This window comes from Somniosus microcephalus, chromosome 1, assembly GCF_052327205.1.
Source record: "Somniosus microcephalus isolate GS21.2 chromosome 1, FLI_Smic_1.0, whole genome shotgun sequence".
Taxonomy (NCBI): Eukaryota; Metazoa; Chordata; class Chondrichthyes; order Squaliformes; family Somniosidae; genus Somniosus; species Somniosus microcephalus.
The window spans coordinates 444,132,592-444,204,680 of NC_140987.1; positions in this window are offsets into that span (position 1 = coordinate 444,132,592).

Here is a 72,089-nt window from a genome sequence, read left to right on the forward strand (position 1 = left end):
AATGATTCAGTAAAAAATCCATAAGTAAGAGGTGAAAATTAATCATATGTAAAATTCAGGGTAGCGTAGCCTAGTTTCAACTTTGTGAAATGTAAATCCATACAGGACTAGACAGACTAGATGCAGGAAGGATGTTCCCGATGGTCGGGGAGTCCAGAACCAGGGGTCATAGTCTAAGGATAAGGGGTAAACCATTTAAGACAGAGATGAGGAGGAATTTCTTCACCCAGGGAGTGGTGAACCTGTGGAATTCTCTGCCACAGAGGGCGGTGGAGGCCAATTCATTGGCCCGGAACTTGGTGTCGGGGGCTTGCCGCGCGTGCAAGCCCCCGATGTGCACTTACCCGGCGCGCCGACATCTGAAACCTGGCCCGCAGTGGATTTCCTGTCAGTGGCCCGGTTCTGATCTCGGCGTAGTTAGTGCGATGTGCCGGCTGGGATCAGGTGAGCACTGTTCAGCCAATCAGGGGAGGGGAAACTTCATTCATAAGTTTGATAGTAAAGACTGTCAAACTCATGAAAAGTACGGCACCCCAAAACACTACTTAAACTTTAAATAACATCTTAAAAAGCATCCCAATAATTAAATTAACTATGAATAACTTTAAAAAACTATTTTAAGCAATTAATCAAATTTTTGAAAAAAATAAATTTTTTAAAAATAGGGTCTAAAACTAAACTTACCTCACTGTAGATTCTTTAAAAATAATAAACCTGTGGAAAAAAAAATTCTAAATTGTACTAAAAGACCACTTACCTGTAAAACGAAGTACTTACGTGTGGTTTTTCAATGCGTAAAAACCGGAGGCCTTTACACATGCGCAAATCTGTAAAAATACAGGAAATCCAAGTCGCACGCGCTGCCCGATACCGCGCATGCGTTCAGCCTCTTAACCCCTTGGGTCAGAGGACAGGAAATGCCGGTTTTCAGTGCATGCGCTGTGCATGCTGAAAACCGGCAATTCCTCCTGGCACACGCGTGACTACCCTGTCCGTACTCACGCGTTGTGACAGGAATTACTGGGCCATTAAATATATTCAAGAAGGAGTTAGATATATTTCTTGAGGCTAAAGGGATCAAGGGATATGGGGAGAAAGCAGGGACAGGGTACTGAATTTGGATGATCAGCCATGATCTCATTAAATGGCGGCGTGGGCTCAAGGGGCCGAATGGCCTACTCCTGCTCCTATCTTCTATGTTTCTATGTTTCTATGTTTCATTCACTCTGAAACTTTGGCTGTCTAAAATCAAAATTCTTCCCAATTTTAAAGCAACTTTTCTTTTTCAAGGAAAACGTCACTGATGATTGCAAAATTACAAGAACAAAGTTGCTTTAATATGCCTCCAGGCGACATCCTAAGTATGCTTTTATGGAAAGATGTGCCAATTTGTAACTACCACAGTTCAGCTTGTGCTTTTATGTCAAGAGAATAAGCGTTGCTTCTGGCTCTTTTCCGTAAGGTTTACAGTGCAATATTTTTTAATTTAACCCCCGCCTCCTCCCCCACTTGAGACTAAGGAGATCAACTTGAGGTAAACTTGTCAATTCATTGTGCTACACCAAGCTTTTCTGCACCTGGGTGCCAATATCACAGTATCAAGTTGCCAATATGGACTAGTACCATGAAAACGAGAGCAACTTCAAACGGTCGCCCTTTCTTTATGCTTTACCAGTACCAAACGTTCCAAGGCGCTTCGCTGGAGTGATTATCAAAATTTGACACCGAGCCACATGAAAAGATATTAGGACAAGTGACCAAAAGCTTGGTTCAAGAGGTAAGCATTAACGAGTGTCTTAAAGGAGGAGAGAGAGGTAGAGAGGCAGAGAGGTGCAGGGAGGGAATTCCAGAGCTTAGGACCTTGACAGCTGAAGGCACGGCCGCCAATGGTGGAACAATGAAAATCGGGGATGTGTAGAAGGCTGGAATTGGAGGAGCGCAGAGATCTCGGAGGGTTGTGGGGCTGGAGGAGGTTACAGAGATAGGGAGGAGCGAGGCCATGGAGGGATTTGAAAACAAGGATGAGAATTTCAAAATTGACCATATACACCAATAAATGCAATGGCGCAAAGTAGACTTCATAAAAAGAATTCTGATACTAAAGCTGTTAAGCTCCAGGGTATCCCTGTGAAGAGTCCTGTCCGCCCCTCACTCCACGGTGATGCAAGCATGTAGTATAACTATGGTTTCCTGCTTGTTCAGGTACTGCCAGCATAGCACTGATTGGTAGAGTATCTAGGCCACATGGCAAGACTGATAATTCTACAAGTTTAAGAGCCTTAGATTGTGGTTGGACTTGAACAGAATGGTAATCTGCTGCTTATAGAATCATAGGGCTGGGTTTTGTGAATGGAGGCGAGTTGGAGGCGGGGCTGCTGCTTGTCATGTCAATGTCCCGCCTCCATCCTCGCCTGACCAACCAGAGGGATTTTCCCCTGATTGAGCTAGTTAAGCCCGCCCTGCGGGCTCAGCAGGCCAATTAGGCAGGAAGTCACTGACAGAGCACGTCAACGTCAGACGTGCTATCTGTCAAGGCTTCTTCAAAGAAGAAATGTCAGTGTTTGACAGCTCTGTGAAGCTGTCAAACACTGACATTCTCTTTAGTTTGATGAGTCCTTGTGTTCAGGACTCATCAAACCTTTCAAATGGTTGTTGGAACGGAGGTTCCAACAGCTAGTCTGTGAAATTGTCAAGCAGGATGTCGGCTCTCCCGATCCACCACGGCTAAAAGCTGTAGAAAGGAAGCAAGGTAAGTGAACACTTTTTTAAACTTATCACTCACCTTGCATACTTACCACTCCACACTTTCACCCATCACTCACTTCTACACCTTACTTCCAGGTGCCTCCGACCGCCGCAGACCTCCTCCTCGTCTTCTCCAACCCGAAGGGGTTCTCCGAGGTTGGGAAGCCTTCACCTGTGAAGGTAAAATGGCACTAATCCTTTTCTCTGCCTGTTAACTACTTGTTAACAGGCAGTTAAAAGGATTAAATGCCTTTCCCGCCTCCAGGAGACGGGACCTGAAGCTGCACATCTTCCCGCCTCCTGGCAAAAGGGCATGGAGGCGGGATGGGGGCGGCTTTGTCATCTGCCCCCACTTTCTCTGAGTTTACCAGCTGTCCCGCCTCCATGCCCGCCTCCTCGGGGCTTGGAAAATCCAACCCATAGAGTCATAACGGCACAGAAGGAGACCATTAAGCCCATCGAGTCCGTGCCGGCTCTCGGTAGAGCAATCCAGTCAGTCCCATTCCCCCGCTCTATCCTCGTAGCCCTGCAAGTTTATTTCCTTCAAGTGCCTATCCAGTCTCCCCTTGAAAACATTGAGTGTCTCCGCTTCCACCCCTTCTGTTGGCAGCGAATTCCAGGTCCTCAACACTCGCTGCATAAAAAAGTTTATCCTCACATCCCCCCGTATCTCTGGCCCAAACTTAAATCTGTGTCCCCTAGTCCTTGTACCATCAACTAGTGGGATCAGCATTTCCACGTCTAGCCTATCGAAACCCATCATAATCTTGTACACCTCTATCAAATCACCCCTCAACCTCCTTTGCTCTAATGAAAGCAAATCCAGCTTCTCCAACCTGTCCTTGTAGCTAAGATCCCCCATCCCCAGAACCATTCTGGTAAATCTCCTCTGCACCCTCTCAAGGGCCTTCACATCCTTCCTAAAGTGTGGTGATCAGAACTGGACGCAATACTCCAGTTGTGGCCTAACCAGCACTTTATAAAGGTTCAGCATAACTTCTCTACTTTTGTACTCAATACCTCTATTTATGAAACCCAAGATCCCATATGCTTTGCTAACCATTCTCTCAATATGTCCTGCCACCTTCAGGGATCTATGCACATTAACTCCCAGGTCCCTCTGTCCCTGCACACTCTTTAAAACTCTGTCCAAGAACAAATTGAGAGTTAAGGTAATTGTTAAAGTCAGTATTGTTCATCTTCTTCACACCAATCCGTACATGGGTTACAAGGTTAACTGGTACAAATTTCATACCAGAGTCAACGGATACCAGACTGGAATGAACCTGGGTTTGGCAAGGTGACACATAACCAAAGTCACTGACCATTAGTTTTCATGGAAAAATGAATGCAATCATGAAATTTGATCCCCAAAACCGCAGGTAAAATCCCCAAATTCCCATGTAGCAATAATGGAAGTTCACTCAGGATAATTCAATGCTCTCAATCATAAATGGATGAAATCCCAGAATGCAATCCCCAAAGACTACTAAAAATCCCAGATACCCATCTAATAAAAATTTGACTGATTCAGGCGTCCCAATTTAATGGCCCTGCCCATAACTCTACACCCGTGAAGAACACTAAACGTAGATTAATGAAGAAAGCAGCTATGTCAGATGGTGCTAGTTTGATCATGATTGATATAGTGTAAATGCTTGAGTTATAACTTTCTCCCTTAGCAACAATAAGGAGCTATTGGCTGGGGAAGGGGGGACGTGAGCACTGATTGCCAAGGGGGCACAATGGCTTCCACAGCTGTCTATCATAGTTACAAACTGGTCTTATCCCTTCCATGGTCGAACATTCCCTCCCAATGTAGGGCATTCAGTGCCACAAGTAACTCTCAGCTTTCCTACATGAAATGTATTTCTCTCCTTTCTCAGGAAAGGACACCAGTCAGTGGCTTTATTCCCATTTATATTTTATTTAATATCACATTCTCTTCAGGCAAGGAGGCCATAATACACTGAACTAAAATCAGAGCTGTCAACACCGGGCAAGCCTTTGCTATGAGCTCCTCAGTTCCAAGCTAAATACGCACAACATTGACTTGAAAGAAAGAAAAGGAAGACTTGTATTTTTGTAGCACCTTTCACGACCACCGGACGTCCCAAAGCGCTTTACAGCCAATGAAGTACTTTTGAAGTGTAGTCACTGTTGTAATGTGGGAAGCACAGCAGCCAATTTGCGCACAGCAAGCCCCCACAAACAGCAATGTGATAATGACCCGATAATCTGCTTTTGTCATGTTGATTGAGGGATAAATATTGGCCAAGACACCGGGGAGAACTCCCCTGCTCTTCTTCGAAATATGCCATGGGATCTTTTATGTCTACCCGAGAGAGCAGACGGGGCCTCGGTTTAAATTCTCATCCAAAAGATGGCACCTCCGCCAGTGCAGCACTCCCTCAGTACTGCACTGGAGTGTAAGCCTAAGTTTTTGTGCTCAAGCCTGTACAGTGGGACCTCAACCCACAACCGTCTAACTCCGAGGCGAGATGCTACCCACTGAGTCACAGCTGACTTGGGGGCAAAGACTGAGGCCGGAATTTTGCCGGCGCTCAGGGGGCGGGTTTGGAGGCGGGACATCCAGCAAAATCGCAAAGATTGACAGCGGGTCGGAAACCCGCCTCCAATCAATCTTCCCAGGTGTCGGGTCCCCGATTTGTGCATGGACCTGACACCTAGTGGCGGGAAGAGGATTATAGCCACTTAACTGCTTGTTAACAGGTTGTTAACAGGCAGTTAACAGGCTTTTCCCAATTTTGACAGGTCTACTGTGGGCCTCCCAATGTCCAGACACCACGCCAGGTAAGTGTGGTGTGTTGTGAGTCTGCTGTAATGTTTCTGCATTGATGACAGCTGCAGAAGTGGTGTGAAGGATCCAATAGTGCACAGGTGAGTTTCAGAGGTAAGGAAATGTTGGGAATTTCATTTTTAATGCATTTAGACTTTTCTCTAGGTAACAAGTTTTCAATTGTATGTGCAGTCCCACCTCATTGGGAGAACCTCACTCACCAGTGACAGATCGCTTCTGTAACCTTACCTGCCATCATTCTAGCCTAAGGAGGGAGTCACTGGAGAGGCTGGGTGCAAGAGCTCACCTGTGAACAGTCAATGTCAGTGTTTGCAGCACCTCAATACTGTCAAACACTGAAAAATCAACTGTCAAAAAAAATTGTGCGTGGCCCCTTTAAGAAAACCGGCAGGTGAAACATCATCAAATGACGTCATCTGACACCGGCTTCCTCTTAATTGGCCGGCAAGCCCACAGGGCGGGCTTAACAAGGCCAATTGACGTAAAATTACATCTGTGGGCCGGATGTAGTTGGGGGCGGGACTGGAACCCGGAAGGCAGCTGACCCACGCCAAGCCGCCTCAAAGCATAAAATCGTGACCTAAAGATGGCAAGTTCCATCTGTCACATGGGCTGCAAGAGATGGTAAAGGAGCATTGATGCATTCTTCAATGCTCTCATTCTCTTTTCTCCCTCTCTCCTTTTCCTCTGCTCATCGTCTACCTGCTTGTGGGATTCACAAGTGTCTAAAGTGCTTGCCTTTACTGTGGAGGCAGGGCTATCCCAGGATTGATAGCAGTGGTCAGAGCCTTGTTTTAAAATTGCAGGCCCTGTAAGGAGTGATTCTGCAATCCAGTGGGGAGCATAATTCTCAGGGAGTGCGTTCTGGGAAATCATGGCTGTGTAGCCTGTTATTTTCCATCCATTCATCTTAATTTTCCAAGATGCATTTCTGCTGGGAGCACTGGATCATGAAACTACCCCTATAGTTTTAATAGAGGGCTTTCACTATCACTAAGCCTACTAGGAAAGATCAGTCTCCATATTGATCTTATGCTTTGTCTCACTTTCAAGCAACCAACAGAGACAGACTGTCTCAATTTTGATTTTTAGCATTAATATTCCTTTAAGCAGTCACGTAATAGTCCCATTATCTCAAGTCTCTCCTCAGAACTGCAGTTTCTCATCCCCGGCATCATCATAGTGAATCTATGTTGAAATCCTCCTCTGGTTTTAAATGTCCTTTGCATAACAGGGTGCCCAATATTGCACACAATACTCTAACTGTGATCTAATCATTGTTTTGTACAAATGTATCATTGCTTTTATGTTTTTATGCTCTATGGCCCTATTTATAAAACCCAAAATGCTACCGGCTTTTTAAAAAAATGGCTTTTCAGTGCCTTTCCATTAAATGTATACTCTTATTCCTTTTTTTCTCCCAAAACGTATTCCCTCACACTCATCTATATTAGCTTGCACCTAACACCTATCTGTCCATTCCATTGCCCTAGCTCTCTCACCTCAACGTCTTTTTCAGTCCTCCTCACTATTTGCCAAACTTCCTACCCTTATGCCATCAGTAAATTTTTGAAATTATATTCCCCATATCCAAGTCAAAAAAATATATATATATATAAACCAAGAACAGAAATGGTGCCAGCACTAACCCGTAGCGTACGCCGTTTCTAACCCTACGCCAGTCTGAGCAGCACACTTTGGCTCAACTCTGTCCACCAACTTCCTATCTATGCTGTTATGCTTCCTTTTAAACCCTATGCCTGACATTTTTCTAAGGAGCCTCCTGTGGGAAACCTTATTGAATGCCTTCGGAAGATCCATATACACCTCGTCTACCGCAACCCCCTTATCTACCCACTTCTTCTTCAAAAAAAAATTAATTCGCCCAACACGACTTGCCCTTCAACAAATCCGCGCTGGCTGTCCTTATTTAAACCAAGGCATTTCTGAGTACTTACTCTTCTTAACTTGAATGGTGGATCTGAGAGTTCACCAACTACTGACGTTAGACTAACTGTTCTATAGTTACGCAGTTTGTTCTTCTCTTCCATCTTGAAGAAGAATGTTACGTTGCCTATTCTTCAGTCTGACGGTAAATTTGCATATTTAAGGAGGATTGAAAAACTGTGACCAGGGCCTCTGTTGTCTCTTTTCTGACTTCTCTCAGCAGACTGCACGCCATCAGGACTCATGGGAGAAATTGGGTATTGCCCCGTTTGGGGCGCTAGAATTGGCGCTACGCAAATTTTATCGCCAGGTGCAACTTATCGCCACCTCGAGCGATATTGGGTTGCTGTGCCCCTAAAGGTGATTGCGGCGTTGAGTCAGGCGCTGCACGGGAGTCTTAAGGCGCTAACCCGGTGGTGCTACTCAATATGTCGGCGGCCGGGCGCAGCGCAGGTGCTGTCAATAATCAATTACCCCGAGACATGCTGGCGCCGGCCAGCTCTTAAAGGGGCGGGTCAATTAGGATCAGCAGAGACACTCTGCGCCTTGTAGGCCTCAAAATCGGCACTGTGCATTCTGTGGCGTTCCAAACTTTGAGGCAGAGAGCGGAGCGCTTTACCGATGGGGCATTGGATGCTTTGGTTGGCAAAGTGGAGCGCCGGCGAGCTGTGCTGTACCCCGACAATGGCAGGAGGTCTCATCAGAGCGAGTACCGCAGAGCTTGGAGGGAAGTTTGTCAAAGAGTCGCCTCAAGCAGCATGGTGCCCAGGACTCCTGTGCAATGCAGGAAGAAGTTCAACGACCTCACTCGGGTTGTTAGGGTGAGTGCCTTTTTCGCAATCTTCTTCATCCCTCCATCTGCACCTGACATTATGGCCAGAGGGTGCGCGAAGCCCCAATGGCCATCTGTCAGCCAGCACCCATGGCCCTTTCTGGAAACACACACGCACATTCAGCTCAATGCATAATGTAAGGGCTATTCTAGCAAGGGGGGCAAGTGATGTCAGCTCAGGCCAGCATGTTTCATCACTTCCCGTCCTTTCTCCTGCAGGCCAAGCTAGCCAGGAACCAGAGGGAGCAGCTTCGTACCGGAGGAGGCCCTCCTCAGCTGCAGACACTGACGGACCTGGAGGAACGAGTCCAGCAGATTGTTGGAGGCCGGATGAGTGGTCCTGTCACCACTGGAGCTGCCGACCCCATTGTGCACAGCGATGGTAAGGTCATCACCTTTTTGAACTCTCTCCTTCCACTTGTTCCCCCCACCAGCATGCTTTTTCACTCTGGACCCAAGTCACAGCATTGCAGCACTCATGCATCCCTTGCTGCCACCCTGTCCTTTCGCTAAAGCCACTCTTCAACCTCCCTGCTTTCAGATGCTGCATCACCAGCTCGGGAGCCGGGCCCTCAAGCTGCCACTGCCACTGACTCCGGAGGCGACGAGCAGGAGGAAGCCGGACCATCTGTTCCACCCTCAGGCGAGCCAGCCCATCTGCAGACTGGGGATAGTACTTCCCTGGAGGGGATCGGGGGGGATGGCTCTGAGGAGGAACTACCTCCAGGACCCAGCGGGCTGCAGCAACGCAAGGGGGGTAGGGAAGCTCGGGGGCCGTCTCCCCGGAGGGCGAGTCAGGCCGTGAGTACTGCTGCACAGAGCGCAGAAGAGGTGCGTTCCCTCGTAGAAATGAGCGCCCAGGCTCGGCTCAGGCACACTGAGCTCATGGCTGCAGTGGCAAGGATGCCTGAATCCATCGAGACACTGGCAAGGAGTGTCCAAGACTTCGGGGCAGCACAGGCAAGGAGTGCGCAGGACTTCGGGGCAGCACAGGCAAGGAGTGCGCAGGACTTTGGGGCAGCACTGGAAAGGACTGTCCAGGACTTCGGGGCAGCACTGAAAAAGACTGTCCAGGGCATCGGGTCATCACTGGAAAGGACTGTCCAGGGCTTCACCGAAGCAGTGGAAAGGACTGTCCCGGCCTTCACCGAAGCACTGGAAAGGACTGTCCAGGGCTTCACCGAAGCAGTGGAAAGGACTGTCCCGGCCTTCACCGAAGCACTGGAAAGGACTGTCCAGGGCTTCACCGAAGCACTGGCACCTGCCACGCAAGTGCTGAGTGCTGCCATGCAGTTACTCGCTGGTCTCATGCAGACGCATATTGAGGCCATGCGACTGGATCAGGCAGGATTACCCGGGGCCCTTGCAGCACCACAGCAGGGCATCAATCTGTGGACCAGCCGATTGGTGCGCATGCTGCGGTGCTGCCCCATCAGAGTGCCAGTGTGTCGGCCGACCAGGGAGCTGCTGTCCGCTCTCAGGATGTCAGCATTCCTGATGCCACCGCTGGCACGTCTCCACTGCAGCTGCCACCACCTGCAGGACAGACTGCTTCCACCCATGCACAGTTGGAGCAGTCAGCATCCGGGTCCTGCAAGGCCAGAGGTCGTCCAGGACGTCCCTCAGGGGCATCTGCGCTTTCGGACAGCCAGCAGGCCTCCCCCAGCCTTGATGCAGCCACTGGGGTCCCATTACAGAGGAGCTGCAGGGAGGGAAGGGGCCGATCTCGCAAGAGAAGTAGATCACCATCAAGGGGGAAAGAGTAGAAGGTGCTGCTGAGACGTCTTATTTGTAGAAATCAAGGCCGTGGATGCTGGTCTGAATGTTAGTAATGTTTTGGATAGTCTCCCGGGTGTGCGAGCCACTTATGTGTTAGTGTGTTAGTTTTGCTTTCTGTTGCCATTGCGTTGTCATGTTGGAAGGAAGCACATTTTGCAAAATAAACAACTTTTTTATTTACATTGGCCATGTCTGCTATTTACATTCATACTGCCCTTCATAGGCTTTGGGTTATCCGAACGGTTCCATTCCTGCTCTTCAAATGGCACCAAGCATTCCGTCAGAGGGGCCTAGAAGTGGCTTGTTATCAGCCTCTGATGGACGGCCCTTCCAGTTTGTACCTCCCTCCCATCTTGGTCCTCCTCCTTCTCCTCCTCCTCCTCCTCCACTGGTGCTTCAATGGCTGGTGGCATTGGCTGGGTGCGTAGGATGGCGAGGTTATGCAGCATGCAACAGACAACCACGAAGTGGGAGACTCACTCTGGTGAGTACTGCAAGGCGCCTCTGGAATGGTCCATACAGCGGAACCGCTGCTTCAGCACACCGATTGTGTGCTCCACAATGTTCCTCGTCGCCTGATGGCTCGCATTGTAGCGTTATTCTGCAGGGGTGCTGGGCGACCGGAGCGGGGTCATCAGCCATGGGCACAGAGGATAGCCCTTGTCACCGAGAAGACAGCCTCCTGGGTGAGCTGGGGCCTCGAATAGGTCTGCAACTGAAGTCTGGCACAGGATGAAGGCGTCGTGGCTGCTGCCTGGGAACTGCACATTGACTGCGAGGATCAGCTGTCAGTGGTCACAGACCAGCTGAACATTCAAGGAATGGAACCCCTTGCGGTTGCGGAACTCCTCCGGATTCAAAACAGGCGCCCGCAAAGCCACGTGCGTGCAGTCAATGGCGCCCTGCACCATGGGGAAGTCCGCTATTGCTGCGAAGCCCTCTGCGCGCTCCCGCTGCTTCTCCAGTGTCATAGGGAAGGAGATGTACTGCCGCCTCCTTTTAAATAGGGCATCTGTTACTTGACGGATGCAGCAATGCACCGCAAACTGCGATATGTTGCCGATGTCCCCAGTTGCGGCCTGAAAGGAGCCGCTCGCATAGAAATTCAGGGCAACAGTCATCTTGGCAGCCACCGACAGAGAGGTCCTGCACCTTATCTGAGGCTGCAGATCTGGCTGAAGCAGGTGGCCCAGCTCAGTCACCACCTCCTTTCTGAAGCGCAGCCTTCTAAGACACTGCTCCTCTGACATGTTCAAGTAAGAGAACTGCTGTCGGAAAACCCTGGCAGCGTAAGGTCTGGTGTGGCGACGTCTGTTGGCCCTCCTCCGTCTGGCCATTCCTGCCCCTCTCTCCCTGCGTCTCTGTGCCCTTTCCAGATGGTTCAGCAGCAGGACGTTCCCCTCCAATGCAGCCCCCATAATAATAGCGCACAAGAAATTGTTAACGTTGTAAATGCTCACCAGCAGCAAGGTGATGGTCAGAAGGCTGAAGTTCCTCTGGCCAGCACTGGCTCACTGGTGCAATGGCTCTCAGAGTGCAGCTCAGCAACTCTGTGAAAGTCTCGAAGAAGTTGTGCTCCCAAAATGGCTGCCGCTTTTATACCAGTGCAGTCCCCTTTAAAGAGCACCGCCCCCCCCAGCCCGAGAGCGACTGGGGAACGTTACAGGTAAGCAATCCTTATTAGCACCAGGCGGAACGGAGGGGGCGCCACTGAATTTCCGGTCCGGAGCGCCAAAAAGGTGTTGCACACTGAAATGACGTCATGATCTGCCTGCGCCCGCGAGCGGGCGCTAAGCCGGCGCTAAAAGCCCACTCAATATGGCAAGAGGCGCAGGGTTCGCTGCGCCCGGGCGCCAGTTGGTTAGCGCCCCACTTCTCGGCCTCTTTAGGCGCTAATCGCTGGCGCTACCAACCAAATTTCTCCCCCATTGACTTATCCACCTTGAATTCTGCTTATTTTCTCAGCACCTATTTTCTACAATTAGCTTAATAGATTGCCCAGTATCCTCCTCCATGTTTTCATTTTCGTCATCATTTGTAAAAACAAATGCAAAATGTTTAATTATTATCGCCAACATATATGACTCCAAGATATTGATATAACTTGAGTTCGATTCAAGATGGCGACCGAGGCGGTCCGGAGCTAAGCGCTCTCCTGCTTCGGACGGCCCGCACCCCCCGCCGCCCGCTCCCGATGCCGGAGCGATGTGTTCGGCGAGTCAGGCGGAGGCAGCGCAGCAGCAGGAAGCGGCAGCAGCAGCCATGAAGACCCGCTTCGGCACGTCGCCCGGCAGCTCATCGTCGTGAATTTCTGTTTCGGACTAGGAGGAGGGGAGCCGGGCATGGCGGTTGGAAGCCGGACGTGAGCGTGAGAGGCAGGCCCCGGGCCGTTGCAAATTTGAACCGGCGACAGTGCAGGAAGCTCGCAGTTCAAGGGGAAGGAGGGAGAGCCGGGCATGGAGACCTGAGGCCAGACAGTGAGCGTGAGAAGAAGGACACCATATTGTGGAGCCGGCAACAGGGAGGAGGAGTCTGCGGAGACGGAGTGGCTGATGAACATCGCGTTTCCACTGCCATTGGACGCAATTGAATTGACTTTTACTGAACATGGCACTGTGGAATAGCGATGTGTCTCTGTGAGCTCTCACAGCCTATTGTGGAAGGAATCGGGGAGTAAAAACATTCTATTGTAGTAATACATATGGCAAATAAAATTGATTTGATAACTATTTTATAAAATAGCGAAAGCAAAAAGGCAGGGAAGGACATTAATAAGTTAATAAGTTGTATTACTAGCAGTGATGTCAGCTATGGCTTGGTGGGTAGCACACTGGCCTCTGAGGCAGAATGGTTGTGGATTCAAGTCCCACTACAGGGACTTGAGCACATAAAGCTAGGCTGACATTCCAGTGCAGTACTGAGGGAGTGCTACACTGTCGGAGGTGCCGTCTTTTGGATGAGACGTTAAACCGAGGCTCCCTCTTCTCTCTCAGGTGGATGTAAAAGATCCCATGGCACTATTTCGAAGAAAAGCAGGGGAGTTATCCCTGGTGTCCTGACCAATATTTATCCCTCAACCAACATAACAAAAACAGATTATCTGGTCATTATCACATTGCTGTTTGTGGGAGTTTGCTGTGTGCGAATTGGCTTCCGCGTTTCCTACATTACAACAGTGACTGCACTTCAAATAGTACTTCATTGGCTGTAAACCGCTTTGAGACGTCCGGTGGGCGTGAAAGGCGCTATCTAAATGTAAGTATTTATTTTTTTTTCTTTTAAACTAATGTGACTTTTTAACTTGACAGTGCTTTATAATCTGAAGCTAGTAAGAAGTGCTATACGAAGCCCAGAAGTGACTGTTAGTTAATCATAGCAAACACACCGTTAACAAGGTCCTATGACATTCCCCAGAGGCGCTTAACCAATTGAAATAAATGGACTACCACCTGTGTTAAAATACCCCACAAAGGAATGTCATTCAAATGCACTAAGTGTTCGTAGTCTAGCAGTGCTGATGAGGAGGTTGGGGGGGGGGGGGGCGGAAAGTGGGTACAAGTGTGGCATGTCCCCGAGTGGCCCGTTTTTATGAACGTAACTAATCAGTGATAGTAAAAACAGGCAGGAAAGAAAGCGGTTTCTGAGTTTCCGTATCATTTATTTTAAGACTTTCAATTTACAATGGTGCGTCACTTGCCATTTTCTGAGCAACTGAATCAGTCATGTTATTGAAATGCACAGATCTTGCGAGATCATTTTCAGCACCGAGAGTTGCTAAACCGTTGGCCCAGAAATTCGTGAGCGCCCGTTTTTTGGGCATCCCGCCCCCGTACAGGATAAATTCCCCGCACCCAAAAGGAGAGGTCCGGAGAGCCCCGGATATTGGGCATCAGGCCTCGTTAGAATGAAGGCGGTGCTGCGGGAGAAGCTCACCGGAGAAGAAGCGATGAAGATCGGGCTGCTGTTAGTGTGATATGCCAAGGACCTAATGCCTGCTTCGGGCGTGGGTGAAGGACACCTCTTGTTTGCCCTTACCCAGTACGGTGGGCAGTGCACCTCCAGCCGGTACTGTGTGCATGGCTCCTGCCCGCCATTTTTGGGCCTTAGGTGCCCAGTTTCAAGCCACTAAGTCTTGACTGAATCATAGTTGTACTCTGGCAGATCTGCACACTAAATGATCTTTCAGTGCTGGCCGCAGATGCTGCGGAATGCAGCAAAATGTGAAAAGTGCAACTATCAGGATCGGGAAGAGGTTCTGAAGAGAGACTTCATGCAGCCTATTTGACACCGAAGTGAACTTCCGACCATATATACGCTCAATCACCAAGACTGCCTACTTCCACCTATGTAACATCGCCCAACTCCGCCCTACCTCAGTTCATCTGCTGCTGAAACCCGCATCCATTCTTCCAGACTTGACTATTCCAATGCTGTCCTGGTCGGCCTCCCATCTTCTACCCTATATAAACTTGAGCTCATCCAAAACTCTGCTGCCCCGTGTCCTAACTCGCACCAAGTCCCGTTCGCCCATCACCCCCTGTGCTCACTGCCCCGTGTCCTAACTCACACCAAGTCCCGTTCGCCCATCACCCCTGTGCTCACTGCCCCGAGTCCTAACTCACACCAAGTCCCATTCGCCCATCACCCCAGTGCTCGCTGACCTACATTGGCTCCCGGTTAAGCAATGCCTCGATTTCAAAATTCTCATCCTTGTTTTCAAATCCCTCTATGGCCTCGCCCTTCTCTCTCTGTGTAGCCTCCTTCAGCCCTATAAGTCTTTGATATATCTGTGCTCTTCCGATTCTGGCCTCTTGCGCATCCCCGGTTTTAATTGCTCCACCATTGGTGGCTGTGCCTTCAGCTGCCTGGGCCCTGAGCTCTGGACTTCCTTCTCCACCGCTCTCTCCTCCTTTAAGACGCTCCTTAAAACCTACCTCTTTGACCAAGCTCTTGGTCACCTGTCCTAATATCTCGTGGCTCGGTGTCAAATTTTGCTGGATAATCGCTCCTGTGAAGCACCTTCGGACGTTTTACAATGTTAAAGGTGCTATATAAATGTAGCCTGGCGAAATGGAGCAGCACAGGACACGAACTTTCGTTTTTGGGGTTTTTTATTCTGTATTAATAACTTGGGTCTAGGTTTAGGATGAAATTGTAAATACATAAAACACAGTCGACAAAATACGGCAGTGGCTTGCTGCAAAACAGAACATGAGGCAAACCACAGGTGAAGGCAGTTAATTAACTAACAATCATTATACAAAACAAAACATATCATACCATACATTCGTATGTCCCGTTATCACTTGTCACCTCTTACAAGCAAACATAAAGTATTAAACTCGTTCGAAACGTAGCCCCAAGGACTCAACAACAATTTTAACAAAGGTTAACACCAGCACATGGTGGGACAATCTACAAGCATCCCCGTGATATCGAGTGATTTGGGAAACAATATCACTTTAAAACTATGTCTGGCTGCACTAAATGCTGTTTTAGTTGTACTTTACGCAGACTAAGTTCATTTAAAAAGTCATATTCACCCCAACTCTCCTCAGAGCACACCCCCCACGCTGGATCTAGAAAATGGAGGCTGTGAAGAAAGGGGAGGTTCCTTTGGCATCACATGGCCTTACCCATAACCCTTTTCTCCTTTTTTCAAATTCTAAAGGGGAAAATGAACCGCGCCATCTAGTGGACTTAAATATTCACTGCATTTTCCCACTTGGCTACATTCTCCCCTGCTTTAAAGTCAACGTCCTCGGAGACTTAGCACCCGTTTTTCACTTCTTTTACAGCTTCTCGAAAAAATGCAGTACCCAGACTCGATAAAACATGAGAGAACACCTCAGGACTGAGTGAGATTCATTACAGGCTGACTGAGGCAAATGGTATGGGTTAGGGTTTACCCCAGCATTGGCTCTTTTAGTTCTGCGAGGAGCCGGAATGGGTACCTCAACCTCAGTCCCACACTCAGAAGGATCTGAATGCTCTGGCTCAGAAACAGCCTCTGATTCCTGTACATCTTGGGCGTTACCAACAGGATCATTGTTTACTTTTTCCTCCTGAGTTAACTCTGGATAGGTGACTTCCTCTACCACAACAAACTCAGTATCAGAGGGCTCTGGCAACGATTCTGTCAAAAGAGTGACAGGGGGTACGGTGACAGGGGACTTGGTTCTCGTCCGCCTAGGCTCAGGGACAGGGGTAACACATGGCCTAAGATTAACTCTATGGACCCTTTTTAAAGGACCGCCCTCTACAGGCTCAACTGCATGTGTAGTACCCTGTACCTCCACCACTCTGTACACAGTAGGACCCCACACATCCTGAATTTTGTTCCTACCCAAAGGCCTGTGTCGTAAGTATACCAACTGACCCACCTCAATGGTTGGACAGTACACTTTGTCTTTGTTAAGTTCAATTCTTTGAGCTGATTTCTTTTCAGTGTACTCTCTTGCCCTTGCATGTGCCTCCTTCAAACGCTCTTGGTGGACAACCAACCACTCATGTTTCTTGTCTAACACTTGCTCCTGACCTAATAAAGCATCTACAGGAAGGTGTGGATGAACCCCGAAAAGCAGATAGTACGGTGAGTAGCCAGTCGTAGCATGGGGTGTTACATTGTAGGCATACACCAACTCAGATAAGTGCTCAGGCCAGCGGCGCTTCTTTGCTGGAGGCAGTGTACGCAAAAGATCATGTAAAGATCTGTTGAATCTCTCACATTGAGCATTTCCTTCCGGGTGGTGTGGGGTAGTGCGGGTTTTCTTTACACCATAAAGCTTACACAGCTCGGCAATGATTTCACTCTCAAAATTTCGACCTCTGTCTGAATGCAATCTTTCTGGGACCCCATACTTCATGAACCACTCTTTGAGAAGGACTTTTGCCGTGGTATCAGCCTTTTGGTCCCGAGTAGGGAAGGCTTGTGTGAATTTAGTGAAAACATCGGTCACCACTAACACATTCTCACGACCATCGGAGGCCGGTTCCAGCATGGTGAAATCTACAGCAACTACTTCAAGGGGCTGGGAGGCTAGAAATGATTTCATAGGGGCATGTATCTTGGGGTGGGGCATTTTTGTCAAAACACACCTCTCGCATTTCTTGACCCACTGTTCCACATCCCCATACATCCCAACCCAAAAACATCTCTGTCTCAAAAGGTTCTGTGTGCGCTCTATTCCCTGATGGCCCATACGATCATGCACACCTTCAAGCACGACTTCTTTCAAACAAGAGGGCAGTAGTAGCTGGTGACACTCACCAACATGGACATCCTCGATTACACGGTACAACAAACCATCTTGCTCACAAATACGGGGCCACTGCTTTAACGTGGATAATACTAGCTTGGATAACTGCGACCTCTCCTTGTAAGTTGGCCTTCGCTGCTCACCCCAAAACTTCCTAAACATGCTGAGGGTGGGGTCTGTGTCCTGAAACTTACGTAGTTCCTCTTTAGAGTAACCGGGAAGTGTTGGTGTGTTACCCTGCAACTCACTACGCTCAGTACTTTCTTCTGCGTCCGAAACACGGATCTGTCTGACTTTACAGCACTTGACTCCTGCTGTCCCTAAGTCTGGTCCTAGAGCTGTTCCCTTGTGAGTGACATTACATATGGCCACACAACCATCATAGTCCGCATCCCCACTGTCTGACTCGGGCTCCCCTGCTAACAGCTGCCTAGAGAGGGCATCTGCTGCTGCATTACAGCGGCCTGGGCGGTACTTGACGTCAAAGTCAAAAACAGCTAACTGAGCCACCCATCTTTGCTCAACAGCACCTAACTTAGCTGTAGAAAGGTGACACAGGGGGTTGTTATCTGTTATGACAGTGAACTTGGAACCTAGAAGGTAACCTCGAAATTTCTCTGAAACAGCCCATTTGAGGGCGAGGAGCTCTAGTTTCATACTGCTGTAGTTTCTGTCATTTCTTTCAGCATTACGGAGCCTCCTACTGGCATATGCTATCACTCTCTTCCTATCTCCCTGCTGCTGGTGGAGGATGGCACCTAATCCGAGGTTACTGGCATCCGTCTCTACAATAAAAGGCTGAGTGAAATCTGCGTAACCTAACACTGGAGCACTGATCAGCTTTTCTTTCAGCTGTTCGAAAGCAGCTTGGCACGCCGCTGTCCATGAACCTTCAAACAACCGTTTTGCTTTTGCTGGGCTGTCTTCCCTAAGGCATGCATTGACTACGTCATGGAGAGGGCCAGCTCGTTTAGAAAAATCCTCAATGAACCTCCTGTAATAACTACAGAAACCAAGAAATGACCTCAGATCTTTGACTGTACTGGGGACCGGCCACTTCTTTACGGCGGCAATTTTCTCTGGATCTGTCCCTATACCCTCCCCTGAAATTTGATGCCCAAGGAACCTGACTTCCTGCTGCAGGAAGTGACACTTTTCAAGCTTTACTTTCAAACCTGTCTCTTTCAGTCATCTTAGAGCTGTCTCAAGCCTCTCTAAATGGTCCGGGAAGGTCTGAGAGAACACAAGGATGTCATCTAAATACACTAATAGGATGTGGAACACTAAGTCGCTCATAGTCGCTTGCATAAGTCGTTGAAAAGTCGCAGGTCCATTACAGACACCAAAAGGCATTCTGAGGTACTCAAAAAGGCCAAAAGGAGTTGTAAAAGCAGTCTTAGGCCTGTCACTTTCACGAACAGCAACCTGGTGGTACCCACTTGCAAGGTCAATGGTCGAGAAGAACTTTGCACCATGAAGGGCATCAAAACTCTCGTCAATGCGGGGCAAAGGAAATGCGTCACGTCTGGTTTTTGAGTTTAGTTTCCTAAAGTCAACACATAGTCGTATGTCTCCATCAGTCTTACGAACTACCACTATGGGTGAAGCGTATGAACTATTGCTCTCCTGGATGACACGCTTTCTTAAAAGCTTAGTGATGTGGTCCCTCACCTCTTTGTACAGTGTAGGTGGGATACGACGGTATGGCTCTGTAACTGGTGCGTCATCTACCAAGTTAATCTCATGCTCAACTTTATCAGTGTAGCCTAGGTCCTCATCCTTAAAAGCAAATACTTCCGAATACCTGGCTAAAAGTGCACCTAACTCTGCTTGTTGGCCCTGTGTGCCACCTATGTGTAGTTTGTCCAAAAGCAACTGAATGTCTTTGTCTGTCATCTGTCCTTCTTGTCTGCCAACAGTTACTTCCTCTGTGTCAGCGGAGATGCGTTGAAATCGCACCTCACAGGAGTCCTTGTCTACACACTCTGCCTGAGTCGGAATACCAAGCCTAGTCCTGGGGTTTAACCACACATCCTCCTCAGAGAAATTTACCACCTGCACTGGAAATAAATGTCCCTTTGATTCAACTAGAGTGGGGACAACTACCAGGCCACCTGGCAATGGTGTGTTACCTGGCTCCAACAGCATTTTAGTGCTGCCACCTGACTGAGTTTTAAGTCCCTTTACGTAGACTGTAGCTATGGAAGACGCAGGCACATGTACAGCACCCCTACCAGCTACACGGACAGAAGATGACTTTGGAGTGATGTTACACTGTTGTACTTGCTGAAATGCTTCCCTCCAATCTGAATCCAACTTTCCCCCTAGAGTAGTGTCAAACTCAGCATGAACTAGTTGTCTGCATCGGCTGATGATGTTCATACCAATAAGACCTGGTGCTGCAGGCTGTGACTGCTGATGCTCTTTGACTACCAGGAAACCACATTCGGGTAAGGTTATGCCCATAGTTTCAACGTCTCACTCAAGGTAGCCCAAGTAGGGAATGTCCAACCCGTTGGCGGCAGTGATCTTAAGCCACCCGGTTGTAGGCAGCATATCCTCATCCCTCCCAAGTAAGTGCTCTCTGAAAAAAACTTCAGTAATAGTGCTGACTTGGCTCCCGGTATCCAGTAAACAGTTAGCAGTAACCCCCCCAATCTTGAGATCTACTACTGGACATTTACCTACTGCACGGTCAAGAAATCTGTCACGAATACCAGTACTGTTCTGAGAGCCTGCAGGTTTTCCTCGCATTGCCCGGCTCATGGCAATCGAGGGAGTTAGTTTTCCTGCACCCCAGCCAGCATTGGTGGATGTGTTTGCTACCTCGTGCTTCTGAGGACACTGTTTGGCAATGTGCCCCGCCCCGTTGCACTTAAAGCAAATAGGCTGACCTTCATCAGTGAACTTTGGCTTGGCTCTAGGTTTCCCAACCTTGTCATTACCCGTGTTTTCCTTCTGTAGAGCAAGACCCCGTACTGCCTCTGTTAGTTCCCCGATAGCTTTACCCTGTTCCGCCACCACTTTAAGAACATCCTGTAAAGTGACAGCCTGGCTGCCTGGTACCCCAATGGCAGAACACTGAAGATCCCTCCCCGTACTGTCACACACTACATTCTTGCTCTTTGCAACTTTAGTGCTACAGGGCTGGTCTTCTAAGGACCATAAGACAGCTTCCTCACGTACATCGAACAGGGTAGACTGGGGGTTGTCTCGTACAAACTTGCGCAACTCTCTCCGGAGTGAGGGATCTCTAACACCATCAACAAATCTGTTTCTGACAACCCGTTTTGTGTCCGGCACAGCATCAGGTGATTGCTTTACCAAAGTTCTAATAATCTGAGAGAGTGCATGTGAGTGTTCTTGGAAACCTTCACCCTCTTCTTGCTTGCGTCCATAGAAAGTTTCTAACAGCTGGGACTCACTGCGTTTTGCGGTGAAAGCCCCCCTTAGGTAACTGAACAGGTCACTGGGCTGCTTAGACTCTCCACCCAACCGTAACCTAATTTCCTGTAGGGCTGCCCCCCTCAACAAAGATCGAATGAAATCTACCTGCTCTGCAGGAGTCTGATCTCTAGCTCGTAGTACACTTTCAACCTCTTCAATGAACTCATCAACTGAACGACTATCTTTAGATACCTCACCACTGAATGGTTGGATCTGACGCTCTCTGGGTACATACACATATGACTTGGTTGCCCCATTACCTAGAGTGGCAATAATTGCCATTGCTTGGTCATGGTTTTTTTTCAACTCTGAAATCTGTGCCTTGAGTTCATCTATCTGGTTGCCCTCACCCACACTAGAGGTATTGTCCTCACCATCCGAATTGTGAGCTCCACCCGCCTCCTCAGGAGGGTCTAACATTTTGACTCAGTTCACAAGTCCCTGACAGTCACTGAATGGGATGGCCGCTGCGACGATTCTTCTCCAATGGTGTCCCTCCTCGGTGCCTTGATGGGTCCTCTCCCAGATTGGTCCTGGCGCCCTCTGGATCCCGTCTGTCTGGTCTGGTCCTCCTTAGCAACCCCAGGCAGCACTCTCCGTCCGTCTCCAGGTCCACTTGGCACCACACCGCTCTTCCCCCACTGCCGTATTTTATGTAACTTTCCCAAACCTGAGAAACTCCAAGCTAACAGACCCCACTCCTGGTACCAAAATGTGTAGCCTGGCGAAATGGAGCAGCACAGGACACGAACTTTCGTTTTTGGGGTTTTTTATTCTGTATTAATAACTTGGGTCTAGGTTTAGGGTGAAATTGTAAATACATAAAACACAGTCGACAAAATACGGCAGTGGCTTGCTGCAAAACAGAACATGAGGCAAACCACAGGTGAAGGCAGTTAATTAACTAACAATCATTATACAAAACAAAACATATCATACCATACATTCGTATGTCCCGTTATCACTTGTCACCTCTTACAAGCAAACAGAAAGTATTAAACTCGTTCGAAACGTAGCCCCAAGGACTCAACAACAATTTTAACAAAGGTTAACACCAGCACATGGTGGGAAAATCTACAAGCATCCCCGTGATATTGAGTGATTTGGGAAACAATATCACTTTAAAACTATGTCTGGCTGCACTAAATGCTGTTTTAGTTGTACTTTACGCAGACTAAGTTCATTTAAAAAGTCATATTCACCCCAACTCTCCTCAGAGCACACCCCCCACGCTGGATCTAGAAAATGGAGGCTGTGAAGAAAAGGGAGGTTCCTTTGGCATCACATGGCCTTACCCATAACCCTTTTCTCCTTTTTTCAAATTCTAAAGGGGAAAATGAACCGCGCCATCTAGTGGACTTAAATATTCACTGCATTTTCCCACTTGGCTACATAAATGCAAGTTGTTGTTCATTTAGTTACTGAAGCGGCGGAAGTATTTGCTGGTTAATGGTTTGTTTTTTGTACATGTGTTTGACGAACTCCAAATTTTTTTTGATATCACCAGAGGTATGAGGGGAATATTGAATTTGTAATGTCAGTCATGGTGTGTTTTAAGGCCGGGGTGTTATCGCTCCAGTAGGAACAATGAAATTAAAACATTTTTTAAAAGTTATGGAAACAGAAACGGTTGCAATCTGTTCAGATCCATAAAATAAACGTTCCTGAACAATATCCAGAACAGAAATTGCAATTTTACTGTTTTTGTTTTTATAATTGCAACTTTACTTGTGTGGTCTCCTGATGGTTTCCTTACAGATCTGAAAATTACGTACGTTTCATTTTTAAAAAGCACAGATTGAAATTTGTAGTTTTGCCACAAAAGAAAATTGATTTTGGTTTTGGAGATATAAAACTGCAAAATAAATATAAATATGAAAACCGTAAAGTCAAAAAACTACTGTATATTTTTATCCACGGCACCATGAGGGATAAATATTGGCCAGGACACCAGGAAGAACTCCCCTGCTCTTCTTCGAAATAGTGCCCACGGGATGTTTTACTTCCACCTGAGAGGGCAGACAGGGACTCAATTTTAACGTCTCATCCGAAAGACGGCACCTCCAACAGTGCAGCGCGCCCTCTCAATCTTCTTCTTCTTCGTCTTAAGCAGTCCCTTGGAGCCGATGATGACTTGTTTCCACATTAAAAATGAGTTCTCAGGTGACTGATGAGTCCAACGCGGGATCTGCAGTCTCTGTCACAGGTGGGGCAGACGGTGGTTGAGGGTGCGGGTGGGTGGGGTGCTTGGGTTGAAGGGATAAGTACTAGTCCTAGCACCTTTAGGGCTACCCTGGATCAGGCGTATTCCCCAGACGTTCACTTTCAACTAAAGTTAGAGGTAGCCGAATCCGAAAGACGCTTAACTGGGTCTAAAGGTCCAGACTATCTCTCCCTAAAGGAAAGGAACAACCTGAAGATGTTACTGTCCTCCAGATAGCACTTTTAATAAGTTTAGCTAGACTGTAACGTTCCGGATATTATGAGGGTCCGGAAAACTCCCCCAGAATTCTGCACCTCCTCACCAAAGAGCTTACAGAGATTGAGTTCGCAAGTTTGATACAGAAGTATTATGTGAGACAATTCTAAAAATATATAAATTTTTAAAGAACCGACATGTAATTACAGTAGGTGTTTCAATCGCAACATTAACAGTTCCAAAAACAAAAAGCTTTCAATTCTATTATCAGAGATCCTTATTCTCAAATCTTAACTTCTCTACAGTTTTACAGTTTATTCAGAATATCCACCAAAATCAAATACGTACAATACCTTGATCCCCGAGGTACAAAGAGTTGTAGACTTACAGAGCCTGCCTCTGAAGCTGAGAATCGCTTTGCCCCTTTACAGCGAATCTATCATCCCATTTGAAAGTTCAATATTTATATCCTTTCTCAGTGGTATTTCCTTTGAAGTTTTCTGCTGATGTAAGCTAATTAGCTCTAGTCATTTTTCTGCTGATCCCTGCTATTCTTACAGTCAGTTCAGTTGGTAGCAATGCAGACTCATGTCTCTCCTTTAGGTGTTCGAAGCTTATCATAAAAAGCGGTGTAACAGCGGGTGCATCTATTTGATGTCATTCTTACCAAGGTCTTCTGTTTGTGTCTTTTTACGATGTTTAAATTAAAACACCTCAACCAGGGTGATCTATGCAATTCTTAGATACCTCAACTGGTTGCAATGCAGAATCGTGTCACTGTGTTTCATTTGATGTCATATTTACGAAGGCATATGTTTCTTAATTTTATGTGTTTCTTTCCAAAGTGTAATTTAGAACACCTTAACAGGGTGTACCATTGTGTTCTTTCCAAAGCTTCAGACTTCAGGAGCCTACAAACTCCTGTTTCAATAAGGTTATTGATTCAGTGTCAACAACTTATCTTATCTCAATAGCCTGTATGCTGTTTACAGCTTTAGCTTGTTGAGGCTTCCAGATTTCTAAACCCAGTTTGTCATGTTTTAATAAGGCCAGATTTATTTCATAGAATGATGTATTTTTCTGAATAGGTATGGTTCATTACTTCACAGGGTTGACGTGCGCTCCTTGCGCTGCTTTGCGCTTGGCTTCCGCTTGCTCCCAGCCAAAAGACTTGAGGTGTTCGGCGCCTTCCCGGATGCTTCTCCTCCACTTTGTGCGGTCTTGGCCCAGGGATTCCTAGGTGTCGGTGGGGATTTGCACTTTTCCAAGGAGGCTTTGGGGTCGATTTTAACTGAGCCGTGGAGGTGGGCTTGGAGGCATACGGGGGGGGGGGTTAAAATCGCAAAAACTGGTGGGTGGGACCCCCCTGCCTGGTTCCCGACTCCGAGCCATTTTTACTCAGGCGTGTCTGATGGTCCCGAATCTGTCCCGCATCCAACAGGCGGGACTGGTCTTTAAGGCCCTTAATCACCACTAAATGGCCTCTATAATCCCATTTTAACAGTCCCTTGCAATTTTAACCCTTTTCCCACGTAAAACACTCCTGGTGGGAATCACGACTGTGAAACCTGGCGGGAGCACTATTGGATTGCTGACTATCAGCTGCAGGTCAACCATTAAAGAGGAGATTTGATCAGCCATCATTTGCAGGTGGCAGGACTTTGTTGTCTCAGGTCTGGGGCAACTTTTACCAGGCTTAACCACATCTGTGGAAGGTTAGAGCCTCACACACATCTCCAGTATGAACTCCTGGTAAACCCCTCTCGCCACCTTCACTCAGCGCTTCCTCAATGGAGGCATATGCCAGAAGCATGGGAGCCATTTATATCCTTCCCTTCTGGGCATTAGAGGAGGTCGAGCACCAGGCACGGCAGCAGCAGAACCAGGAACAACAGCAGCACCAGCAACAGCAGCAGCAGCAGGAGCGCCAGGCTGCTGCTCACCAACCTGAAGCTGCACAGGCCAGAAGGGGCCAGCGCCTGGAAGCCTGTCAGCGCAGGAGATACCCCCCAAACATCTACAGACACAGGGTCAGCTACCTCAACATGACTGAGCAGCAGTGCCAAAGGCGGCTCCGACTTTCGCGAGAGGTAGTGACTGACATCTGCACAATGCTACAGCAAGACATGCTGCCCAGAGGACTAGGTGGACACTCCTTACCAGTGGCCATCAAAGTCACCACTGCAATCAACTTTTCTGCCTCAGGCTCATTCCAGGGATCATCAGCAGACATCAGCGGCATTTCCCAGGCAGCCGCACACACTTGCATCACGCAGGTAACCGATGCCCTCTTTGCCCTTGCGCACAATCACATCGATTTCACCAAGGATCGCGCAAGTGCGACAGCGCGAGCGGTTGGATTAGCTCATCTGGCAGACTTTCCAAGGGTGCAGGGCGTCTTTGACTGCACACATGTGGCCGTTAGGGCACCCCATCGCAATCCAGGTATTTTTGTCAACCGCAAGGGCTTCCACTCCCTTAACGTTCAGCTGGTGTGTGACCACAAGAAGGAGATTTTGCATGTTTGTGCTATGTACCCTGGCAGTTGCCATGACTCCTTCATACTGCGCCAGTCTAGTGTGCCTCCGCTATTCAGGCCACCAGACCAACTTAACGGATGGCTACTTGGAGACAAGGGCTATCCCCTGAGGACGTGTCTAATGACGCCGTTGAGGGGGCCAGCCAACGAAGCTGAGGAGCGCTACAACTCCAGCCACATTTCCACCAGATCCATTATCGAGTAAACCATCGGTTTGCTGATGATGTGCTTCAGATGCCTGGATAGATCAGGTGGAGCCCTACAGTACTCATCAGCCGGGGTTTCCAGAATCGTCGTGGTTTGCTATGCACTTCATAACATGGCACAGCGTCGTGGCTTGCAGATTCCTGAGGACCAAGTGGCTCTTCACATACCATCCTCAGATGATGATGATGAGGAGGAGGAGGAGGAGGAGGGCGAAAACGACCATCCTGTAGAGGACCAACAACCAGCGGCAGCATTACGCCAGAACATTGCTGCCCGGGATGCAAGGAACGCACTCATCCTGGCCCGATTTGCTTAGCCTAGCCAATCATAGAAACATAGAAACATAGAAGATAGGAGCAGGGGTAGGCCATTCGGCCCTTCGAGCCTGCTCCGCCATTCAATGAGATCATGGCTGATCATCCAAATTCAGTACCCTGTCCCTGCCTTCTCCCCATATCCCTTGTTCCCTTTAGCCTTAAGAAATATATCCAAATCTTTCTTGAATATATTTAATGAACTGGCCTCCGCCGCCCTCTGTGGCAGAGAATTCCACAGGTTCACCACTCTCTGGGTGAAGAAATTCCTCCTCATTTCAGACCTAAATGTCCTACCCCTTATCCTTAGACTATGACCCCTGGTTCTGGACTCCCCGACCATCGGGAACATCCTTCCAGCATCTAGTCTGTCCAGGCCTGACAGAATTTTATAGGTTTCGATGAGATCCCCTCTCAATCTTCTAAACTCCAGTGAGTATAATCTCAATCGACACAATCTCTCCTCATACGTCATTCCTGCCATCCCAGGTATCAGCCTGGTGAAACTTCGCTGCACTCCTTCCATGGCAAGAACGTCCTTCCTCAGATAAGGTGACCAAAACTGAACACAATACTCAAGGTGCGGTCTCACCAAAGCCCTGTACAACTGTAGCAAGACATCCTTGTTCCTGTACTCGAACCCTCTTGCTACGAAGGCCAACATACCATTTGCCTTCTTAACCGCCTGCTGCACCTGCATGCTTACCTTCAGCGACTCATGCACAAGAACACCCAGGTCTCTTTGCACTTCCCCTTCTCCCAATCTATTGCCATTCAAATAATAATCTGCCTTCCTGTTTTTGCCACCAAAGTGGATAACCTCACATTTATCCACATTATACTGCATTTGCCATGTTTCTTCCCAGTCACCTAACCTGTCCAAATCGTACTGGAGTTTCATGACATCCTCCTCACAGCATACACGCCCACCCAGCATTGTGTCATCTGCAAATTTGGAGATATTACATCCAATTCCCTCGTCCAGATCATTAATATATATTGTGAAAAACTGGGGTCCTAGGACCGATCCTTGCGGTACCCCACTAGTCACTGCCTGCCACTCGGAAAACGACCCGTTTATTCCAACTCTTTGCTTTCTGTCCGCCAACCAGTTCTCTATCCAAGTCAATACCTTGCCCCCAATCCCATGTGCCTTAATTTTGCACGCTAATCTCTTATGCGGGACCTTATCGAAAGCCTTCTGAAAGTCCAAATACACCACATCCACTGGTTCTCCCTTATCTATTTTACCAGTTACGTCCTCAAAAAATTCCAGTAGATTAGTCAAGCATGATTTACTTTTGTAAATCCATGTTGACTTTGTCCGATCCTGTCACTGCTTTCCAAGTGCTCTGCTATTACATCTTTTATAATGGACTCTAGCATTTTACCCACTACCGATGTCAGGCTTACCGGTCTATATTTCCCCGCTTTTTCTCTGCCACCTTTTTTGAATAGTGGGGTAACATTAGCTACCCTCCAATCCATGGGTACTGTACCAGAGTCTATTGAGTTCTGGAAGATGACTAGCAATGCATCTACTATTTCTAGGGCCACTTCCTTAAGTACCCTAGGATGTAGATTATCAGGCCCTGGGGATTTTTCGGCCTTCAGTCCCATCAATTTTCCTAACACCATTTCCCTTCAAATACTGATTTCTTTCAGTTCCACCCTTTCATCAGACCCTATGTTCCCCGGCATCTCTGGGAGGTTATTTGTGTCCTCCTTTGTGAAGACAGAACCAAAAAATGTATTTAGTTGGTCTGCCATTTCTTTGTTCCCCATTATAAATTCCCCCGATTCTGACTGCAAGGGACCTACGCTTGACTTCACCAATCTTTTTCTCTTCACATATCTATAAAAGCTTTTACAGTCAGTTTTTATGTTCCCTGCGAGCTTACTCTCAAATTCTATTTTCCCTTTCTTAATTAATCCCTTTGTCCTCCTTTGTTGAATCCTAAACTGCTCCCAATCCTCAGGATTATTGCTTTTTCTGGCTAATTTGTATGTCCTCTCCTTGGATCTTATGCAATCCCTAATTTCCCTTGTTAGCCACGGTTGAGTCACCATTTTTGTTTTATTTTTATGCCAAACTGGGATGAACAACTTCTGTAGTTCATCCATTCGGTCTTTGAATGTTTGCCATTGCCTATCCACCGTCAACCCTTTGAGTGCCATTTCCCAATCAATCCTACCCAACTCGCTCCTCAGACCATCGTAGTTTCCTTTATTTAAATTGAGGACCCTAGTTTCTGAGTCAACTACTTCATTCTCCATCTTAATGAAGAATTCGATCATATTATGATTGCTCCGACCCAAGGGGCCTCGTACAACAAGATTGCTAATTAATCCTTTCTCGTTACATAATACCCAGTCTAGGATGGCCTGATCTCTGGTTGGTTCCTCGACATATTGGTCCAGGAAACCATCCCGTAAACACTCCAGGAATTCCTCCTCCACAGTATTGTTACTAATTTGGTTAGCCCAATCTATATGTAGATTAAAGCCACCCATGATGACTGCTGTGCCCTTATTGCACGCTTCTTTAATTTCCCTTTTAATGCCATCCCCAACTTCCGCCTTACTGTTTGGAGGTCTATATACCACTCCCACTAATGTTTTTTTCCCCTTTGTATTTCTCAATTCTACCCATACAGATTCCACATCATCAGAACTAGTATCCTTCATTACAATTGTGCTAATCCCTTCTTTAACCAGTAATGCTACCTCTCCTCCCTTTCCTTTTTGCCTATCTTTCCTGAATATCGAATACCCCTGGATGTTGAGTTCCCAGTCTTGGCCATCCTTGAGCCACGTTTCTGTAATCCCAACCAAATCATATTCGTTTACCTCTATTTGCGCAGCCAATTCATCCACCTTATTACAAATGCTCCTCGCATTAAGACACAAAGCCTTCAGGCTTGTTTTTTTAACGCTCTTAGACCTATTAGAATTATTGTTTAATGTGGCCACGTTTGATTTAAACTGTTGATTTCTCTGACTGCCACTTTTGTTTTTCTCCTTCCTATCTTTTGCTTTTATCCTTGTTTCCCTTTCCTCTGTCTCCCTGCTCATGTTCCCAACCCCCTTCCATTTTAGTTTAAACCCTCCCCCACAGCACTAGCAAACAAACCCCCTAGGACATCGGTTCCAGCCCTGCCCAGGTGCAGGCCGTCCGGTTTGTACTGGTCCCACCTCCCCCAGAACCGGTTCCAATGTCCCAGGAACTTGAATCCCTCCCCCTAGCACCATTCCTCTAGTCACGTATTCATCTGAAGTATCCTTCTATTTCTACTCTGACTAGCACGTGGCACTGGTAGCAATCCTGAGATTACTACCTTTGAGGTCCTGTTTTTTAATTTACCTCCTAACTCCCTATATTCCGCTTTTAGGACCTCATCCCGCTTTTTACCTATATCGTTGGTGCCTATATGCACCACGACAACTGGCTGTTCACCCTCCCCTTCCAAGATGTTCTGCAGCCGCTCGGAGACATCATTGACCCTTGCACCAGGGAGGCAACACACCATCCTGGGGCCTGGTTTGCGGCCGCAGAAACGCCTATCTATTCCCCTTACAATTGAATCCCCTATTACTATAGCTCTGCCGCTCTTTTTCCTCCCATTCTGTGCAGCAGAACCACCCCTGGTGCCAGGAAGTTGGCTGCTGCTGCCTTCCTCTGATAAGCCATCCCCCCCAACAGTACTCAAAGTGGTATATCTGTTGGAGAGGGGGATGGCCACAGGGGACCCCTGCACTACCTGCCTGTGCCTAGTACTCTGCCTGTTGGTCACCCGTTCCCTTTCTTCCTGTCCAACCTCTACCTGTGGTGTGTCCAACTCCCTAAACATGCTATTCACGATGTCCCGAGCATCGTGAACGCTCCAGTATGCATCCAATCGCAGCTCCAGCGCCGCAATGTGGTCTGTCAGTAGCTGCAGCTGGGTGCACTTCCTGCACACGTAGTTGTCAGGGACACAGGAAGTGTCCCTGAGTTCCCACATATCACAGGAGGAGCAGATCACAGGGCCGGGCTGTCCTGCCATGACTTACCCTTTAATTAATTGAGTTTAAATTAAATCAATCAATCCCACTAATTACACTACAGTTAAATAGTTTACCAACAGTCCCCACTACACCAGAGAGACCTTAGAAACTATAAACCAGAGTTAAAGTTTAAAAAAAGAGAGAAATACTCACCAACCAATCACTTACCTGCTTCCTGCTGACGTCACACTTTGATTACTTTTTACCTCTGTCCCTCGCTGCTGAATTGGTCGGGCCTCGCTCCTCGCCGCCGGTTTTATACCTCACTGCTCGCTCTGCACTCCTCACCCAGGTCCGTCTCTGGTCGGGCCTCGCTCCTCGCCGCCGATTTTATACCTCACTGCTCGCTCTGCACTCCTCACCCAGGTCCGTCTCTGGTCAGGCCTCGCTCCTCGCCGCCGGTTTTATACCTCACTGCTCACTCTGCACTCCTCACCCAGGTCCGTCTCTGGTCGGGCCTCGCTCCTCGCCGTCGGTTTTGTACCTCACTGCTCGCTCTGCACTCCTCACCCAGGTCCGTCTCTGGTCGGGCCCCGCTCCTTGCCGCCGGTTTTATACCTCACTGCTCGCTCTGCACTCCTCACCCAGGTCCATCTCTGGTCGGGCCTCGCTCCACACATAGGCTCACTGCCGGTTTGATACCTCACTGCTCGCTCTGCAATCCTCAATCAAGCACTTTTGCCTCGCAGCTTCTTACCTGAGCATCGACAATGGCCAAGACCCTGTGGATTCCTAGCTATTTGTCCAGCATACTGACAATTGCAAGTAATCCTAATCCCTCAATGTGAAAGTCCCATTCGCGAAATGACACACGCCACAAATACAGCAGTAGCCATCAGACTTTTTATTGACAGAATTCATCTAATGGCTTTTTTTAACAATACATAAACTTTCCAGTTTTGAAGAAGGGTTTCAACCCGAAACGTCAACTCAAATTTCTCTCCACGGATGTTGCCTGACCTGCTGAGTTTTTCCAGCATTCTCTGTTGTTATTTTGGATTTCCAGCATCTGCAGTATTTTGCTATCGCACCCTTGTGACTACTTGTGCTTTATTTTCCTCTTACGCGTGCTCCTACGTAGTGGTTCCCCTGTGGCTTCAGCAGATGTGGAGGCCCCTTGCTCACTTTTCTGCTGCTCCTGTCTCTACACCTTTGGCGAGCCTGTGAGGGGCCGCCAGCAGTCTGCTGCTCCTGCGGCTGTGCAGGGGTTGAGACGTCGATCTCACTTGGGTGTGGACTCCGGTGGGGCTCTGACCGAGGGCTCTGCAGTGGCATGGAAGTGTGAGCGCTTGGAGAGGAGCCCCCACTTCCTTGAGGTCTGCCACCAACCTCCCTCTCATGGGTCAGCTCCCCCTCCACGCCTGCAAGTGGCTGGAGAGCACCTTGCTGCACATCAGGGGGGCCATGGGGACCCGTATCTGCAATGGCAGTCCTACTCAGAAGGACTTCCATGAAGGTTTGGTTTCTATGTTCAATAGATGCCCATCACTCCTCAAGAGATGTCATTCTATTCTGAACACTCACCATGTTTTCCATACCCTGGCGACTAACCTCCTCCATGGCCGTAGCCTTCCTCTCCTCTACCGTAGCCAGCATTACCATGGAGGCAGCAATCATTTCCACGTAGGTAGCCATCCTTTCCGTGTTGATGCGTTCATGCGCCAATGGCTCCACAAAGGCTCTGCTCATGTTCGCTATGGACTCCTCCATTCGCTCCACACTCGCAGTGACCCTAGAGACAAAACCTGCCAGAGACTCCTGCATCTGTGCATGGAATTCCATCACCTCTGATCTTATGGATGGACCCAGAGGCAGAGGGTCAACATGCAGCTGAGCCGAGCTGGCAGAGTCCTGCGCCCTCCAACGAGGACTCTCCACTGCTGTTCCTGTCTCCACAATCTGCTGATGCTCACTTGTGAGCTGTGATACACCAGGTGACAACACTACTCTATGTCCCGAAGGTCCCACCGAGGTGTGAGTGTCTGCGCTGGTGCTGGGTGTGCTTATTTCTGCTGACGCTGCACCCTCAGAGGTTGCAGATTCCTCTGAGGAGTGTGGAAGCTCAGGCTCTTCCTCCTGGACAGTGGGGACGGGGGCTCTCAATGGTCCTTTGGGGGAGTAACGGAAAGTGTTAGAGATGTGAGGTCAAGGTTACATTCACATTGCATATTGCAGATGATGATAAGTCCATCTGTTATAGCTTCAGAATCATTATCAGCGACTCATGCAATGTCAATGAGAGAGATGGAAAACTATTCTGTCACCAGCTTGCTGTGATGCACCCGTCTGTCCGTCCCCAACTTGCGCATCTTTTTCAACCCCGACAATTTCCAGGACGGCTTCCTCCCAGGGGGTGAGCTGGGCTAATGATGGTGGGCCTCCTCCTGTCCTCGCTCTTTCCCTTTTATTGTGAGCTCTCTTTTCCTGCAATGAGGGAGACAAGTGGAGGTTGAGTGAGAATGAAGGAGTGAGTGTAGAGATTGCATAGCATAGATACTTAGAAGGAGACAAAGAAGGAGTGAGGTGGCAAGACCAAGGGCCCTCCCTGTGTGTTGTCAGTTGTGTTCAAAGCATCAGAGTGAGAGGGAGTGTGAGGGCTGCATGGTGGAATAGTTATGTGATTGTGAGCATAGAGAGAGAGGGAATGGGTAAGGGTGCATGGATGTGAGTGTCAAGTGGGATGTGGAGGAAGAGATTGCTAAAGCTGAGTGCTGGTGAGGAAAAGCAATGGGGATCAGACTGAGGGTGATGGGAACTTCATACTTACTTTTCCAGTGCGATGAAGGTCATGGAATCTTTTCCTGCACTGCATCCAGGTGCCCCGTGTGACCCCCAAGGAGTTGACCTCCCCAGCCACCTGTATCCACACAGCCTTGGTCTGACTGGGAGGCCTCTTCCTCCCTGATGAAGGGAACAGGACCTCCCTGTAGGCCCTAGCCCTATCCACCAATGCCTGTAGTGCTGCCTCATCAAACTTAGGAGCTGCTCTTGGCCTCCCGCTGGCCATTGTCCCTGCAGGTTCCTGTGCCATCAAATGGAGAAAGCTTGGCAGTCTGCAGAAGAAGCAAGGCTTGCTGTGGACCTTAAATGCAGCAGCAATGATGATGCCATCGGAGGGGACTTTCAGTCATGAAAAACCCATTTGCAAAGGCTTCCCACACGTTGGAAATCAATTGGCCAATTGAGTTAAAATTGCATCAATCTCCCACATCCATTTAGATTCATGTGGGAAACACGAAATTCGGGGAACACGACAATAGCCCGCACCTGAATTAAAATCGACTCCTTTGAGTGCAATACTGTGCAATACAGTGCAATACTGCACTGTCAGCATAGATTATGTGCTCACGTCTCCAGGCCAGGACTTGAACCCACAACCTTCTGACTCCAGAGGCGAGAGAGTGCTATCGCTAAGCCACGACTGACATTAAAGCAGTTCCAAAATAGAAACACAGGGACAAGAGTGGGCCATTCAGCCCCTCGAGCCTGTTCCGCCATTCAATTAGATCATGGCTGATCTGCATCTTAACTCGATTTACCTTTCTTGGTTGCATATCCCTTAATACACTTAATACACTTATGAGACCCTGAAGCATTTGCAACTTTGTTCAATACAATCCTCGCAGAATATTGCTGTTACTAAGAATGCTCATTCAAAGCAGACATTATCAGGCGACAGCTCCTTACACCGCAGAATAAATTGGAGTTGCGATGTAACCATCGCAAACAGCATCATTTCCTTTGGCCAGAATATGGAAAGATAAAAGACATTTCACAGAATCATGGAATCATGCAGCACAAAAGGAGGCCATTCGACCCGTCGTGCCTGTGCCGACTCTTTGAAACAGCTGTCCAATTAGTTCCACTACCTCGCCCATAGCCCTGCAAATTTCAAATTTTATTCGTTTATCTTTAAAGAAGGCTGTCGCAAAATGATTGGGCTGTGGGGCATTTTCATTCATTAGACTGTCCTAATTGCTCAAGCAAGCTGAGCAGTCTCGGGTGGATCTCGAGGAAACAGTGCCATGGATTAAGTGCAGGTGTGAGCTTCGCGATGACAGTGGCTTAGCAAACCAACAGCGATTGTAAACACGATAGCAAAATACTGCAGATGCTGGAAATCCGAAATAACAATAGAAAATGCTGGAAAAACTCAGCAGGCCAGGCAACATCCGTGGAGAGAAATTAAGAGTCGACGTTTCGGGTGAACCCTTTTTCAAAACTGGAAAGGAAATAAAATAAATCGAAGGCAGGGCTGCGGTAGAACAAAAGAGAAGTGAAGAGACATTAAGAGGTATTCAAAACCAGACGAGATGGTAATAGGACAGTGGAGACAAAAGACGGCTGAGATTAGGTGTGAAGTGTACTGGCAGGATGAGTGACAGCTGCCATGTGGGAGAGAGAAAAAAAAAAGGAAAGGCGGGGAAGGGAAGACCCAAAGCAAAGGGGTGGAAAAAATATATAAGTAAAAATGTAATGGGGGCCGAGGTTATGATCTGAAAGTGTTGAACTCGATATTGAGTCCAGAAGGCTGCAAAGTGCCTAATCGGAAGATGAGGTGCTGTTCCTCGAGTTTACGTTGAGCTTCCATGGAACAATGCAAGAGGCCAAGGACGGTGAGGTCCGAGTGGGAATGGAGCGGTGAATTAAAATGACAGGCGACCGGAAGCTCGGGGTCACCCTTATGGACTGCCAGTACACTTCACACCTAATCTCAGCCGTCTTTTGTCTCCTCTGTCCTATTACCATCTCGTCTGGTTTTGAATACCTCTTAATGTCTCTTCACTTCTCTTTTGTTCTATCGCAGCCCTGCCTTCGATCTATTTTATTTCCTTTCCAGTTTTGAAAAAAGGGTTCACCCGAAGCGTCAACTCTTAATTTCTCTCCACGGATGTTGCCTGGCCTGCTGAGTTTTTCCAGCATTTTCTGTTGTTATTAGCGATTGCAAACACATCTCTGCCACTGTTGTTTTTTTCCTTCCCCAGCTGAATCAAAGGGCTGGATTTTGCCAATGGGGAGCTTTTGGAGGCGGGACTCCCACTTGTTGGGTTTTAGTCCCGCCTCCATTGACATCTGGCCAACCCACGCTATTTTCCCTTGAACGACCTTGTTAAGCCCGTCCAACGGGTTTAGCAGGCCAATTAAGGGAAAGCCAGTTACAGAGAACATCAATGTATGACATTTCATCTGTCAAAAAATTTTGACAGATGAATTGTCATCGTTTGACAGCTCGGTGAAGCTGTCAAACACTGACATTCTCTGTAGTTTGATGAGTTCTTCAATTCAATACCTCATTAAACCTCTTTCTTTAGCAGAAATTAGATGGCTGTTGCATTGGAGAATGCAGCAGCCATCTCTCATTTCTGCCGTGGAGGTGCGAGACTCTCCGCATACCCAACGTTTGAAGCCTGCAGGAAGAAACAAAGGTAAGTAAACATTTTCTATCACTTTCCACTCACCTCACATACTCACCTCTCCACACTTGCACCCATCACTTACCTTCGCAGCTCACTTTTGCACCCTTCTGACCCCCCGCAGACCCACTGCTCGTCTCGGTGACACTGGCGGGGTTTGCAGCCTGCGGGAAGCCTGCACTTGTGTGGGTAAAATGGGGAGAATCCTCTTATCTGCCTGTTAACTACCTGTTAACAGGCAGTTAAGTGGCTGTAATCCCCTTCCCGCCTCCAAGGAGATGGGACCCGGCGCGGGTCGGCTACCCGCCTCCTGGCAAGATGGCACGGAGGCAGGTTGGGGGCGGGATGGGCACCCGCCCCCAGATTCTGCCATTTTCCCGGCAGTCCCACCTCCAAACCCGCCTCCCCAGGGCTGGCAAGATCGCGCCCATAGAATCACAGGAATTTACGGCACAGAAGGAGGCCAATCGGCCCATCGTGTCTGTGCCGGCCGAATGAGCTGTCCAGCCTAATCTCACTTATGAGCTCTTGGTCCATAGCCTCGTAGGTAACGGCACTTCAAGTGCACATCCAAGTACTTTTTAAATGTCTGCCTCTACCACCCTTTCAGGCAGAGTTCCAGACCCCCACTACCCTCTGGGTGAAAAACCTTCTCCTCAACTCCCCTCTAATCGTTCGACCAATTACTTTAAATCTATGCCCCCTGGTTATTGACCTCTCTGCTAAGGGAACTAGGTCCGTCCTATCCACTCTGTCTAGGCCCCTCATAATTTTATACACCTCAATTAAATCTCCCCTCAGCCTCCTCTGTTCCAAAGAAAACAAACCCCAGCCTATCCAATCTTTCCTCAGAGCTAAAATTCTCCAGTCCTGGCAACATCATGCCAGGAACCCTCTGGAAAAAAAAAAGATGATTTATCCATTTGTGATCCACAGTCCAGTCAGGCATGACAGCACTAGTATTTCACCAGATCATTCACTGAGCGGGAGTGAGCTGGCTGTTGTCAGAGCCTTTATTCTTGCGGAGAAGCATGATTGCCCCCACAAGTATTTACTTCAACACCAGTCTCCCAGATTTATTTTATTCTAGGTATTAACAGTGTCTCTTTTTCCATTTTGGCTTTACTCGTGGTAATTTTTCAAAAACAAAGCGGGGTGGCTGTGCTTTGATGTATACTCTTTTTTACTTTGTGCACCATCTGCCAGCTCAGATATAGCTCAGCCAGATGCACGGAAACATTAATACAATAGCAAAATACTGCGGATGCTGGAAACCTGAAATAACAACAGAAAACGCTGGAAAAACTCAGCAGGCCAGACAGCATTCATGGAGAGAGAAACAGAGTTAACATTTCAGGTTGAAGGCCTTTCGTCAGAACTGACAGTTCTGATGAAAGGTCTTCGACCTGAAACGTTAACTCTGTTTCTCTCTCCACGGATGCTGCCTGGCCTGCTGAGTTTTTCCAGCGTTTTATGTTGTTAGTGCACGGAAACATTGTCTGTTTCCAAGCTCCGACAATGGCCCCGATTTTCGGACAGCTGTCGGGCGGCTTTTCATGCGGCCGTGGTCCGAAAATCGCAGAAAAAGCAGGTCGGGACCCCCCCCGCCTGATTCCCCGCCCCATCTGACTTTCGGACCGCCGTTTCCACGCGCCCCGCTTCAGTCCCGCCCGCCGCTGGCAGGACTGCTCGTCGGAGCACTAATCACCAATGATCACCTTGTTAAGGGCGATTTTCCCGTGCGTTGCGACTTTGGGGCTTTCCCCACCTGAAACCCGCCTGTGGAGAACCCCGCCGATGAGAGCTGGCGTGAAAACAGCTGGCTTGCTTGCTTGCAGCAGCAGGTCGCTGAGGGCTGAAGATATTTAAAGAGGCAGCATTTGCAGGCTGCAGGACCTTGTTGATCCAGGCTTGGGGGAACTATTTGAAGCCTGAGGAGCAGCTGCAGAAAGTTGGAGCTTCTCACACTTCTTCAGTGTGAGCTCCTGGAAAGCCCCTCTCACCACCCTAACTCAGGACCTCCTCAACCGAGGCATCTGCTAGAAGCATGGGAGGCCTTTGGCACCTTCCTTTCCTGGCATTAGAGGATCTCCAACAGCAGAGGTGGCAGCAGCAGAACCAGGAACAGCAGGATGATTACCAGGAGCACCAGGCTGCTGCTCACTCACCTGAAGCTGCACAAGCCAGAAGGGGCCAGCACTTGGAAGTGGCTTGAGAGCACCTTGCTGCGCTTTAGGGGGCCAGTGGGAACCCGTTTCTGCACTGGCAGTCCTACTCAGAAGGACTTCCATGAAGATCTGGTTTCTCTGTTCAACAGATGGCCAACGCTCCTCAAGAGATGTCATTCTCTTATGAGCACTCACCATGTTTTCCGTATGCTGGCGAGTTATCTCCTCCATGGAGGTTGCCAACCTTTCCATGGTGCTGTGTTCATGCACCAATGACTCCACAAAGGCTCTGCTCATGGTCGCTATGGACTCCTCCATTCGCTCCACACTCGCAGCGACCCTGGAGACAAAACCTGCCAGAGACTCCTGCATCTGTGCATGGAGATCCATCACCTCTTCTCTTGCGGATGGACCCAGAGGCAGAGGGTCGAGATGCAGCGCAGCTGAGCTGAGCTGGCAGAGCCCTGCGCCCTCTGACGAGGACTCTCCACTGCTGTCCCTGTCTCCAGAATCTGCTGCGGCTCACTTGTCAGCTGTGAAACACCAGGTGACAACACTGCTCTATGTCCCAAAGGTCCCCCCGAGGTGTGAGTGCCTGCGCTGGTGCCGGGTGCGCTTACCCGGACGCTGCACCCTCAGAGGTTGGAGCTTCCTCTGAGGAGTCTGGCTGCACAGCCTCTTCCTCCTCCACAGTGAGGACGGGGGCTCTGGATGGTACTGTGGGGGAGTAAAGGAAGGAGTTACAGATGTAATGCCAAGGTTCCTCTGGTGACTCCAAGCGAGTTGGCATCTGCTGACACCTGCATCCATGCAGCATTGGTCTCAGTGGGAGGCCTCTTCCTCCCTGACCTAGGGAAGAGGACCTCCCTGTGGGCCCTAACCCCATCCAATAATGCCTGCAGTGAAGCCTCGTCAAATTTGAAGGCAGCTCGGGGTCTGGCACTGGCCACAGCTGCTGCAGGCTCCTCTGCCATCCTGTATGGTTCATTTGGAAGCCTTCAGAGGATGCAGTGCTTGCCATGGACCTTGAAAGCACCACGAATGACGACATCATACTGTGGGGATTTCTGACTCGATTTAGACAATTAGCAAGGCTTCCCACATGCTGGGAATTAATTGGCCAATTGAGGGAAAATTGCGTGGGGCTGGCTGACACTTTCTTATGTGTGTCAGAAACCCCACATTCGGGGAAATCCGACCATTTCCCACACAAGCCGAAAATCGGGGCCAATATGTCTCAGCCTCCACGCGCCCCCCCCCCCACCATTTCACATGAGCACCTCCTACTGGTTGAGTATGAAACTTTTCCTTCCCTTACACCAGCCATCCATATGGCATGTGTGAGATTGCCTTATCAGTGCAGAACTTTGGGCAGATTTTGTTGTGTGACACTGTGCCACGGCACCCAGTAGAAACCACAAAAAACTCACTTCACTCAAGGCCCTGAGAGAGAGAGAGAGAGAGAGAGACTTCCATCCCATTATCCTGGGCTGGATTAAATTCCAGCTGGCAGAGTTGAAAGGGCAGTGCAGTAACCCACTACTGTTTAGAAGAATGAGAGGTGATTTATAGAAACACTAGCTGGGGGAGCCCGGCTTTGCCAGGGCTGTTTTGGGCCGGGCGGTTTAAATCGAGTCCCAGGCTTTGGGGCCTCTCTGTGTCCCTCTGTGAATGTGGTGCCGGGCAACATTTTAAATTGAGTCCCAGGCTTTTGGGCCCTGTCTCTGTGTCCCTCTCTCAATCTGCTGCCGGGCAACATTTCTACCTTTTAATACCTTGAAAGATGAAAGTGAAAGTACTTATAAAACGTTTTTGGTAAATCTTATGTTATTTTTAAAAGAGATACTAACTTTTTCGAAGGTGGATGAGCAGATTTTGAGCTGGAAGTAAATGGAGTTTTTAGCTTGAGGCAATGGCTGCCAGATCCCTGAGATGAAAACGCAGACAGACGCAGCGATTGGCCAACCATCAGGCGACTGAACTGTAGGATTGGTCAATGGTGATGGCACAGGATTGGTCGAACCTTGACGTCAGTCAATCAATGCTAATTAGCAGATAATGAGTTTAATTTTGAAGGTTTTTTGGATAAGGCGCGAACAATTTTCGTCCGACCGAAAAGTAAATATGCTTACGACCGTCCCGGAACCGTAAGCTTTCTTTGGAGGTAACGCACGCGTAGATACGCTCTATATCTTTTGAGCGCATAGCCGGAGAGACGCACACCGGAGGACAGACAGACAGACAGACAGACAGATCGATCCTTTTATATATATAGATAGATAGAAACATAGAAGATAGGAGCAGGAGTAGGCCATTCGGCCCTTCGAGCCTGCTCCGCCATTCAATGAGATCATGGCTGATCATCCAAATTCAGTACCCTGTCCCTGCCTTCTCCCCATATCCCTTGATCCCTTTAGCCTCAAGAAATATATCCAACTCTTTCTTGAATATATTTAATGAACTGGCCTCCACTGCCCTCTGTGGCAGAGAATTCCACAGGTTCACCACTCTCTGGGTGAAGAAGTTCCTCCTCATTTCTGTCCTAAATGGCTTACCCCTTATCCTTAGACTATGACCCCTGGTTCTGGTCTCCCCGACCATCCGAAACATCCTTCCTGCATCTAGTCTGTCCAGACCTGACAGAATTTTATAGGTTTCTGTGGTGTATGTGCCTTTAAGAGCAATTATGGTGTATGTGCCTTTAAGAGCCCCAGGTGTGCGTAATGCCGGTAATTGCCACTTGGGCTATATAAGCCTGTGTATTGTGTATATCCTTTAGAAACCCCCGGCAGACTTGCTCAGTAAATACCTATGAACCAACTCCTGTCTTCAGTGTCTTTATCTACACACGGACACTACAGTGGCGACGAAGTGGAAACGGACTTACCTGCAATTTGGCAGCACCTCAAGGACATCGATTCCTCCAGCGTCCAGAAGACTCAAGGAAGTAAGAGAAACTGTGGTTTCACCAGCTGGCCAAGCTGGTGACAGGTACTGCGCTAATCCTTCCTGGGCGTCAGGCTGGAGCTCCAGCGGCGGGCTCTACAGCTGAGACAGGCAGCGAAATTGGAGGCAAGCAATAACGGACTGGGAGGGTGCACTTGAGAGACGGCCGGCGCGGCAAGCAGGTCAGCGTTTAGACCTCCGTCGGGAACGAGTCTCCAACAGTGAATAAACGGAAACCACAGTAAAACAGCGTTGTTATCGGTAGCAGTGGCGGGAAAGCGCGGGAAGCGCCATATCGTTGCTACAGAGAGAAAAAAAAAAAGCGCGGGAAGCGCCATATCTTTTCTGAAATGCCTAAATCTGGTAATATTGAGGCTTTTGATGGCGAAATAGAAGATTGGACCACATACGTGGAAAGAGTAGAGGTTTATTGCACTGCAAATGGAATAACAGATGAAAAAAAAGCTTCAGTACTTCTGAACTTAATGGGCGCGAAGACATACGGGCTGTTACGAAATTTAATCACTCCAGCCAAACCAAAGGACAAGACTTTTAAAGAAATTGTTGATACCCTGCAGGAGCATTTAAACCCAACACCGCTGCTGATAGCGGAACGATTCAAGTTCTTCAAGAGAAATCAACACAAGAATGAAAGTAACGCTGATTACCTAAACGAATTAAGAAAGCTATCAAAGTACTGCCAATTCGGAGCAGGACTATCGGATTATCTTCGAGACAAATTTGTTTGCGGTCTCTTAAGTGAAGGAACACAAAAAAGACTGCTTTCTGAAAAAGATTTAACATTGGACAAAGCTTTCAGTATGGCTGTATCATACGAAGCAGCAGCAAAAGGAGCTGCAGAGATACAACAAGAGACACAGGACTTCGGCACCCATAAAATGACACAGGAGTTCGGAAGATGTTATCGCTGCGGCAGATCCACCCATAACCAGAGGGACTGCTGGTTCAAGGGCAAAGCATGCAGGCAATGTGGTAAGATTGGACACATTGCACGGGTATGCCAATCTGGACAAAATAAATCCACTGACAGAAAACAAAAAATCAATAAAGAAAAGTACAGGAAGGTACAAATGATGACAGACAATAGCTCCGAAGATCAGAATAGCGATAGCGACTCCGGAAACAAGAGACTAAGCTGTCTCAAATTACATAATGAACTTGCCAAAGAGGATTACCAAACCATTTGGGTTACCCTCACAATAGCAGGGTCCCCAGTTAAAATGGAGCTAGATACAGGATCAGCTCTAACCGTAATAAATCGACGAGATTACGAGAGGCTATTTTCGCATATACCTCTAAAAGACACATCCATTATCTTAAAAACATATACGGGGCAGAAAGTCTACCCCAAAGGAAAAATAAGGGTGCCTGTGGTATACAACGGCAAAGAAATACAAAAGTTGTATTTATACATTCTACAAGATGGTGGTCCACCATTGTTGGGACGTGAATGGATAAGGAAGATACGTTTAGACTGGCACTCCATTCAGGCACTGACGGTGACCAGTAAGGAAAAAAACAATGATGACATCATACCTGAACGATTAAAAGACATCTTGGCCAACGCCAAAGAAGTGTTTCAAGAGAAACTAGGAACCTTGAAAGGCATCACCGCCTCAATAAAAGTGGAAGATACAGCAATTCCAAAATTTTTTAAGGCAAGACCGGTGCCATACGCAATACGTCCGGCAGTCGAGGCAGAGCTGAAGAATTTGGAAAAGGCCGGCGTATTATCCAAAATAGATTGGAGCGAATGGGCAACACCCATCGTTCCAGTCATGAAAAAAACATTGAAAAATAACTCTGAGGAACAGAAAAAAATTTGCATCTGTGGGGACTTTAAGGTGACTGTAAACCTGGTCCTTCACACGGTACAGTATCCTCTTCCGAGGATAGAAGATATTTTCGCCTCACTATCCGGAGGGAAACGTTTCACAAAAATTGACTTGGCACAAGCATATCTACAGATGGAGGTTGAGGAGACCTCTAAAAAGTATCTCACAATAAACACACACAAAGGCCTGTACCAGTGCAATCGACTGGTTTTTGGAATAGCATCAGCTCCAGCTATCTGGCAAAGAGCTATGGAGCAAGTCCTGCAAGGGATTCCGGGGACTCAATGCTACCTAGACGACATCCTTATAACAGGAGAAAACGACAACGAGCACCTTGCCAATTTGGAGCAGTTGCTCACTAGGCTGAAAGAACGGGGCCTACGAGCAAATCGCCCCAAGTGCGAATTTTTCCAAAATCAGATATCATATTGTGGCCACATAATTAATAAGGAAGGGTTGCATAAGTCACCTGAAAAAATTGAAGCAGTTATAAAAGCCCCAGCACCTGAAAATGTTTCACAATTAAGGTCATTCCTGGGATTAATAAATTACTATCATAAATTTTTACCGAACTTATCAACTATTCTACAGCCTCTTAATGATCTTCTACAGACAGGAGTGATTTGGAAATGGAACGAAGACTGTAAACGTGCCTTCCATAAATGTAAAGACTTAATCACATCCGAGAAAATTTTGGCTCATTACAACCCATCACTACTAATCAGACTGGCGTGCGATGCATCCCCTTACGGCATAGGAGCGGTATTGTCCCATAGATTCCCTGATGGCTCGGAACGGCCGATAGCTTTTGCGTCACGCTCATTGAACTCAGCTGAGCGTAACTATGCCCAGATAGACAGGGAAGCACTCAGCCTGGTATGGGGAGTGAAGAAATTCAACCATTACCTACACGGACAAAAATTTACCTTGCTGACTGACCATCAACCCCTCATCTCCATATTCAACCCTAAAAAAGGTGTCCCCATTATGACGGCACAAAGACTACAGAGGTGGTCCCTTTTTCTAGGGGCACACCAATACAACATTGAATACAAAGGGTCAAAACAGCATGGGAATGCTGACGGTTTATCACGCCTACCGTTGCCAACGATAGAAGAGGCACCTACAGTAGACCCAGTAGAGATATTCCACTCTACCATAGTGGAATGTCTACCGGTGACAAATTCTGCCATTGAAAGGGAGACAAGAAATGACCCTACTCTCTCACGGGTCTACGATTTAACAGTGAAGGGATGGCCAGCACATGGCGAACCACTGTTGCCAGCATTCTCGCAAAGAAGAGAACAACTGTAAGTGTGCTGAGGAACCTTGGTGTGTGGATCCAGAGTGGTGATTCCACCCAAACTCCAGGATAAAGTACTAAAGGAGCTTCACGAGGGGCATCTGGGTGGAGTGAAAATGAAGAACCTAGCTAGGGCGTTTGTATGGTGGCCAGGTATCGATGGAGACATCGAAGACATGACCAAGAGCTGCCTAGGATGCCAGTAGGTCCAAAATGCTCCGCCACAGGCCCCTCTATATCCATGGGAGTGGCCCTCATCTCCCTGGCAAAGGGTGCACATCGACTTTGCTGGTCCATTTATGGACTCAATGTTCTTAATCGCAGTTGATGCACACTCCAAGTGGCCGGAGGTAATAAAGATGCCCTCCACCACCACGGAAAAAACCATCACAGTATTAAGGACCATATTTGCCAGGAATGGGCTGCCGGAGCAGATATGTTCTGATAATGGACCGCAATTTGTGTCCGAAGAATTCAGAAAGTTCTTAAAGAACAATGGGGTAAAGCACTACACGTCCGCCCCATACCATCCCGCCACCAATGGATTGGCTGAAAGGTTTGTCCAGACCTTCAAGAAGGCCATCAAGGCCATGGGTAATGAAGACATAAAACTTCACCACAAGGTGGATAACTTCTTATTTGCATATAGGAATGCAACGCATATGGTTACTAACCAAACTTCCGCCATGATGTTCTACAATAGAAACCTAAGATGCCGGCTGGATTTGGTCAAGCCCAACATCCGAAGGGACGTGGAGAACCGGCAGTTTCAGGGCATGAATGAAAGGCCAACTAGGGCCTTCCAGATAGGCCAACCGGTTTTGGCCCGGGACTACCGTACCGAGAAATGGCAGCCTGGAACTATCTGCACACGTTTAGGACCACTGATGTATACCGTGGACATCGGAGACAGCATAATAAAGCGCCATGCTGACCAAATCATCAAGTCATCCGAAAAGGGACAACCTACACCACCACTCTATACATCTAACGATGAAGTAGAGATACCCATATCTACCTCCGATCCGGTGATACTGGAGCCCGATGAACCCGACACTGGCCTTCAAGCCGAATCAGCCTTGCCAGAAGAACCTACTACACCACCAGAAACTACTACACCCCCGAGGCATTATCCGGACCGAGTCAGGAAGCCTCCTGAGAGACTAACTTATAATTAATTAATACAGCAATGTATATTATTTTGCATATAACATGTAATTAATAATTACTTAAAATATGATGTACTAGTTAGCTAGAAGGGGAGGAATTGTGGTGTATGTGCCTTTAAGAGCAATTATGGTGTATGTGCCTTTAAGAGCCCCAGGTGTGCGTAATGCCGGTAATTGCCACTTGGGCTATATAAGCCTGTGTATTGTGTATATCCTTTAGAGACCCCCCCCAGACTTGCTTAGTAAATACCTATGAACCAACTCCTGTCTTCAGTGTCTTTATCTACACACGGACACTACAGTTTTGATGAGATCCCCTCTCAATCTTCTAAACTCCAGTGAGTATAAGCCCAATCGATACAATCTCTCCTCATACGTCATTCCTGCTATCCCAGGTATCAGCCTGGTGAATCTTCGCTGCACTCCCTCCATGGCAAGAACGTCCTTCCTCAGGTAAGGTGACCAAAACTGCACACAATACTCAAGGTGCGGTCTCACCAAGGCCCTGTACAACTGCAGCAAGACATCCTTGTTCTTGTACTCGAACCCTCTTGCTACGAAGACCAACATACCATTTGCCTTCTTAACCGCCTGCTGCACCTGCATGCTTACCTTCAGCGACTGGTGCACAATAACACCCAGGTCTCTTTGCACTTCCCCTTCTCCCAATCTATTGCCATTCAAATAATAATCTGCCTTCCTGTTTTTGCCACCAAAGTGGATAACCTCACATTTATCCACATTATAGTGCATTTGCCATGTTTCTGCCCAATCACCCAACCTGTCCAAATCGTACTGGAGTTTCACGACATCCTCCTCACAGCTTACCCTCCCACCCAGCTTTGTGTCGTCTGCAAATTTGGAGATATTACATTCAATTCCCTCGTCCAGATCATTAATATATATTGTGAACAGCTGGGGTCCTAGGACCGATCCTTGCGGTACCCCACTAGTCACTGCCTGCCACTCGGAAAACAACCCGTTTATTCCAACTCTTTGCTTTCTGTCCGCCAACCAGTTCTCTATCCAAGTCAATACCTTGCCCCCAATCCCGTGTGCCTTAATTTTGCACACTAATCTCTTATGTGGGACCTTATCGAAAGCCTTCTGAAAGTCCAAATACACCACATCCACTGGTTCTCCCTTATCTATTTTACCAGTTACATCCTCAAAAAATTTCAGCAGATTAGTCAAGCATGATTTACCTTTTGTAAATCCATGTTGACTTTGTCCGATCCTGTCACTGCTTTCCAAGTGCTCTGCTATTACATCTTTTATAATAGACTCCAGCATTTTCCCCACTACCGATGTCAGGCTTACCGGTCTATAATTCGCCGCTTTTTCTCTACCACCTTTTTTGAATAGTGGGGTAACATTAGCTACCCTCCAATCCATGGGTACCGTTCCAGAGTCTATCGAGTTCTGGGAGATGACCAGCAATGCATCTACTATCTCGAGGGCCACTTCCTTAAGTACCCTGGGATGTAGACCATCAGGCCCTGGGGATTTATCGGCCTTGAGTCCCATCAATTTTCCTAACACCATTTCCCTACAAATACTGATTTCTTTCAGTTCCTCCCTTTCATCAGACCCTATGTTCCCCGACATCTCTGGGAGGTTATTTGTGTCCTCCTTTGTGAAGACAGAACCAAAGTATGTAGTTAGTTGGTCTGCCATTTCCTTGTTTCCCATTATAAATTCCCCTGATTCTGACTGTAAGGGACCTACGCTTGACTTCACCAATCTTTTTCTCTTCACATATCTATAAAAGCTTTTACAGTCAGTTTTTATGTTCCTTGCAAGCTTACTCTCATATTCTATTTTCCCTTTCTTAATGAATCCCTTTGTCCTCCTTTGTTGAATCCTAAACTGCTCCCAATCCTCAGGATTATTGCTTTTTCTAGCCAATTTATATGTACTCTCCTTGGATCTTATGCTATCCCTAATTTCCCTTGTTAGCCATGGTTGAGTCACCTTTTTTGTTTTATTTTTATGCCAAACTGGGATGAACAAATTCTGTAGCTCATCCATTCGGTCTTTGAATGTTTGCCATTGCCTATCCACTGTCAACCCTTTGAGTGCCATTCCCCAATCAATCCTACCCAACTAGCTCCTCAGACCATCGTAGTTTCCTTTATTTAAATTGAGGACCCTTGCCTCTGAGTCAACTACTTCATTCTCCATCTTCATGAAGAATTCGATCATATTATGATCGCTCCGACCCAAGGGGCCTCGTACAACAAGATTGCTAATTAATTCTTTCTCGTTACATAATACCCAGTCTAAGATGGCCTGATCTCTGGTTGGTTCCTCGACATATTGGTCCAGGAAACCATCCCATAAACACTCCAGGAATTCCTCCTCCACGGTATTGTTACTAATTTGGTTGGCCCAATCTATATGTAGATTAAAGTCACCCATGATGACTGCTGTGCCCTTATTGCACGCTTCTTTAATTTCCCTTTTAATGCCATCCCCAACCTCCGCCTTACTGTTTGGAGGTCTATATACCACTCCCACTAATGTTTTTTTCCCCTTAGTATTTCTCAATTCTACCCATACAGATTCCACGTCATCAGAGCTAATATCCTTCATTACAATTGTATTAATCCCTTCTTTAACCAGTAATGCTACCCGACCTCCCTTTCCTTTTTGCCTATCTTTCCTGAATATCGAATACCCCTGGATGTTGAGTTCCCAGTCTTGGCCATCCTTGAGCCACGTTTCCGTAATCCCAACCAAATCATATCCGTTTACCTCTATTTGAAAACTACTAGCACTTGGTCTAAGCGTTAAACAAAGCTTTAATCAATTGTTTTACAACATGGAGGTCTAGTTGTGTCCTTCACTAGTTCCTGTTAAGAATGGCCTGCACAAGCTGGGCCCGTGCTCGAGTATTTATACTCTCCCTGGACAGCGCCACCCGTAGGCTGCTCAGTATTATTTCATAAGTCTTTCTTTCATGAATGACTGATTCATGTCAGTGATCTCATTGAAACATACAAGATTCTGAGGGGGATTGACAGGGTAGATGCTGAGAGGTTGTTTCCCCTGGCTGGAGTGTCTAGAACTAAGGGGGCAGAGTCTCAGGATAAGGGGTCGGCCATTTTAGACCAAGAAGAGGAGAAATTTCTTCACCCATCGGGTTGTGAATCTTTGGAATTCTCCGTCCCAGAGGGCTGTGAATGCTGAGTTTTTGAGTATATTCAAGACTGAGATTGATAGATTTTTGGACTCTAGGGGAATCAAGGGATATGGGGATCGGGCAGGAAAGTGAAGTTGAGGTCGATGATTAGCCATGATCTTATTGTAAGAAGTCACACAACACCAGGTTATAGTCCAACAGTTTTATTTGAAATCAAAAGCTTTCGGAGCGCTGCTCCTTCGTCAGGTGAAGTGGAGAGATGCATAAAGACACAGATTATATAGTCAGAGAATAATGCCAGATGATTACAGGTAATCTTTCTAACTGCCATTTGTCGCACCTCGGCAGAGAGATAATCACAGCGATCAAAGGTGTGAATGGTGTCCAAACAGGTCAGTCAGGAAAACATTACATCAAAGAACAATGAGGTGGGGTCACAAGGGGTCAAATGTTGCAGATGCTGGAGTCTGTATGAAAAACAAAAAACAGACCGAAAAACATTTTTTTTTGCTGGAAATCACAGCAGGTCTGGCCGCATTTGTGTAGAGAGAACAAGCCAACGATGACTCGAGTCTGGGTGACCCTACATCAGGTGGGGTTACATGTAGCGTGACATGAAACCAAGATCGCGGTTGAGGCCGTCCTCATGAGTGCGGAACTTGGCTATCAGTTTCTGCTCGACGATTTTGCGTTGTCGTGTGTCTCGAAGGCCGCCTTGGAGAATGCTTACCCGAAGATCGGAGGCTGAATATCCTTGATTGCTGAAGTGTTCCCCGACTGGGAGGGAACACTCCTGCCTGGCGATTGTTGCGCGGTGTCCGTTCATCCGTTGTCACAGTGTCTGCATGGTCTCGCCGATGTACCATGCTCCGGGGCATCCTTTCCTGCAACGTATGAGGTAGACAACGTTGGCCGAGTCACCTGACAAAGGAGCAGCGCTCCGAAAGCTTGTGATTTCAAATAAAACTGTTGGACTATAACCTGGTGTTGTGTGACTTCTCACATTTGTCCACCCCAGTCCAACTCCGGCATCTCCACACCATGATCTTATTGTATGTTGGAGCAGGCCCGAGGGGCCGTATGGCCGACTCCTGCTCCTATTTCTTATGTACACTGTTTGGTCCTAGTTTCTCTTGACATTCATTCCCCTCCCCACCCACCACCACTGTTGCGTAAATCACATATTATTACTTCACAAATTCTTATAAAATATGTTTTCCTTGTATTGATTTTCATTGGAAGTGATTTGTGTGTTGGCGTTAAGGGTGCAAAAGTTCATCACTGGAAAAAAACCTCTTATATTCCATAGCTGAAGAAAATGCGGCAGGATGAGGAATAGAGGTTCTTCATTTAGAAACAGCTGACTGGATGGATGATTTGTGGACTTTTTTTTACACTGAATATACACTTTTTACGTTGAATGATCATATTCAGTGTCAGCCGTGCCTCAGTGGGTAGCACTCTCACCTCTGAGTCAGAAGGTTGTGGGCCCACAGTCTCACTCCAGGGACTTGAGCACGTAAACCTAGGCCGACACTCCAGTGCAGTACTGAGGGAGTGCTGCAGTGCCAGAGGTGCTGTCTTTTGGATGAGATGTTAAACCGAGGCCCCGTCTGCCCTCTCAGGTGGACATAAAAGATCCAATGCCACTATTTCGAAGAAGAGCAGGGGATTTATCCCTGTTGCCCTGGCCAATATTTATCCCTCAACAAACATAACAGAAACAGATTATCTGGTCATTATCACATTGCCGTTTGTGGGAGCTTGCTGTGCGCAAATTGGCTGCCGCGTTTCCCACATTACAACAGTGACTCCCCATTTCAAAAAGTACTTCATTGACTGTAAAGCGCTTTGAGACGTCCGGTGGTCATGAAAGGCGCTATATAAATGCAAGTCTTTCTTTTCTTTATATCTTCGTGGATTCTCAAAGGAATCCATCACCCATCACAGATGCAGAACTCTCACTATGAAATGGTGAACAAATTCTGTATTTCTATCTGAAAAAGCTTAGGTGTAGCCAAATTAGGAGAGATGCTGTGAAGATTGAAGGCACTGGAATTAACTTAAATATCAATGTCAGTCTTAGTGGGTCTTAGCCGTGGCTCAATGTATAACACTCTTGCCTATGGGTCAGAAGGTTGTGAATTTAAGTACCAATCCAGCGACTTGAGCACAAAATCAAGGCTGGCACTTTTGGTGCAGTGCTGAGGGAGGTGCTGCACTGTCAGAGGTGCCGTCTTTCAGATCACAAAATCACAGAAACCCCACAGTGCAGATAGAGGCCATTTCGGCCCATCGAGCCTGCACTGACACATATCCCACCCTATCCCCATAACCCCACGTATTTAATCCCCCTAACACTAAGGGTCAATTTATCATAGCCAATCATCCTAACCCACACATCTTTGGACTGTGGGAGGAAACCGGAGCACCCAGAGGAAACCCACGCAAACACAGGGAGAATGTGCAAACTCCACACAGACAGTCACCCGAGGCCGGATTTGAACCCAGGTCCCTGGCGCTGTGAAGCAACAGTGCTAACCACTATGCCACTGTGCCTGGCCTGTTCTCTCGGGTGGACGTGAAAGATTCCATGGCACTATTCCAAGAAGAGCAGGGGAGTTCTCCCTGGTGTCCCGACCAATATTTAACCTTCAACCAATACCAAAAAATAGATTGGCCCAGAAATTCGGGTCGGAGGCTTCCCGCGGGTGCAAGCCCCCGACCTGCACTTACCTAGCGCGCCGGCCGTTGTGTTGTGGGCCCGCGTGGGATTCCGATCCTGGGCCTTCTCCAGCTGCCGGCGCGCAGTGCTTGTGTATCCCAGGGGCGCAGTTAGTTCGAAGCGTCCCCTGGGATCACGTGGGCCATGGAGAGCCAATGGTAGCAGGGAATCCCCATTCATAAATTTGACAGGAAGACCTGTCAAATCTATGAATAGAGATCGGCCCCAAAACCTAATAAAACTTCAAATAATTTTTTTTTTATCACATTTTTAAAATAACTATAAATTACATGAAATAACTATTTTAAACAATAATTTACATTTTTGCAAAAAATAATTACAGTTTTTAAAAGGGCTAAAAATAAACTTACCTTTCTTTAAAGTATTTAAAAATAATAAACCTGTGGAAAAAATGTTTTAATTTTACTTAATTCACCACTTACCTTGTTAAAAGCAGGCCTTGCGCCTACTTTTTAAACGCGCAGCTGCTGGAGACTTACCCTCCCGGAGAAACCTGTAAAAAAAAAACAGAAGTTCCAGGCGTACGCGCTGCCTCTCCGGCACACGCGTTCGACCTGTGAACCCCTTCCTTTAAGGGAACGGAATTTCCGGTTTCCTGCGCATGCGCAGTGTGTGCTTGAAACCGGCACTTTCGTTGGGCCTGCGGGTGAGTACCCCGTGCGTACTCACCCGTGGAGACCCGAATTGGCCCAGAAATTCGGGTCCCAACGCGTGAGTAAGCACAGAGTACTCACGCGTGGACCCGATGGAAGTGCCGGTTTCTTGCATGTACTACGCATGCGCGGGAAACCAGCATTTACGATCCTCTGAACGAAGGGGTTCAGAGGTCGAACGTGTGCGTGCGGGAGTCTGCGCGTGCGCGTTGAAATTCCTTTTTTTTTTACAGGTTTTTCCATGCGTGAAGGCCTCTACATTTTACACATTTAAAAACCAGGCATAAGGACTTCATTTTAAAAGGTAAGTGGTCAATTAATTAAAATTAGAATTTTTTTTCCACAGGTTTGTTATTTTTAAATACTTTAAAGTAAGGTAAGTTTATTTTTAGCCCCGTTTTTTTATAAAATTATATTTTTCAAAAATTTAAATTATTGCTTAAAATAGTTATTTAATGTTATTTATAGTTTATTAAAAAAGTGTGATTTTTAAAATATTTATTTGAAGGGTAAGTACTGTTTGGGGGCCGGAGTTTTCATTAGTTTGACAGTTCTTTCTGTCAATCTCATGAATGGGCTTTTCCCTCCTCCGATTGGCTGCCCATGGCTCACGTGATCCCAGTGGACGCATCGCACTAACTACGCCGCTGGATCACGCAGCACAGCGCGCCGGGAGCTGGACCGGGCCACAGGGAGGAAATCCACGCAGGCCCAGGCCTCAACTGCCGGCGCGCTAGGTAAGTGTAGGTCGGGGGCTTGCACCCGCGGGAAGCCCCCGACACGAATTTCTGGGCCATTAACCAAAGCTGTAGAGAGGGCTGTAGTACTAGAAACCATTCAAAGGATGTTTAGCTTCACGTATTCGGAAATATATATAAAATGAACATGTAGCATTTTGGTAGCTGCGAAGCATGATGGGATACTTGGCCATCATATTAACCCTCTTTAATTAAGTACTGTAGAAATAACATATTTACTAGACTCTTAGCCTCTGTCTTTGTTGTTATCAGTGTTACAGAAGCAGTGTTTAATGCAGCTGGCCTTCTGAGAGATAAGGGGAACTGAACTTCATAGGGAGTCGGCCATTTCTATCTCTGCCTCAAACACCTTATCTTCCTTTGTAATGTCTGTTCGCAACCAAAAGCGGACATTGTTTATCATCTCAAGAATTAAGCGACTTTGCTCACTTCAGGGCGGCTCCCGACATTGAGTGACTAATCATGCCAACCAATAAGGGAGTGACGGTAGTGACGCTGTTTGTATGTGTACGCCTACTTTTGCAACTTAATGGGCATTACCTATCGAAAGGTATATCAAGGCTTGTAGATTGTATTTCGTTGGGAGGAAAGGTTCGATTCTGGGGAAATCAGCCTCTCTCCCTTGTGCACAAGCTTTCTAGCTATTTACTAATAAAACCTTTACTTTGTCAGCAGTTCTGTCTCCGTGTGGTTTGGCTCCAAAAATTCGAATCTAACAGGGTCACTCCAGATTCTCCCATGCAAGTTCCGGTGAGCGCGATACCGTGCCGGGAATCTTGCCATGCGCAACTCGCCCTTACAGCCATAGAAATTTTACACAGTAGTGAAATTGAAGTCCACCTCATATTGTAGCGTCACTACAAAATCACTGCGGCGTGAGTGACATAAAACAATTGCGGGTGCACGCCATGAGGAAGTGCCATCTTCAGTTCTGTTACCAACCTTTTGTAAGACGGGGAAGTATATCCATCAGGATAAAGCAGGCAGGAGACTGTGTCAAAGCAATGACATATCTCGGGGCTTATAACATAAGCCACGGGTATGGTAGCATAGTGGTTATGTTACTAGGCTAATAAGCCAAAGGCCTGGACTAATAATCTAGTGGTTCAAATCCCACTGTAGCAGCTTGGAGAATTGAAGTTCAGTTAAATTCCATAAAAAGCTAGTGTCAGTAATGGTGAACCAGGAAACTTTAGTTTAATTGGAGGTTAAATATCCGGAATGCTCTATCCACTGGCAAAATTCAGGAGTCGGTTCAGATCATTTTTTTTACTTTTCGTTGCTTTTTTTCTCCAGTCCTGGCTCTGCAAGCGTCTAGCTGAAGCTGTTGCTTAGCTACAGAGACGCTTGCAAGCTGCGCCGACTGTTTTGAAGCTGTTGCTAAGCAACAGGGTTTGTTGCTTCAGACGGAGCTCAGAAGATCCGTATGTTTTAACATTAGCGCTCGTTTTTCCAGCAATGTTGATCGACCGGCACCAACTCGGTCCCGTCAGTGCCGGATACCAGAAAGTTTCCTGTACTGTGATTGTTGTAAAATCCAACTGGATCACTAATGTCCTTTAGGGAAGGAAATCTGCTGTTCTTACCTGGTCTGGCCTAAATATGACTCCAGACCCACAGCAATGTGATTGATTCTGAAATGGCCACCAGCAGTTGTATAAGGCGGCTCACCACCACCTTCTCAAGGGCAATTAGGGATGGGCAATAAATGCTGGCCTTGCCAGCACCGCCCACATCCAATGAATAAATGTAAAAAAATTAAAATTTGCAATCACTGTTGATGGTATCATCTGAACCAATCATAGATGCTCCTATTGTTTTATTCTATTTGTACTGTTAAAGAAAAGAAATACTTGCAGTTATAGAGCACCTCTCAAGACCTCAGGATTGCCTCAAGCACTTTACAGCCAATTAAGTACTTTTTTTTTTGAAGTGCAGTCACTGTTGTAATATAGGAAATGCAGCAGCCAATTTGCGCACAGCAAGCTCCCACAAACAGCAATGAAATAAATGACCAGATCATCTGTTTTTCAGTGACGTTGGTTGAGGGATAAATATTGCGCCGTGCTCTCCTACTCTTCTTCAAATAATGCCGTGAGATATTTTATGTCCACCTGAGAGAGCAGACAGTGCCTCAGTTTAATGTCTCATCTGAAAGACGGCACCTCCGACAGTGCAGCACTCCCTCAGCACCGCACTGGGAGTGTCAGCCTAGGTTATGTGCTCAAGTCTCTGGAGCTGGAACTGAACCCACACCCTGCATTTGCGCAGGAAAGATGTACGGAGAGAAAGACATGTGCAAAAGGCAAGACAGAAGTTACGTGAGTGTCATACAGAAAGAGCAAGAGACATAAAGAAGAGAGGAGACAAAAGCAAGGAAAGTCTAAAATATAAAGGGAAAGACTGCGGAAAACAAGTTGTAGGCAAGCCCAGAGATTCAGAAATGACAACGACAGAAAGTGTGTGAGAGTCATCCAAAAGAAGAGGGAGAGAGAGAAAGACGGAAAGAGAGAAAGAAGTGAGAGAATGAGAGTGGGAGACAGAAACAGGGGAAGGCAAACACAAGACAGAGAGATGAAGATAGAAAGAATCACGGAGTGGGAGTCAAGCGGAAAGACCGTTGTGGGAATAGACTTTTATATTAAAAAAATGTCCATGTACAATGTCAGGAAAGATAAACTGGTGATTTAAAAATATATAAAGATATCCACGCTAATCTCAATTCCCGCAGAATGAATGTGATGTGTTTGGTCAGTCTCAGTATCCGAGGTGATGGACACAGGTTGGCAGGAAAACATAAATCCTGATTCTGCACCAATAAGTAAGAATTCGGCAGTTTTATCACAACTGGAGTTTTAATAGAAAATCAAGCAAATAAGGCTGACCTGATGGTGAAATGTGATTTTTCTTATAGGGGAGGGCAAGGTTATTATACATTAGCATTTTTCATAACGTAGGATGTGGTCGAGTTGCAGAACAATTTTGGTGAAAATCCGATAAATACCCAGAAAAGCCATCCCAAAATGATAAGTACATACTTATACTGGAATATTTAGAAGAGAATAAATTTATCTCATTAGTGAATGCTGTCAGCCATGTGACATAATTACCTTAGATCTGCCTATGATGGGCATTTTCCCTGACAATTTAACATCCTTAAGAAGGTTCTGTACTTTAACTTCACCTTATATGTTCCCGTGTTCATAGATGTGACAGCAATGAGCAAAAGCTTTTTTCTTTTAATTCTCCTAATGTTTATCTCTCTATGTTTAAATGGACCAGACATGTTTTCATTTAATAACCTCAATGGAACATTAGGTTTTCGAAATGTATGGGTTAATCAATGACAGCCAGCAGAGATTTGTTCATTAGAAGCGAATGAGCACAACAGGAGCAATGGGGAAAGAGCAGGAGAGCGGGATTAATTGAAGAGCTTTATCAAAGAGCCGGCACAGGCACGATGGGCCAAATGGCCTCCTCCTTCATAAATTATGAAGACAGGTTACATAGGCTAGGCTTATATTCCCTTGAATATAGAAGATTAAGGGATGATCTAAATTGAAGTGTTTAAGATGATCAAAGGATTTGATAAGGTGGATCAAGAGAAACTACTTCCTCTCTTCAGGTGAGTCCAGAACAAGGGGTGACGTAAGAAAACTATTAGGCACTTGGTCTAAGTATTAAACAAGGCTTTAATCAACTGTTTTACAACATGGAGATCTAGTTGTGTCCTTCACTAGTTCCTGTTAAAGAATGTCCTGAGCAAGCTGGGCCCATGCCCGAGTATTTATACTCTCCCTAGACAGCACCACCAGCAGGCCGCCCAGTATTACTTCATAAGTCATTTCCACATGAATGACAAGATTCATGTCAGGGGGCATAACCTTAAAATTAGAGCCAGGCCGTTGATGTCAGGAAGCACTTCTCCACACAAAGGCTGGTGGAAATCTGGAACTCTCTTCCCCAAAATGCTGTTGAGGCTGAGGGGGGACAATTGCAAATTTCAAAACTGAGATTGACAGATTTTTGTTCGACAAGGGTATTAAAGGTTACGGAACCAAGGCGGGTAGATGGAGTTAAGATACAGACCAGCCATGATCTCATTGAATGGTGGAACCGGCTCGAGGGGCTGAATGGCCTCCTCCTGCACCTTAGTTCTGTGCTGTAAAATTCAATGATTCCATGCCACAGTTAGGTTAATGTAAGATTATAAAAGATCAATGAAGATTCGAAGAAAGGGGTACTTGACTGGAAATAAGCAACATTTGGTGTGATAATTGGGGATTTGGCTCCAAGATGCTATATAAATACAATGTCTTCTTGTTGTTGTCATCGCAGAGTGTAAAACAAAAAAGAAACTGAGACAAACTTCAGTTTCAACATTTACTTCCACCTCTTCTCAGCAACCTCTTCAGAGGAGATGTAGAGCAGGAGGCTAGCCTTTGTTTGTATGACATATTCTTCGGGACAATCTTATACCTGTGTGTGATGTCTCTTTGGACAGATAAATTACTTTTCCTTGTGCCCATACATTCCAGTTAAAGGATGGACACTCTAATGTTTTCACTTTAAATGCATTTTAGAAGGTTAATTTTTGCATATTTTAAAAAAATTGTTTGTTAGTTGGCGCAACTGTGCACGCACACATTTTAGCGGTAATCATAGAATCATAGAAATTTACGGCACAGAAGGAGGCCATTCAGCCTATTGTGTCTGTGACGGCCGAAAAAGAGCTACCCAGCCTAATCCCACTCTCCAGCTCTTGTGGGTTACAGCACTTCAGGTGCATATCCAAGTACTTTTTAAATGTGATGAGGGTTTCTGCCTCTACCACCCTTTCAGGCAGTGAGTTCCAGACCCCCACCACCCTCTGGGTGAAAAAGTTCTCCTCAACTCCCCTCTAATCCTTCTAGCAATCACTTTAAATCTATGCCCCCTGGTTATTGACCTCTCTGCCAAGGAAAATAGGTGCTTCCTATCCACTCTATCTAGGTGTTAGATCCGTGTGTTAATGGAGACACGGAATGCAGGAGTTGATTTAACAAGTGTTTACTGAACAAAGTCTGGAGGTGAACTAACAACACAAGACGCTACACAGGCTTATATACCCGAGTGGTCACTACTGGTACTACAGTATACAGGGGCTTCAAAAACATAGTTCCTCTTAAAGGTACATACACTACAATTCCTCCCCTTTTAGATAAATAGTACATAACATTTTAAGTAATCATTAAATAACATTTTTACAAGAACAATAATATACACATTTGCTGAAGTTAATCAATTACAAATTCAGTCTCTCTGGAGGTTTCCTGACTCGGTCCAGATAACGCCTCGGTGGTGTAGTAGGTTCTTTTGGCAAGGTCGATTCGGCTTCAATGCCAGTGTCGGGTTCATCTGGTTCCAGTATCACCGGATCGGAGGTAGATACTATGGGTATCTCTGCTTCATCACTAGGCATATAGAGTTGTGGTGTAGGTTGTCCTTTTTCGGATGACTCTATGATCTGGTCAGCATGGCGCCTTATTATGCTTTCTCCAATGTCCATGGTATACATCAGTGGTCCTAGTCGTGTGCAAATAGTTCCAGGCTGCCATTTCTCGGTACGGTAGTCCCGGGCCAAAACTGGTTGACCTATCTGGAAGGTTCTAGTTGGCCTTTCATTCATGCTTTGAAATTGCCGGTTCTCTACGTCCCTTCTGACATTTGGCTTGACCAAATCCAGCCGGCATCTTAGTCTTCTATTGAAAAACATCATGGCGGGGGTTTGGTTTGTAACCACGTGTTGCATTCCTGTACGTAAACAAGAAGTTATCTACCTTACGTTGTAGATTTATGTCTTCATTACCCATGGCCTTTATGGCCTTCTTGAAGGTCTGGACAAACCTTTCAGCCAATCCATTGGTGGCGGGATGGTATGGGGCGGACGTGTAGTGCTTAACCCCATTGTTTTTTAAGAACTTCCTGAATTCTTCGGATACAAATTGCGGTCCATTATCAGAACAGATCTGTTCAGGCAGCCCATTCCTGGCGAATATGGTCCTTAATACTGTGATGGTTTTTTCCGTGGTGGTGAAGGACATCTTTATTACCTCCGGCCACTTGGAGTGTGCATCCACCGCGATTAAGAACATTGAGTCCATAAATGGACCAGCAAAGTCGATATGTACCCTTTGCCATGGAGATGAGGGCCACTCCCATGGATGTAGAGGGGCTTGTGGTGGGGCGTTTTGGACCTTCTGGCATCCTAGACAGCTCTTGGTCATTTCTTCGATGTCTCCATCGATACCTGGCCACCACACAAACGCTCCGGCTAAGTTCTTCATTTTCACTCCACCCAGATGCCCCTCGTGAAGCTCCTTTAGCACTCTATCCTTGAGTTTGGGTGGAATCACCACTCTGGATCCACACATCAAGGTTCCTCGGCACACTGACAGCTGTTCTCTTCTTTGCGAGAATGCTGGCAACAGTGGTTCGCCATGTGCTGGCCATCCCTTCACCATTAAATCGTAGACTCATGAGAGAGTCGGGTCATTTCGCGTTTCCTTTTCAATGGTAGAACTTGTCATCGGTAGACATTCCACTATGGTCGAGTGGAACATCTCCACTGGGTCCACTGTAGGCGCCTCTTCCACCGTTGGCAACGGTAGGCGCGATAACCCGTCAGCATTCCCATGCTGTTTTGTTCCTTTGTACTCTATGTCATATTGGTGTGCCCCTAGGAAAAGGGACCACCTCTGCAGCCTTTGCGCTGTCATAATGGGAACGCCCTTTTTAGGGTTGAATATGGAGACGAGGGGTTCATTGTCAGTCAACAAGGTAAATTTTTGTCCGTGTAGGTAATGGTTGAATTTCTTCACCCCCCACACCAGGCTGAGTGCCTCCCTGTCGATCTGGGCATAGTTACGCTCAGCTGAGTTCAATGAGCGTGACGCAAAAGCTATCGGCCGCTCCGAGCCATCAGGGAATCTATGCGATAATACGGCTCCCACGCTGTAAGGGGATGCATCGCACGCCAGTCTGATTGGCAGTGATGGGTTGTAATGAGCCAACACTTCCCTGGACGTGATCAAGCCTTTGCATTTATGGAAGGCACGTTTACAGTCTTCGCTCCATTTCCAAACTACTCCCGTTTGTAGCAGTGCGTTAAGCAGGTGCAGAACCGTCGACAAGTTTGGTAAAGATTTATGATAGTAATTTACTAATCCCAGGAATGACCTTAATTGTGAGACATTTTCAGGCGCTGGGGCCTTTACGACCGCTTCAATTTTTTCAGGTGACTTATGCAACCCTTCTTCGTTAATGACATGGCCACAATATGATATTTGTTTCTGGAAAAATTCGCACTTGGGGCGATTTGCTCGTAGGCCCCGTTCTCTTGGCCTCGTGAGCACCTGCTCCAAGTTGGCAAGGTGCTCATTGTCGTTTTCTCCTGTTACAAGGATGTCGTCTAGGTAGCATTGAGTCCCTGGAATCCCTTGCAGGACTTGCTCCATCGCTCTTTGCCAGATAGCCGGAGCTGATGCCACTCCGAAAACCAGTCGATTGTACTGGTACAGGCCTTTGTGTGTGTTTATCGTGAGATACTTTTTAGAGGCCTCCTCAACCTCCATCTGTAGATATGCCTGTGCTAAGTCAATTTTGGTGAAACGTTTCCCTCCGGATAGTGAGGCGAAAATATCTTCTATCCTCGGAAGAGGATACTGTACCATGTGAAGAACCAGGTTTACAGTCACCTTGAAGTCCCCACAGATGCGAACTTTTCTCTGTTCTTCAGATTTATCATTATTCAACATTTTCTTCATGTCCGGGACGATGGGTGTTGCCCACTCGCTCCAATCTACCTTGGATAACACGCCTGCTTTTTCCAAATTCTCCAGCTCTGCCTCGACAGCTGGACGAATTGCGTATAGCACCGGCCTTGCCTTAAAAAACTTGGGAATTGCTGCATCTTCCACTTTTATTGAGGCGGTGGCGCCTTTCAGGGTTCCTAGTTCCTGTTGAAACACTTCTTTGGCGTTAGCCAAGATTTCTTTTAATCGTCCAGGTATGACGTCATCATCGTTTTTTTTCTTACTGGTCACCGTCAGTGCCTGAATGGAGTGCCAGTCTAAACGTATCTTTCTGATCCATTCACGTCCCAACAACGGTGGACCACCATCTTGCAGAACGTATAAATACAACTTCTGTATTTCCTTGCCGTTGTATACAACAGGCACCCTTATTTTCCCTCTGGGGTATACTTTCTGCCCTGTATATGTCTTCAAGACAATGGATGTGTCTTTCAAAGGTATATGCGGAAATAGCCGCTCGTAATCCCGTCGACTCATGACGGTCAGAGCTGATCCTGTATCTAGCTCCATTTTGACTGGGGACCCCACTATCGTGAGGGTAACCCAAATGGTCTGGTAGTCTTCTTTGGCAATTACATTATGTAATTTGAGACAGCTTAGTCTCTTGTTTCCGGAGTCGCTATCGCTCTTCTGGTCTTCGGAGCTATTGTCCGTCATCATTTGTACCTTTCTGTACTTTTCCTTATTGACCTTTTTACTGTCAGCGGATTTCTTTCCAGATCTGCATACATGTGCAATGTGTCCCATCTTTCCGCATTGCCTGCATGCTTTGTCCTTGAACCAGCAGTCCTTCTGGTCATGGGTGGATCTGCTGCAGCGATAACATCTCTCGAAACCCCGTGTCATTTCATGGGTGCCGAAGTCCTGTGGCTTTTGCTGTATCTCTGCAGCTCCTCTTGCTGCTGCTTCGTATGATACAGCCACACTGAAAGCCTTGTCCAGTGTTAAATCTTTCTCAGAAAGTAGTCTTTTCTGTGTTCCTTCACTTAGGAGACCGCAGACGAATTTGTCTCGTAGAGAATCTGCCGGTCCTGCCCCGAATTGGCAGTGCTTTGACAGCTTTCGTAATTCGGTGAGGTAATCAGCGTTACTTTCATTCTTGTGCTAATTCCTCCTGAAGAATTTGAATCGTTCCGCTATCAGCAGCGGTGTTGGGTTTAAGTGCTCCTGTAAGGTATCAACAATCTCATTAAAATTCTTGTCCATCGGTTTGGCTGGAGTGATCAAGTTTTGTAACAGCCCGTATGTCCTTGCGCCCATCAGATTTAGAAGTACCGATGCCTTTTTATCATCCGCTACTTCATTCGCCTTGCAATATACCTCCACTCTTTCCACATATGTGGTCCAATCTTCTATATCACTATCAAAAGCAGTAATATTGCCAGTCTTTGGCATCTTGAAAATCTAAAATGGCGCTTCCCGCGCTTTTCCTCCGTCCCCAATGGATCAAAATGGTGCCTCCCGCGCTTTTCTTTCTTCCCCGCCGAGTTAAGACGGCACCTCCCGCGTTTCCCGCCGCTGCCGCTGCTGCCAACGCTGTTCTCCGTGGTTCCCGTTGCGACCTGCAGCTTTTCGCGGTATTTCTATTTTTTTTTATATATCGCTTCAATAGTTTCTCCGTTACTTGGAGAACCGTTCCCGTCATGGAGCGGACCCGCTGGGACTTTCCCCCCCCTCTGCTCGGTCCGAACGCTGACCTGCTTTGCAGCACCGGCCGCGCCCTGAGTGCTCCACCCTCTCTCTTTGCTTCCGCTTCCCGACTCGCTGCCCGGCCGCGTTGCAGAGCCACCCGATCGAGCTCTAGCCCGCCGCAGCCCAGGAAGGATCAGTGCACTACCTGCCACCAGCCCGTTTAGCTGGGGAAACCACAGACTGGAGACCAAGCCTGGCCCTCGTTTTCGAGTTTCTTCGAGTTATTTATTTAATTTTTTTTCTTGCTTCTGGCTTCGACCTTCGTCTGAGGAATCGATCCCCTTGAGGTGCTGCCGAATTGCAGGTAAGTTCGTTTCTAACTCGTCGCCACTGTTAGATCCGTGTGTTAATGGAGACACGGAATGCAGGAGTTGATTTAACAAGTGTTTACTGAACAAAGTCTGGAGGTGAACTAACAACACAAGACGCTACACAGGCTTATATACCCGAGTGGTCACTACTGGTACTACAGTATACAGGGGCTTCAAAAACATAGTTCCTCTTAAAGGTACATACACTACACTAGGCCCCTTATAATTTTATACACCTCAATTAAGTCTCCCCTCAGCCTCCTCTGTTCCAAAGAAAACAACCCCAGCCAAACCAATCTATCCTCATAGCTAAAAGTCTCCAGTCCTGGCAACATCCTCGTAAATCTCCTCTGTACCCTCTCCAGTGCAATCACATCCTTCCTGTAATGTGGTGACCAGAACTGTACGATAATTTTTATCAATACTATTAATGTGTATGTTTTCTAGGAACTATTGTCATATGGAACGAAAAATGCAAATTGGGCAATTTTGGTTTTACTTATGAACATCTGAATTTGAGAGGTCATAGATTTGGCAAAAGAACTAGATGAGAAATGAGGAGAAATTCCTTCACACAGAGGGTTGTTATGATCTGGAACGCACTACCTGAAGGGGTGGTGGAATCAGATTCCATAGGGACTTTCAAAAGGCAATCGGACATGTACTTGAAGAGGAATAATTTGCAGGGTCATGGGGAAAAAGCTGGGGGGTGGGACTAAATTGGAGAGCTCTTTCAAAGAGCCGGCACAGGCATGGCGGGCCGTACACGAGCCGACACTGAAACACACACACGGACTGTACAGGAGCTGACACGAAGAGACACACACGGGCCATACAGGAGCTGACACTGAGACACACACACGGGCCGTACAGGAGCTGACACTGAGACACACACACGGGCCGTACAGGAGCTGACACTGAGACACACACACGGGCCGTACACGAGCCGACACCGAGACACACGCACAGGCCGTACAGGAGTTGACACTGAGACACACACACAGGCCGTACAGGAGCTGTCACTGAGACACACACACGGGCCATACAGGAGCTGACACTGAGACACACACACGGGCCGTACAGGAGCTGACACTGAGACACACATACGGGCCGTACACGAGCCGACACCGAGACACACACACAGGCCGTACAGGAGCTGACACTGAGACACACACACGGACCGTACAGGAGCTGACACTGAGACACACACACGGGCCATACACGAGCCGACACTGAGACACACACATGGGCTGTACACGAGCTGACACTGAGACACACACACAGGCTGTACAGGAGCTGACACTGAGACACACACACAGGCCGTACAGGAGCTGACACTGAGACACACACACGGGCCGTACACGAGCCGACACTGAGACACACACACGGGCCATACAGGAGCTGACACACACGGGCTGTACAGGAGCTGACACTGAGACACACACACGGGCCGTACAGGAGCTGACACTGAGACACACACATGGGCTGTACACGAACCGACACTGAGACACACACACAGGCCGTACAGGAGCTGACACTGAGACACACACACAGGCCGTACACGAGCTGACACTGAGACACACACATGGGCTGTACACGAGCTGACACTGAGACACACACACGGGCTGTACACGAACCGACACTGAGACACACACACAGGCCGTACACGAGCTGACACTGAGACACACACATGGGCTGTACACGAACCGACACTGAGACACACACACGGGCCATACAGGAATGAGTAGACTAGGTCTATATTCTCTAGAGTTTAGAAGAATGAGAGGTGATCTCATTGAAACATACAAAATTCTTACAGGGCTTGACAGGGTAGATGCAGGGAGGATGTTTCCCCTGGCTGGGGAGTCTAGAACCAGGGGTCACAATCTCAGAATAAGGAGTCGACCATTTAGGACTGAGGTGAGGAGAGATTTCTTCACTCAGAGGGTGGTGAATCTTTGGAATTCTCTGCCCCAGAGGGCTGTGGATGCTCAGTCGTTGAGTATATTCAAGACAGAGATCGATAGATTTTTGGATATTAAGGGAATCAAGGGATATGGGGATAGTGCAGGAAAGTGGAGATGAGGAAGAAGATCAGCCATGATCTTATTGAATGGCGGAGCAGGCTCGAGGGGCCGAATGGCCGACTCCTGATCCTATTTCTTATGTTCTTATGTGATGGGCCAAATGGCCTCCTTCTGTGCTGTAAAATTCTGTGTTTCTATGATTCATTTTGGCACAGCACACATTCAGATACACTCAATAGTTTTCAATTATTTTTAACAATGAAATTTTATCCAAAACACATATTAGATTAAATATCTTTTGCAGAGTCAAACATCAGAACATGCATGCACATCGCTTGTTAAGACCATTTGCAATATGTGAACCAGCACAGCCAATTCCTGTTCTCTGAGAAATGGACTTGTAATAATAGCTTTCACAAAATATAAAATGGGACTGTAATAATGTAATAATTATGTGCACTAGCCATTTCCTTATTTGTTCTTCCCGAATATTCTCCATTCATTTTCCCTTTCTAGCTCTTGTCTCCTTGTACCATCGCACATCGTTGCATGTTTTTTGTTTTGTTGAGCTTTCTCACCTCAATCTCTACAACAGCTGTATTATGAGGTGGGCCCAGCTGTTGTTTAATTCTGTTTGCTGACATTTATTTTAAAGATTGCCTTGCTGTCTATCTTCCACTACTTTTGCACAAAGCCTAGTTTCCTGTGCAGTTTCCCAGTGGGGTGCCGGGGGAAATAAAAATATTTGTGCACCCATGAAAGATACCTGTGGCCTCTTGCGCATCCCTGATTTCCATCGCTCCACCATTGGCGGCCGTGCCTTCAGCTGTCAAGGCCCTAAGCACTGGAATTCCCTCCCTAAACCTTTCTGTCTCTCCGCCTCTCTCTCCTCCTTTAAGACACTCCTTAAAACCTATCTCTTTCACCAAGCTTTTGGTCACCTGTCCTAATATCTCCTTATGTGGCTCGGTGTCAAGTGTTGTTTGATAACATTCTTGTGAAGCGCCTTGGGATGTTTTACTACGTTAAAGGTGCTATATAAATGCAATTGTTGTTGTTGTCAGGGTCATATACCAATGATGGGCCCCCAAGAACACAACACCTCAGGACGAAGAGGAATATCCATCCTGAATGGCTTGGCTAGGAAAGTGACAATCTGTTTGCCCTATTTCCTTACCTAAGGTATCGTACAAAAAGTTGGACTAATAGTGCCAATGTATTCCATGTCTCACTCCCACACAGGTGAGCTTTCTATATTCATTGGCATCTGGTGTTGCCTGTAGCACTAGAAATACCTAATATCCATGTGACCATCTCTTTAAATCTAAATCACCCCCACATCTATTGCTTACATCCACTTACATTACATCTTACTTTTTCAACCTGATACAGCACTGAGCTGCAAAATAAATGCCGATTGTATTGTTCCCAAATAGTGATCGATTCAGGTAGCTTGGACAATGTAGAAAAAGTCAAAGGGAATCCAGCAAGATTGGATAAGGTTAAATATTCAGCTCCTTTGATACTTGGAAATTCTTAAAAACAAAAGTTTGGAAGAGCAACAAAAGAAATCTTTAACGTAGAAAAACATCTCTGGTGCTTCATGGAAACATGTGGAAAATGGATGCCCTGCCACAGGAGGAGAAATTAGGAAGGGTGACCAAAAGCTTCATCAGAGAGGTGGGTTTTACAGAGGGTCCTATAGGAGAAGAGAGGTTCCAAGCGGGCCCAGGGACCGTGTAGCCTGATCCTGCTCCTATTTCGTGTGTCTAATTCTGTTAGATTCAGGAGATGGTTCTGTGATAGTAGATTGGCAGTTAGGATCAGATCAGCCATGATCTTATTGAATGGCGGAGCAGGCTCGAGGGGCCGATTGGCCTACTCCTGCTCCTATTTCTTATGTTCTTATGTTCTTATGTTCTTGCCCTCCAAGTCACGCACCATCCTGACTTGGAAGTATGTCGGCCGATCCTTCATCGTCGCTGGGTCAAAATCCTGGAACTCCCTCCCTAACAGCACTGTGGGAGCACTTTCACCACACAGACTGCAGCGGTTCAAGAAGGCGGCTCACCACCACCTTCTCAAGTGACGGGCAATAAATGCTGGGCCTTGCCGGTGACGCCCACATCCCAGGAACAAATTTTTTAAAAAGGCAGAGAGGCGAAGAGATTTAGGACAGGAGTTCCAAAGAGTGTTCTCCCAATCTCCTGACATACCTTTGATGGATTGTGACAGGAACCCAAGAAATTATGTAAACAGTCCTTGCTCTGGAGTTTCTCTGCTGAGATTATAGTGGATGATTGTGGATCCCCTACAGGAATCCTACCTGTATATTTTTTAAATATATTTTCAATGGAATTTTGATAGCTGTCTGGCTTGGGGCCAGTTTAAGAAACGAAAGATCTTGCATTTATGTAGCACCTTATGTCATCCTCAAGATATCCCACAGCACATCATAACCAATTTAATTACTTTTGAAATAATTCACTGCTAATTTTTAAAGTGTTATTTTGTAAGTAAACGCAGTAGCTAATTTTCACACGTCAAAGTCTAACAAACATATAAAGGGACATAGACTGGAATTTTCTGGGGTCCGTGCGAATGTGATTGGAGGCAGGTCGGGTGGGAAATTTGAAATAGCTTGCAGCGTGTCGGGAACCCGCTGTCATCCCGCCCCCATGCGCCTTTCCCTCGGGCGCGTTTGCCGGTGCGGCAGCGACCCGACCAGCAGAGGCGGGCGACCTAATTCAAATCATTAACAGGTGGTTGTCAGACCCTTAAGCGCCTTTTTCAGCCAACCTTTTGAATTTCCCTGGCTGCCCACGGGAATCACGCAGCTCGGGAACCACGTCTGTCAGCCTGAGGCGGGAGTTGATTGGCCATTGCTCCAGCTGATTAGATGACAGCATGAAATGTACTATAAAAGCTCCCACCTCACAGCTAATCACTTTCCTCAGGCAGAAGCTGTTGCTGACTGCATTCCCAGCACACATTTAGCTTTCTACAGGCTGCAAGTGTTTCCAGAAGTCACCATCCAGTCTCACCTCATTAGTACAACCTATCAGACCATTGACAGCTTGCTCCTTTGATCTCTACTAGACCTGCCATCTATTCCATAAGCCTGGGTGCTGTTTATACTATGTCACCTTGGTCCTCAGAATCGGACCACGATGAGCCCCAATACCAGCAGCACCAACAACAACACCACCAACCTTCTCCTCAACCACCTGATGCTGCACAGGACAGAGGGCATCAGCGCAGGGCTGCACCGTGCCAGAGACGATACCCACAACACAGGGTATACAGGCAGAGGATGAGCTTCCTCAACATGACGGAGCAGCAATGCCAAAGCAGGCACAGGTTATCATGCCAGGTCATCGCAGACGTTTGCACATTGCTGGAGACCTGCAGCCCAGAGGATCAGGTGAACACGCTTTACCAGTGGCTGTCAAAGTCACCAGCGCCCTCAACCTCTTCGCCTCAGGCTCGTTCCAGGGATCTGCAGCAGACATTTGCGGAAGCTCACAGTCGGCTGCCCACAGATGCATCACACAGGTCACCGATGCCCTCTTTGACACGTCAACCAATTATATCAACTTTGCCACTGATGAGGCTAGTGTTACTGAGCAGGCGCAGGACTTTGATACTCTGGCTGGCTTGCCACAGGAGCAGGGCATCATCAACTGCACACATGTGGCCATCAGGGCACCCCATCATCACCCAGGTGTGCTTGTCAACTGCAAGGGCTTCCACACCCTCAATGTGCAGCTCGTCTCCAAACATAAGAAGAGCATCATGCATGTGTGTGCCAAATTCCCTGGCAGCTGCCATGACTCTTTTGTCCTTCGCCAGACCACCCTCCCTCAGCTCTTTGCTCCTCCAAACAGACTTTCCAGCTGGCTGCTTTGAGACAAGGGCTATCCACTTAAGATATGGCTCATGACACCCTTGAGGAGGCCAAGGAGAGGTATAATGAAAGTCACATTTCCACCAGATGTGTCACAGAGCAGACAATAGGCATGCTCAAAATGTGCTTCAGATGCCTTGACAGATCTGGAGGAGCCCTTCAGTACACACCAGCCAGGGTCTCCAGAATCGTCATGGTCTGCTGCGCCCTGCACAACATAGCACAACAGCGAGGATTAGCGCTGCATGACGAGCAAGGCACTGAGCGCACAGCCTCTTCAGAGGAGGAGGAGCAGGAGGAGGAGGAGGAGGAGCATCAGCTGGAAGATGAGGAGGAGCAGGAGCTGGAGGAACCAGCAGGCCAGATCCCACCACCACCTGAGCACATTGCTGCCCGGGAGGCCAGGGATGGCCTCATCATGGCCAGATTTATTTAACTTTATGCAGTACACCCATATGGCTGCCACATGCTGTGCCAGGTTGGCACCACCCCACAACATCACCATAAAGCATCCCTACAATGACCAAGCCATTTCTTTCACATTGACCACCATTGCTGGAAGTAACGTTACGTCTCACCATTCACTGCAACTCACTAATCACTTCCAAAGGTGCACACACATTCGTCCAAGATGGGAAAGTGGTGAAAATAAAGAATTTATGGTTGGCAATACATTAACAGAAACTTAACATTAACATTGAATAAAACACCCAAGTGGCTATCCTTGTGAATCTACTTGTGTGTCATCATTCTCTTCTGCGTGCTTCTATGAGGTGCTACCCCTGTGGCTTCAGCAGAGGTAGAGACAGCCTGCTCAATTGCCTGCTGCGATGCTTAGATACTTTTGGCGGTCATCCTCTGGGTTTTGGAGCCTGTGAGGGCCCTGCCAAACTCTGCTCCTCCTGCGACTGTACAGGGGCAGACTCGACCATCGTGATCCGAGGAGCCATCTGGGGCTCTGACTGAGGGGGTGGCAAAGGGAAAGAAGTGTAAGCGCTTTGAGAGGAGCCCACACTTCCATGTCCCCTCTCACCGTGATCCCTCTCATGGGACACCGGCACTTCCCTGCTAGCAAGGAGCTGGAGGGCACCTTGCTGCACATCAGTGGGGCCTTGAGGACGCACATCTATGCTGTCATCCCACCTAGAGAGGAGGTCTATGAGCCTCTGCCATCTATTCTCCATACATAGCATGTGCTCATGTGAATGGTGCATTAGTTGCTCCATGCAGGTGGCCATCCTATCCATGGAAGAGCCTACAGTCAGCATCGCCTGTGACACGGTGGTGCTCATGTTGGAGATGGACTCCTCCATTCTCTGAACATTTGCAGACATCAAGCTCACAAAACCTGTCAAAGCCTCCTGCACTTCTTCCTGCACCTCCAGGGTCACCCTCCTTCTGGATGGTCCCTGAGGCTCAGCGTCTGCATGCAGCTGAGCAGAGTTGGAAGCATCCTGCGAGGAGTCGGAAGCATCCTGCGAGGAGTCTCCACTGCTATGCTTGTGTCCACCATCTGCTCTTGCTCACTTGTGACTTATGACGGACCCGATGACAACACAATATCTTGCGTGGGACCCACCGAGGTGTGCGTCTCTGTGCCAGTGCTGGGTGCACTTATGTCTGGTGATGCTGCACCCTCAGAGGCTGGAGGCTCCTCTGAGGAGTCGTCTTCATCTTCCTCCTGGATAGTGTGGAGGGGCTCTTGATGGACCTGTGGGAGAGTAAAGAGATGAGTTAGATATGTCATATGAAGAATGGGTACAGATATCATTATGCACATGATGACCATTCAGTGGCTGATGACATCAGCCCCCATATGAGTGACTGCTGTATGCCATGTAGCTGTATGATATGTAATTATGTCACCAGATTGTTGAGATGTCCCCCTCTCTCCATCTCCCACCTCCAGCTGCTCGGCAACTCCCGATACTTCCAACACAGCCTCCTCTGCTGTTGTGAGGGTGACAAATGATGGAGACCCACCTCCAGTTCTCTCGCTCTCCCTCTCCTTGTGCGCTTTCTTTTCCTGCAAGGAGGGAAAGAAGAGAAGGTTGAGTAAGAGTGATGGATTGAGTGTAAGGAATGGATGGGTTACATCTTTAGAGAGCGACTATGATGGAGTGGGGTCGCAAAAGCAAGTGGCCTCCTTGTGTGTTGTTAATTGGTATGATTGCACTAGGATGAGGGTGAGTGTGAGGTGTGGCTAATGAGATGGGGATGTGACAATGTAGATAGAGAGAGAGGGATGGGTGGAGGTGCAAGGTAAGTTGGTGTGAGTAAGGATGTGCAGGAGCAGGGTAGGGAAGGCAGAGTGTTGGGGATGTGATGAGAGGCACAGCAGGATGAAGTTGAGTGTGGCTTTGCACTCACCTTTCCTGATCTAATGAGATCATTGAAACATTTCCGGCACTGAACCCAGAGCCTCCTGAACACATCCCTACTGTTTACCTCCTCTGCTATTTGGAGCCAGGCTCTTTCTGTCTCCTGCGGAGGTCTCTTCCGCCCATTTGAAGGGAAGAGGGCCTCCCTGCGTGCTCTGACTCCCTCCACAAGCATATGGAGGGATTCATCGGAGAACCTGGGTGCAGCCCTCTGCCTCTGTGCAGCCCTCTCTCCAACTGTTTGGAGCAATGAAAACCTCCAGTGTGCTGCCTGCGCACTCCTAGATGAACCTTCAAATGCAATGTGGCCATGGCTCCTTTAAATATCCCGGCTGAAAAAGCATTATCGATGACATCATCAGACCCGCACCATTTAACAAGGCAGGGTAACGCGCAGGGCGGGCTTAATAGGCCCCATTAGCGCAAACCCAATCTCAGCAGCGCGATGGAAACAACATCAGGGTCGCGACCCGCCACGCCGACCCCCCGTAACCGACCCGCCCAGGTAAAGAAAATTCCGGCCATTTAAGTTATTTTCGATGGTGCTGCTTGATGGCCAGGCTAACAAGAGAAGTCCATGATTTTCTTTGAATGGTGTCATGGGTGATCTGCTAATTTCATTTATTTGGAATATCAGTCATCTTAGCAAGGCCACATTTATTGCTCATCCCCAGTTACCCTGAGGGCAACCACATAGTGTTGGACTGGAGTCAGACCAGGTAGGAGGGAGAAAGTCTATTCCCTGAAGGACATCAGTGAACCAGTTGGGTTTTTATGACACTCCTAAAGCTTTCACTGTTATCTTGTTTCTGGTACCAATCTACAAATTCAAAGATTCAATTTCCAACTTCTTATGGTGGGATTTAAACTCTCAACCTCTGGTTTCACTGTTCAGTACCATAACCACTGCACTACATACGCTCAGTAATCCTACTAAAGCAAGTTCCTCAGGAAATTGACTTTAGACACTGGTGCTGAACCATATGTCAGTCTCTATGTCAGTGCTTCTGATCTGTTTCAAGCCTGACTTAGACAAGGAGTGGTTAATATTATCACAGTGACCAAAGAGTTAAAACTGTTCGGTTCAACATTTTCCATTTCAATAAGCAGAGAGACAAAAATATAGATAAAAAATAGAGTTTGTGAACTTTTGACTTATTGATCACTTTGCTGGTGAAATGAGGCTAATTGCAGCATTCCCAAAGCTTCCCTGATTCAGCTCAGTTAATTCAGCACAAGGCAGGAATCCAGCCTGGGATCTCAAGGGTCTGTAGGCCTCAGTACCATATTGGACAGGGCATTTATACCACGAGCCACCGGGAGAGCTTATTTTGCAACCTTGCAATGGGTTCAAGAGTCCTATAAACTTTTAATTTCACAGAGCTTCCAGAGAAGTGGTTGGGC